This window comes from Rhipicephalus sanguineus, chromosome 2, assembly GCF_013339695.2.
Source record: "Rhipicephalus sanguineus isolate Rsan-2018 chromosome 2, BIME_Rsan_1.4, whole genome shotgun sequence".
In the NCBI taxonomy this organism is placed as follows: domain Eukaryota; kingdom Metazoa; phylum Arthropoda; class Arachnida; order Ixodida; family Ixodidae; genus Rhipicephalus; species Rhipicephalus sanguineus.
The window spans coordinates 3,487,870-3,559,958 of NC_051177.1; the positions used below are offsets into that span (position 1 = coordinate 3,487,870).

General features: G+C 48.8%; 1 protein-coding gene and 1 long non-coding RNA gene across 2 annotated transcripts; both read left to right on the top strand.

Moving 5' to 3' along the window:
- Positions 1-23,388: 23,388 nt before the first annotated feature.
- On the top strand, positions 23,389-25,893 carry LOC125757085 (uncharacterized). Its single transcript, XR_007415033.1, has 3 exons — positions 23,389-23,461; positions 23,549-23,692; positions 25,807-25,893. It is a non-coding gene; the product is annotated as an uncharacterized LOC125757085 (long non-coding RNA).
- A 25,083-nt stretch (positions 25,894-50,976) lies between these two features.
- On the top strand, positions 50,977-53,493 carry LOC119382351 (zinc finger MYM-type protein 1). The gene has a single exon (XM_037650047.2). The coding sequence runs from the start codon at positions 50,977-50,979 to the stop codon at positions 52,942-52,944; it is 1,968 nt and encodes a 655-aa protein (XP_037505975.2). The 3' UTR covers positions 52,945-53,493.
- Positions 53,494-72,089: the final 18,596 nt, after the last annotated feature.

Consider the following 72,089-nt stretch of genomic DNA (forward strand, 5'->3'; position numbering starts at 1 on the left):
ATATTGCACCTTCTTATGTTGGCTACCTTACTCTTGTTTACTGTTTATCGGGTTGGAGGCTTTCATGCTTCGGTGTTTCTTCAAGTGGTAGTAAACAACCTTGCGGTCCAAAATTTCTGATGGAGAGATAAATGCGCATTTGTACGATGTGAACATGTTGCTGCAAGAATTTGGCGAATAAGTGCTGTAATAAGGAAGGCTCTCTACGTGAAAGTGCCCGTTAAGCTTTGGACATTGCTATTGCAGATCGCATATATCGATGCAACGAAATCCCAATATCTTCCTTGTTGTACATCGCTAAAATATCTTTGAACATAGCCATTTCCATCTTGAAGTGGTACATCCTTTGGTCATCTTGCTGTGTTGCTTCTGAAATGCCAATAACAGTTACAATGTGGAAAGCTCGCTTTTGTTGTTTACTTGAAGACATCATTTAAAGTGCATATCCTGACTCACTTAAATTTGTATTGACCTAGCACATGTACTGAAACAAGTGCACAAGGTGCCCAAGAAGAAATAAGGGCCCACAAGATTAGCAACATTTCAGTCTGTAATCAGAACAAGCATTCCAAGACATTCCTTAGGGCTGTGGAATAAAACCATGTTTAGAATAACAGAGAGCTGAGCTAGCTGGTAAGTATTCATTCTAAAGGACAGGGCGTGCAAAGACAGGGCGGCCACTATCGCGGAATGTTTAAAGAAGTCCGTTATGCTAAGTCCGAGCATGGTTGCAGAAAGCAATGAGAAAAAAACATGTCGTAGGTATTCCTTACATTCATTGCATGTCTCACAGGCTAAAGAAAGTGGGAAGTAGATACAGTGTTAATGCTGTCTTTACGGCTGCCAATTATCTAGGTAAGATTTGTGCACTGTGCAGAGAAAGAATGAGCGAGCAATAGTAGACAAGATGCGGAATAACATTTGTTTCATAAAACATGCCAGCAAATTCACTGATTGCTGTACAGGTGTGGTTTATAAGATTCCCTTTAGCTACGGCTGCTTCTACATAGGACAGACGAGCCGCTGTGTTAACCAGAGATTATTGGAACATAAAATACTGTGAAGCGGAGGCTCACCTTCTAATCTATCTTTACATTGTCGAGAGTGTAAGTCCACGCCAAAATTCGATAAATACGCAGTTTTTTACAGGCATATGAATGAACAAACTCGTCTAATAATCGAGCCATGGCATATCGATAATAGTGCGCATGCATGCGCACTATTAGCTCATGCGCATGCGTGAGCTAACCGTCTATTAACTTGCATAAACAATAACTCAACTGCCTTAACAGTTATCTTTCACGTATACCCCCACGCGTGCTGGATTGATAAGTTTGTCTATTGCATCAGCATGCGCAGATAAGTTTTCATGTCTTCTTTTTTTCCCGCCATTGTGTGCCTTTGCAGTTGATAGTTGGCATTTGTGGTGTCTTGATTTCTTTCTTGTGTCCACCAAAAAAAAAAAAGCTACTGTAAGGTGCATGAATACTGCAAAGTTTCGATACTGATAAAAGTGACAACCAAGAAAATCTTAGTCGAAGATCTATAGCAGGGGCGTAGCCAAGGGGGGGGGGGGTTGGGGGGGTTCAAACCCCCCCCGAAAATTTTGAATTTTGCATGTGTATACATACACACACACATACAAACGCACGCACGAACATACCTAAAGTATGGTTGAACACCCCCCCCCCGAAAAAAATTTCTGGCTACGCCCCTGATCTATAGGATATAAAGCATGACCGCTCAAGATTGCCCTGTATACAAAGATTGTGATAACCGCCAGCCACATGTGCCCAAATGCACAGCCATCCAATAAAGTATTGCAACACTTATTTAAATATGTAGATGCCTCAGCTTAATGTGAAAATATAGCCATTTCCTGGTAAGGATACAGCTGTATATTTTATGCATGTTATAGTGCAGCCACACCATGCACATTTAGAATTCTGAAATGTAGAGTGTGTATACAACCATACAATGTATTGAATTGTACTGTATGCCCCCCTCACCCTATGCCTCTTACGGGGCCTGTGAGGTATTCTCAAATAAATAATCAGATGCCTTCTAAAGTTTAAAATCGCACATAGAAAAAGAAAGTAGTGGAAAGACAGATGTAGAATTTCAATAAATGTAATTTTTCACTGTTTTGTGTTTACTAATGTGGGCTGATTCTATGATTTTTTTTTAATGTTGCATGAAGCTTTAAAGGATACTCTGCTCATGAAAAAGTTGTTATAAGAGGTCATGAACGACCCGTCAGGCTTGGTGAAAAAATGTAGTCTTGGTGAGAAAACATAGTCAATGAGAGTTGGAAAGTTGGTAGATCATTAGAAACAACTGGTTTCAGTGTGAACTTGACACAAAAACAAAAGGCACGAACAAGCACCGCGTCTTCTTTTGTCCTTGTGTTGAGTTCGCGCTGCAAGCAGTTGTTTCTTTGCTCAGAAACCACATCCTGTGGAAAGCAGACACCACTATGAAAAGCTCAGCCAAGCCTTGCAGTCATGCGCAACAAGGAGAGATTAGAAGTGGAGCGTGAAGTTGCCATTTTCACAGGCACCCTCTTTTCATACAGGGGGCTGTGCTCATTCTCTTTGCAGCTGTCGGCACCTGCTGTTTGACATTGAACAACACATGGCAGGCCAATATCCCACATAAATAAAGAGCGGCATTTGGATAAGATGAGTTTCTTGCCGCCAAGGTGCTGCCACACGCTGGCCCTGTGCTCTATAGTAGCCACACTCATGCACAGGAATAATGAGAACAGAGAGCAATCGTGTTTCATCATGCATGCTCAAGCTCATGACGTGAATTCTTTCCTCTATGCCATCCCTCCGCGTACCTTCAAGCAAGCTGAGAGAAGAGGGGAAGCACTGAAAGCATGTGACAAATCCCTGTAACTCTATTCATTCTTGACGAATTCAAGAAATTTTTGCGGCAATCGATTCGTGAGGCCCAATACTGAGGTCATTCAATGATTACTTGGAAAAGTGGTTCAGGAGCCCCTCAAAGAATGAAGTAGTGGAACACTGCAAATTGTAATAGTAACTGCCCGCTTTCTTACAACTGTGCAAGCTGCTTTACATCAGAATGATATGTGCTTTGAGCAAGTTTCTAAAGGAAGTGATATCAACCGTTGCAGTCAGTGTTCTTTGAAATCTGTTGCGTCTAAAGGTAAACCATAGCGATTAAAGTGTGTATGTGTGCATGTTATTCACAGTTGTACGTGGGCTGTTTGAACCAGGTGGCGTCTTTGCTAGGACAAAATCAAGGGAAACTACAGCTGTAATAATAGTGCAGCTGGTCTACCAGAAATACAGCAACTGGGTGCTTGTGCCAGTCAAAATTTTGCAGGTAGTCAGATTCTAACGCAACAATATCTGGCAATGCAGAATTTACAGCACCACTCCACAGAGCTTGTAATGCAGAGAAGCGGCCATTTCCAGCTTAATTTTCAGCTTTGCCTTGGCTGATGCAGCAAATTATCTTAGCATTCTACGCAAACCAGACAAATGGGACATTTGTCAGCAGCGCCCAAGGTCACAGGGAATACCTAACCTTTGCACAAAGTTCCAATGTGCACTGTCCTATGTGTTGTCTTGCCTATACAAATTGATGGTAGGACTGCATTACACCAAACGTGCTGCAATTGTTGTGCCTGTGCCCCGTGCTGCGACAAAGCACAGGGCTGTGAAGAAGCACACTTGAAGCGAAGTGAGGTACGTAATAAAAATGGTACAATTAGCGCTAGACAGTTGCACTGAGAACCATGTAATGTATTGGACAGATGGTAGCGTCGACCATCTACACGTGAAGTGTATCATGACATATCAAATGGCAGAGAACGACACGGACATGTAGTACAAAACAGTAACTCTATTACATTGAAGCCTCCCTCCAGCAAAATAGCTGCACCGATCAGAAGTTGCAGTAACAGTAACATAATTGCACCAAATCAAGTTTCGGGACTGAGGCCGTAGCGTCACGTAAATAATGAATTGTTGAAGGCTGTTGCTAGGGTTACGTCCAGACGTAACTGTAGTCACCGCTATCGTTACGTCCAGACTAAAGTCCCTAGATTTTTCCCTGTTGAAGAGCAGGGAAAATCTAGGGACTCTAGTCATGTGGCTTTCCACAAACGTGAGTACATTATTTTCCTGTTGCTCAGTGAAGGCCCTCTGCGCCCTTCGGGCGCGGCAACCTAATCGTGGCTTCGCCCTCGCTTCGCGAGTGCGGCCATTTCGCTAACGCTCAATGGCCGGTTGGCAGGGTCACGGTCACGCGCTACTGGCCGCTGTCGCGGCCACGCGCTGTTTAGCCCGCGCAGCCTGCCCCTTCGGGGCAGGCGGAGGCGTACGTAACCCGAGAGCCGCGTCGCGCTTCTCTGGCAACAGACTTCAGCAACACCCGAGAAAAAAAAAAAAAAAGCACCAGCAGCGAGGTTCGAACCAACGTCCTCGCAGTTCCGAGCACGACACGCTAGCCGCTGCGCCACTGAGGCCAATCGGTTCGGTAGGTCTAACGGGCTGTATTTGTATTGCCACGCTGGACGTAACTTTTAGGACTCGTTATTCTTACGTCCAGACGTAACTGCAACGGCTCGTACCGTTACGTCTAGACGTAACGCTAGACACTCCCATTCTGTTGCTAGGGTTACGTCCAGACGTAACTGTAGTCACCGCTATCGTTACGTCCAGACTAAAGTCCCTAGATTTTTCCCTGTTGAAGAGCAGGGAAAATCTAGGGACTCTAGTCATGTTGCTTTCCACAAACGTGAGTACATTATTTTCCTGTTGCTCAGTGAAGGCCCTCTGCGCCCTTCGGGCGCGGCAACCTAATCGTGGCTTCGCCCTCGCTTCGCGAGTGCGGCCATTTCGCTAACGCTCAATGGCCGGTTGGCAGGGTCACGGTCACGCGCTGTTTAGCCCGCGCAGCCTGCCCCTTCGGGGCAGGCGGAGGCGTACGTAACCCAAGAGCCGCGTCGCGCTTCTCTGGCAACAGACTTCAGCAACACCTGAGGAAAAAAAAACACAGCAGCAGCGAGGTTCGAACCAACGTCCTCGCAGTTCCGAGCACGACACGCTAGCCGCTGCGCCACCGAGGCCAATCGGCTCGATAGGTCTAACGGGCTGTATTTGTATTGCCACGCTGGACGTAACTTCTAAGACTCGTTATTCTTACGTCCAGACGTAACTGCAACGGCTCCTACTGTTACGTCTAGACGTAACGCTAGACACTCCCTTGTTGAATGCACTTCCACCTCGACTACAACCGAGCTCGAGCTAAGCCAGGCCCGTAGCCAGGGGGAGGGCCTGGGGGGCCCGGGCCCCCCTCGAAATTTTTGTGATACATGGTGTTTTCCCTAAAATAAATAAGGAAAATAGGCTTTTTTCTCAAATAGTCAAGGCTTTCAGCAAGTGCCCCCCCCCCCCCCCCCCCCCCACAAAGGTAGAGTTCGAAGGCGAACGGCACACAAACACAGCACACCAGGCAGAAGGCCTGGCCCATTTAACTGATTTGCTCCGTCGCGCGGTAGAAAACACCACAGGACAGCGAATGCAAAAACTTACCTTGGCGTGGGTTGACACCGGCGTGAAGCGCACATGGCTTATGGCTGCCGATCAAGCTAGGGACAAGTGGAGCTAGGGGCGTTCTTTTCCTCAGTACCTAGGCCAGTGGCCATCTTCAGGGAGAAAAAGTGCCTAAAACGAGCGTTTCAGGCTCTACCGAACGGCGGCGCTGCGGTCGCTCCCTGTAGCGGCCACGAAAACAAATGTCGCTGTACGTTGCTGGTATTGCAACGAGCGCGTGGGGTCCGAAGCAGCGCCGGGCGCTGCTGCCCCAAGGGTAGGGGGGAAGGGTTCACTTCGCATGGTCCAGAAGAGCTCGGCCCAAGTTCGCATGCCACCTCTTTTACCGCTGTCGACGACCGACGCGCGTAAACAGATTGGCAAACCCCGGCAGCAGAGGTACGAGGTTTCGCACCACTGCATTTGTTATATTTTATTGGCCTGTCTTCAGAGTGGTAATGCTTACACTAAGGTAATTCCGCTCTGGGATTCGGCGCGACATAGTTTGAATGTTCGACTATCGCCGCCCCTTCCGCGTCTGTCCATTTCGTAGACAGCTCGTCATGGACGCCCATTTCGGTCGGTGTCGCGAATGGGCAGTGTGCGTCCGTGGGAGGATTATTCCGCTAGTGTCGAGGTCATACATCAACGCGCTAGTGAAGACCACGCTTACTATCCGGATGAACTGATCAGACGGAGAAACAATGACAAGAGACCGGCCGTACAGATGTTATGCACGTTAATTTGATTTACGGTGGCAAATAGGGACTCCACGATGAAGCTTTCGTTCGCTTCTTCAGGTTATGGATTTCGATATTCGGCTAGTGACTTCCTTGCAGGCAACTTCTCTTTCCTTGATTCTTCTCATTCTTGATTTCGCGTTTATGCAACCAGTGTTTAGATTCTGTTGAGCCCTCACCTTTTGCTTTTACGATGTGTTTGTTTGAATATGTCTCGCTGTTTTATTTTCTGTAGTTCTTTTGTGTATGGTTTTGTGCTCCGCGAGTGCTTTGATGTGTTCTCTGCCGCGTTGCGTCGTCGAGTGGAGTCTGCGTGGCCGGAGGCAGCGACGGCGGGGCGGTGGATCGAGCTGCGGTTGCGGCGCCTGTCGCGGTCAAGGCGTCGACGTGGCGGCCGGCGACCGACGCCTGTCGCGGTCCGTGTACGCGAAGACGGGCCTGGGTCGAGCGGCACCGTTCATCTAAGAGACTTTTCGCGATGGTTCTGACCTTTTGTGTCTTCTTTACTGTTTGTACTGTTCTTTATTATTGCCTCGGCGGATGTTTGTTCTTGTATTTCTTTGTTTCGGGAGCCGAGTTTTCTTTTATTCGTGGTTTCTGTGCACGTCAGATGTACGCGTTCATTGATGTTAACATTTTTATTGGGAGAGCTTTAGAGCTAATGTTTGTCTACTTCCTGAGTATTTTCGCCGCGTGTTAATTTAATTTAACGCCCAGGTGTCGTGCCGTTGCGACTTTGTTGCGTATGCATGCTTACTTGGCCGACACCGGAGCTCCGGTTAGTAGGGGGCATTTAAGGAGGGAGGGATGTGGGAATTCAGGCGTCTGCGCCAGTGGCTCGACGCCATCTTCCCTTGGAGAATTTTCGTGTCTCTCCCTCTCGACCGGACGGGTGGCAGCTGGCCATAAATCGCCGTCACTTTGCTGCCACCCCTCCCTCGAAAGTTAAACACGGTGTCCCATTGGCCCAGTTTTGGCGGGATTTGGACCTGGCTCGCGCTCGCCTAGAAGCGGCGGGCGCGCGACCGGGTTCGAGAGAGACCACTTGGGGACCTCGAAGGGTGCGTACGCGTTTTGGCCGCTCCGGCCGGCGGCGATCCTTTGTTCTTTGTTCTTCGCCGCCGGCCGGCGGTTACGTCGTTTTGTCGGGGCTCCGGCCTCAGCGGGCGCGCGCCACCCTCCGCGGTCTCGAAGTCCCGAGGCAGCGCCTCGCGATCGTGCACCGTATGTTCCTTTTAAGTGTTCCTTTGTCTGTTCTGTTTCCTTCTGCTCTGGGGTGCGAGATCGCGGGAGCGCTGGCCGAGGGGTAGGTCGGCTCTCCAAACCTGGTTCTTTCTTTCTTTGTTCGTTTTGTGGGTGTGCCATTCGCGGCCACATTTGGTAACAATTGTATTAGCTAATTGGTGTCCTGTGTAACTATCTTACGTGCGATTGGTTGTAATGAATTATTGTTCTCTTGTATTAAAATCCCCCGTAATAAATCACTGATTTGGAGAGTGTCGCCTAGGGTCTCCCTCGCTGCGCGCGACGGCTCGCCGTCCCTTCGCGGTGATGGGCCGAGTTCTCGCGCGCAGCAGTTCGAACGGTACACGGGCGCGGGACGAACGAGGACGCGGCGGCCTGCATGGAGCTCCCAGAGCTCGAACCCGCGGTGGTGCGGAGCGACGACACCACAACATAAAAACTTGCCTGCGCAGGCCCAGGCAAGAGGTGATACCTATCAATAACTGTTCAGGATTTTTATTTCTGCTTTATGCAAGTTAATGATGCATGCATCTATCTTGACATTGTCGAGAGTAAATGCACGACAAAATTCGATGAATGCGCAGTTTTCTACAGGCACAGGAATGAAGCAACACGTCTGATAGTTCAGGCATGGCGTGTAAATAATAATGGTAGTGCACGCGTGAGCCAGCCGTCAGTTAACGCGCATAAAGAAATTAAATGCCTGAACGGTTATCTCTCACGTGTACCACCACGTGTGCGGACTGATAGGTATCACATCTTGCCTGGGCATGCGCAGATAAGTTTCGTGTCTAGGTACTTTCTTTTCGGCCACTGTGTGCCTTTTCAGTTGTTAGGCGGTGATTGCAATGTCTACTCTCGTGTGTCTATGTTTGCACGTCACGTCTTTCAACTAGAGCACTACCTTGTGGTAGAGGTTCTAATCTGCACATCTTCAGTTCGATTCAAGCACTTCGTTATATCTGGATTAGTTCATTGCCAAAATACTGTTAAAGTCCTTTTTTCTCATGACATATGGAAGCATCTCTTATGAAACATTTGCAGAGAATTACAAGGAATGCACGACTTTCTACCTTTCTTGGGAGCCCTTACCATGTGAAATGTAAAGCATTATACTAAGCATATTTTAATAAAGGAACAAAGCTCTCATAAGCCTCATTTGTATTTGTACTGCTAGATTCACATACAGAATGAATTTACTCAAGGAATCTTGTAACTAAGTTGTCCCATGTCTCATTTTAGATTGGGCCACAGACACTACTTACTTTTCAGTGACTCCAAGGTCAGATAGTGTATTTTCAATTGCAGACCCATGCACTGTGTCCTTTCGTAAACCCTGTGCTCTAATTACAAAAGTATATCTCCTGTGGTTGCTAAATAGCTATGACATTTTCATGGGTGGGACCAGTCCATCTGGTAGTTAGTATCCTGGCTGTGAATAATGGTGGGTGTTGGGGAAGCAACATAAATGAGTCACAAAACAAATTAGAGTTTGAAGAAGTTTATTTGCTGGAAGCGCACGACAACTGCATTTATTCTAGTAGAGTGTGTGTGATCTCATCATTTATTGCAATAGTGGGAACAATGTCAGAAAATACTCGGGGGCCTTGGGGTCACATCACTGTATGTTCTGCAATATGGTGTTGAATGGAGTTTCCAGTGCAGTCTTCTGGCTCTCTGCTGAAAGTAAAAATAGGAGCAAGACAAAGGTAATTAAAAAAAACTGCGTACAGCAGACTGCAGGGTCGTTCTATGCTTTCCCAGTACCAAAAACTTTCTAAGGTCTTCCTCTTCAAACATTTTTACACAAAAGCAAAATTATTAGGTCGTGAGAGCAATTGTTGAGCACTGTAAATAGACGGGATCATGGTGGCCGGCAATGCTTATTCAACCTGTACACATCCCAGTGACGGCAAGAGTTCCACCATCGGTGACATGTGCGGCTTTAGTTATAGCAGACATGAGTACTTTTTTGAGTCGGCGACAGAGAGAGCACTCATTATGGACACCTGAGCTCCAGTATCGACTAATGCCGTGAAAGAAATACTGACAACATGCACTTCTATTAGGTTCTTGTTCGTAGGGAGTGTCAACAGAGGATTGGGATCAGTCGAAAATGATGCAGCACTACCTCTAGGAGCTGCATGATCTCGTTTTCCGTCCGAGATGATACTTAGTTGGTCAGCATGGAATAGCGGCGTGGTTGGGGTGACGGTGAACGAGCAGTAGGGTGGCTGTTAGCAAAGTACGTACGGCTGGGCGAACACCAACGAGGGTCTGCATATGTATTAAATTGAGTTAATGGTGATGAGCAAGTAAATTGCAGCAATAATGTTCATACCTACCCGTCATTTGTGCTACAACTTTGCCCATTGTGACGACCTTGAGCAGCAAAGACATGAACACAGTGCTTGCCGCCATCTCATGCAACCTGGAAGGTTGTATGAGAGTTTGTTGTACTGACCCAGACCGCAACACTGGGAAGGGGGAGGTGGAAGCTGAAGTTGCTATGTATCATGAGTAAGCAGTGTACAAATTTGGGCTAGTTGGTGAGCGTTCATCTTGGTTGAATTGACTGTTGGGGCAGGAGACTAAGAAGGAAGTGAGACAAACAAGCACAGACTTACAAGTTTTTGTGTGACTCCAGTCTTTTATGCGAGGACTGACTGTATTAACTACAGTAAGAAGTATGCACATGTGATTAAAACATGGTGTTCGAGTTTGGTAATTTTAGAAAAAATTTGATTTTGATTACTATTTCTTCTGACTTCTAACGGATTTATGCAGGTCACTGAAGTTTTAATATCATACAATGGACAGAATTTATAAACAATGTCAGCTCACTGCAGTGGGCGGCGGGATTTTGCTGGGATAGCACGGTGAAATACAATACAAATACTTTTCAGCAAAAGTGCAAGTTAAGAAAACCTGTTTAAATAAAATGCGAAACCTTTCATTCTAGCAAATTTCATGTTGCTCATTGTTTGAATTTACAATATACCAATTAGTTATTAACTGCAAAAGAACCAAAAGCCTAACGAGTCTGGCCATAAAGTGCGACAGCATGTACTTCTCCACTTAACTCGAATGCCTAGGCTGCATTGAAAGCACAGGCGTCATCACAAGGCTGGTTCTTTCTGATAGTAAACAGTATATGAGTGGAAAACTTATGCATCTTGAAGCATCAGGGAAAGCCTTACTGATTAGCAAATGAGATGTGTATCACAAGGAAATGTCGGGCAGCCTGATGTCATGGATATATAGAAATCTAGGGCTGTCAGCAGAAAGTCGAGATGCTGTGGGTTAATTTCACCTTTTGGGACATCATAGACAAGTATACATGCATGTGTGCATACATTTATTTTGTAAACATGGTAAACTACTCGTGTTTAGCGACAAAATGTGTGTTAGAAAATGCGTGACTGGCAACTGCTCGAAAGGCTGCTTTCCTGCTCGAAAGTGAGGTTTTAGTTGCTCCAGAAGCTGCGGAAAATTGGTTACAATTGATCACATCCCTAAGTACACATTAGACCACGCCATTTGAAAGGACCTCGTGCTGGGCATGTCCCTGTTGGTAATTTCATTTTTAATGACAAGCAATAAAAATAATTATATTATACTGCAGATCCTGCCTAATCTTTTTGAAATTTTAGTCCCTAGTCAACTGAAATCCAGAGTTATAATGGTTGACATAGATAGTAGGAATAGATCAACAGAACTAGGAGCAGATAAGAAACAGTGCTTTCCAACAGTACAGAAGTGGCAAACGTGGGCCTTTCATCCAATGAAGGTCAGCGAATATCGGCACAAAACATGTTCAATTCGCAGTAGTACCCGTATTTCAAAGGATCTGCCTGCCGAGGTATCTCAATGCCGAATTAGTTGGTTTTCCTTGAGTGCATTCGATTGTTCCCGTTAATAGTTTTCGCGGCCTTCCTTACACTTGTCATACACCTTTGATATGCGGTAATTCTTTTTTGTTTGTTTTAAGTAGCTGTGTTTTTTTACTCCTTACTTGTCATACGCGACGACATTAAGATGCTGTGTATGTGATTTTTTCAGATACAATCTCGTACTGCTTGCTGCGATTTCTCCTCTCATATTTCTTTTTCTTGTTTCTGATCAACTAGGTGTGTAATAGTATTCTTTGCTTGCTTTTGATAAACTAGCTATGCCATTTAACATTTACTTTGTCGTGTGCAGTGCCGAGTGCTGTCACATGCAGCAGTAAGGTTCCGTACACGACAATTTCTCTTATGTATTCTCATGTTGTTTCATTTATTCTTGCATCGTTTTATATTCACTCCTGCCCAAGACCAACGGTACGTACGAGATAACTAAAACAAACAAACAAACAAATCAATACATAAATCAGATTTTCAGGTTCAAATCTGTGCTTACCAAGCTGTATTGTATGCCTAGTGCTACCTCCAAGGCAAGACTGATGTTCAAAAACATTTTCTTGGGGGAGTTGATGCTTGCTGAACAACATGATACCACGCAGAAAATTACTAGAACGATTAAGACTAACTCTAAGCTGCAGACAGACCATAAAGAAAGCTACATCGGGTGGACCATGCATTTGCATCAACCGGACGAGGGAACACACTATTTAAGAAAAGGGTAAGAGCACATGTCTTTCTGTGAATGGTGTTCTGGTGCAATTTTATGGCATCTCTTCAAGGTATTAGAACACACAGTTTGTTCCAAAATTTAACACCGCTTCACGTATTGTGGTGTTCTAATCCTGCTTCAAGTAAAAGATCTTCAGCCTTGTCGTCTAACATAGTATTTTAAATAGGGTCCCGGAAGTGCCCTTTCAATGTGGTCATGACATTATGTCTTGGATAACATGCACTGTGAAGTACTCTTCTCTCACAGTCATTTCTTTCAAAACATGTCACAGTCTAGGAAAGCTTCCTGCAGTTAATGCTTGTTTGTGGGCTAGTTGGTTTTGAAGCACAGCGAAATGATAAACGGCGCGAAATGGCACAGACAGAAGGAGACAGACGTGTGCACTGACTCGCAAATTATTTCATTTTCAGAAGTGCATGAAATATAGAGCGTTTCTTTTTTTTTATGAGCGCACATGTCTGTCTCCTTTTGTCTTTTCATACTGTCATTTCACTATGCTTCCTCGCAGTTCTTTTTTTCATGCAAAACATATTTGCAGTTCATTTCTCATATCTGTATCAGCAGCACTCATGTGTAATATGTTCAGTGACAGTAATAAAAGGAATGTGTACAATATTTCTAATAACTGTGTCTGCAAATATCATGCGTGTCTGTACTGTCCAATTATGTTTTTGAATTCAATAACCAACTTTTGTTTCACAATAATACACTTTTTTTTCTCAATATTTTCATGTTGCACGGGCAACAGTGGACACTACTACTTGCACTGCATGTCTGATTCAACATGACAGAGATATGCATTGAAGCTGGCATGTACCGTTTACTGCTTCTTATTTCAATTTTTCAAAACAGCACAAAACTTTTTTGGACGTTAGTTTAACCATCAGTCTATGAGAAGGAGAACTGCGCTCCCTACTTTTAATGTGATAGAGTGATCAAAGGCTTTGAAATTTTACGGATTGGCGAAGAGATAATCGGACAGGCTAAGTTACTATTTTCGAAAGACGATTTATCTTCACCGTGTATTTTTTACTGCTAAATGTTGACAGCATCCCACTAGTCTGTGTTAAAAAAAAGGGAGGGGGGGGGGAGCACGCGCTATGCGCATTTCAGTGTCCTTCCTAAATGAGTATACTTGTATCTAGAGAACGCCAAGGCTCCAACCGCTGCTATGCGTTTCATAAGCAGTGGTACTATACAGCGCGAAAGCTGGAAGGCGGTGCATCGCGTCATAAGAAAAAGATGACAAAGGACTCTTGGGTGAACGTGCGGTATAGCAAGAAGCAGCACCCCGTCACAAATGACTGCAACTTTGAAACACATGTAGATTACGCGCGGAACAGAAGACCGCAGCGTAAATACCACAGGTAAGACAACTACTTACCTTAAGACAGCTAACATCCGAAGGCGTACAAGTGCCGCGTCTTCCACGCCCGCCGACAGCGGACATAAACGCCGCCGTCCCAAAAGCCCAAACATATCGGCGTCATCTCTACGGCCGGCGCGGCTTCGCTTATGGACGCCGCCATGTTGGCGTAAAACAAACAAAAACAAAAAAAATTCCGAAAGTGCGTGTAGGTCACGTGACCATCTCCGGCCAATAGCGGCGCAGCATGGGCCCCAGCCATCCTAGGGGATATGTTTCGGATACACGCAGCTGCGCGCGGCGTGAAGGGAGGGAGGGCGGAGGTGCGAGGAGGCGACGTCAGCGCCGGCCATGGCGCCGGCGGCATTTTTTTCTCTCTGGCGTCTCGGCGCAACCACGTGGTCTGGGGCGCCACTTCCGGTCGGCTCGCGCGGTCGTCGTCGAGCGGCGGAGACCATCGCACAGTGTATCGCGCGTGCTTGAAAACGGCGAGTCGGTTTGGTAATGTTGGGTGTGCACCTCGAACTGCCGTAGTGTTTTCATCGCTCTGCCAACCATGGATGCAAACTTGCGTGCGCGTTTGGAACGAGTGACAGCTGAGATTGGTTTCGACCCACACTCCGATACACCGCCTCGTCGCACTGCTCGCGCTTGAATCGTATTCAACACGGCAAAGCTGCGTGCACCCTTCTCCCAGTGGCGGTACTTCGATGCTGTTTGCTCTTCGAATGCGGGCGCACAGCGAGTGCGGGCTGACAACAAAGAACTAAAGACTAGAAGAAAGGATCGTGGGGCATCGGGCTGGCGCGGACCCATCCCCCGGCTGTCTGCAGCTACCGTGAAAATGCGAGTCTGCTTGGTTGCTGTGTCGCGGTTTCTCGGGAACCTGAGACTACGGGGAGGACACGCCGAGGTACGGCTCGATGACATACTGAACAGACAGCGAACGGCGGAGCCGATCGCACTGTGTATCGCGCGTGCTTGAAAACTGCGCGTCGGTTTGGTAATGTTGGGTGTGCACCTCAAACGCCGTAGTGTTTTCATCGCTTTGCCAACCATGGAAGCAAACCTGCGCGCTCAATTGGAACGAATGACAGCCGAGATCGGTTTCGGCCCATACTCCGATACACCGCCCCGTAAGACGGCACTGGCAGACGACCCCGAATGCTGCACGGCTGCCTCGGTCGGTCGTGAGAACGTGCCGACGATGCAGTTCCCAGCTGACGAGGCAACACTCGAACGGCTGCCACTCTCAACGGCAACCGGCGATGGTCAAAAGCACAGAAATATTCACGTTTTCGGCACTGGGCATGGCGAAGAAAACGGAACCACGCAACTACGAGCAGACGAGCTGTCGGTGCGACCGGAAGTGCTAATATTAATGTTTGTTCGGTGTTTTTAACGCGATAATAGAATATAAACATACATATTATCTACTTATTGAACTCAAAATTAACAACGAAAGTAATAATGAGGGTGTTATCGTGATTATAACATCAGCCAATGGTGGAACTGCCGACAATCACGTCATATTTTGCGGACTAATACATCATTTGTCGAGAGAAGAGGGAGCGATTTTCAGCTGACTTTGAGAATTTATTGTAAATTCCAGGCCGTGCGCATCGCTGTATATTTGGCTCGCGTGTTCTCGGGAGCCTCGACTACCGATCGGCAGCGCTTTTTGAGCATGCTCGAAAAGTGTTGCAGGGCCCCTTTAAAAGAGACCACAAAAAAATGGAGGGAGGAGGGGGTCGAGCATTTTATTCTTCTTTTAAGCTGATTCCCCTGCAGCGCATGTTCACGCCATTCATTCGTTTGAAGGACCTTTGTCGATCGGCACCACGCGTGCCGCTTTGCTGCACTTACGTATGCTTGTTTTTCTGAAGGATCGGCATTTTTGTCTGTCCGCAAACTGCAACTGTCTCAAAGACGGTCCGCCGCTGCATCTGGACGGGAGGGACGCACTACAGCCTCCGGCGGTCATGCACATCGGGCATGTAGCGTACGTGCAGAAAAATTGCTGGGGCAGCGTTTGACAACAAAAACAGCTGGACCCAACGAAACTAGGAGTGACCGCGTAGTCAAGTGCGCTAACAATAAAAGCAAAAAAAAAAGAAAAAAACAGGAGAGTGGTGACATCAAAACTATACTCGTGTACAGAAAAAGGAGATGTAGAGGGGAGACTGAAGTAGCTGTCATTAGGAAGCGGGAGACCCGTAGGGATTGGGCTCCTTTTGGGATGCTCCAGTGCCTGTTAGATCAACGTCGTCGTCGGCTGTTTATTGGTCGCGACCATTTCTGCATTGTTAATCATGGCAAGCATTTGCGCATACACAGGCAGGGGTTTGTGTAAATAAAATCAGATCAGACGTCTATCAGGTCAGGAGGAGGAGCAAATCTGCGGGTGTGCGACTGTTCTCCTGATCTGAAAGGCACGCAAATTATTGTTAAGGGAACCACGCAAATAATACGAACGTGAAGTGATTGAAGCGCAAATCTGGAAACATATGGTTTGAACAAATGCATTACTGTATCTGTCACTATGAAAGAAAAATATTGCTTATTTAAAAAAATGTGGTTACTGATGTCATTCTCTCTTATTGTGAATCACACGTGTTTTATGTACGACGCACGCGCTTGGCTAATTATCAGGGAGTTAAAGTTATGTGGTTTCATTAAACCTGTTGCTTAATTGTTCCAGCGAGTGTCTTCTCTTCTTGTGTAAGCGTCCGTAAGCTGGTTTTTTCGTTTCTTCAAGTATGTATACCAACAGGCCCAGCAACAGATTCTCCTATTACACAGACCAGCTCATATATATATGCGAATAAAAAAAAGAAAAAAAAAGTGAGGCGTTGTTGTGGGGCTCGAAAGGCGAGAGTGAAGTCGCTATGATCGTTGCAGTGGCGAAAGGGCATTGAAAATCGTATCGATCAGCACGACAAAAAAAAAAAAAAAAAACTTCAACCCCCCAACTACACGCCCTATCTGTTACTGCAGCGGCTACGTGGAGGAGCATTCATCTAGGCAATAGCCGCTTAAAACATCGCCCACCCTTCGTAAATCAGTCACAACGACAGTAATTTATTTCACAACTCGCAGAAAAGTTGCATCAAAAGAAGCTCCGTGTTTTGCGCACCGTAACTTTGACTTTTCTTGCGCGCAAAACAGCAACGCGCGCTAGTCGCGCCCAGCAATCCGCCGGAATGTTTCAGGATGGATGGATGGATGCTATGAGCGTCCCCTTTAAAACGGGGCGGTGACATGTCTGCCACCAGGCTCGAAGAAAAAAAAAAAAAAAGCTTCCTTGTTTCATGTTGGCCTAATACCTTATCTACATTGATTAAATCTATGTTATTATACCAAAACAATATAAATTCACGGTCCATCTCTCTGCCTCTTCAGGCAGAATGACCTTATTTTTTCCCCATTATTTATTTTTGTTCTTTATCTCTACTTTTCTGCCACCAATACTCTAACCGTCTCTTACTTATTTCTATCGTGGACGTGTGCAGCTTTCCATTGTTGTCCCTAAAACCCAAGGCTTCATGTAGACTCGTGCCCACACGTATACCTGGGTGAATATCGCCACATTCAATCAGTACATGTTCCATCGTTTCCTTAGTTCCCCCGCAGCATGTACATTGTTCTTCTTCGTTACTGAATCTCGCTTTATGACTACGCGTTCTAAGGCAGCCCGACCTTGCTTCAAACAGTAAAGCGCTTCCCCTTGAATTATCATAAAACCTTTCCCTCCTTATTTCGTTTTTTCCCTTTCGGTAGTTACTCAGACCCGGCTTCTTTTCCATCGCTGCCATAAAAAAAAGAAAAAAAAGTGAGGCGTTGTTGTGGGGCTCGAAAGGCGAGAGTGAAGTCGCTATGATCGTTGCAGTGGCGAAAGGGCATTGAAAATCGTATCGATCAGCACGACAAAAAAAAAAAAAAAAAAAAAAAAACTTCAACCCCTCAACTACACGCCCTATCTGTTACTGCAGCGGCTACGTGGAGGAGCATTCATAGGCAATAGCCGCTTAAACGTGAACCAGGTGACGCTGGGAGCCGCGCCGCCTGTCGGCGGCGACATGAGGTGCGTCACGCTCCGCCGCTCAAGTGAGCACACTACAAACTTCTAGAACACTAATTATAGGTACGGTGAACCAGAATACTGCGTATGGGAAACGTGCGGCACCTACAGGTGGCGCGACAATGCAGTGCGCCAGCGCGCCGTCAGCGCCGCGAGTGGCCATTCAGTTGTCAAGTGTCGTGCTACGAAATCTCGTCTCTCCTTCTGCTGCGCCCGCGTTTTGTGGACGTGCGTGCGCGCGACGGCGACTGGTGTTACAAAGCGCGCCGGCTTCAAGGGCGTAAATAGCGCAGGGTTTTTTAGAGCCTCCAACGAAGAGAAGGGACACAAATTATGCAGCAGCAGGCACGTTTTCGACGTGACGGAAGAGAGCACGGTCAGATAGAGTAATCTGGAAGGGAGATGCGTGCGACAGGCCAACGTGAACCAGGAAGCATACGCCGTCATCATCGAAGTTTGTGCGCACGCTTTTTCATCATTTTACCTGCTCATTACTGAGTAAACGATTACATTAACGTCAAACATGTGCTGTAGCAAGATGTTGTCTGAGGGTAACCGAGTGCGATCGGCGCAATTAGTACGCATGATCGCCTCCCGTGTTGCATTTAGTGATGCCGTAACAACTGTGCGAAGCTTTCTATGCTGCAGCTCCGTTTGTGGATGTTGCTCGGGCTGCATGAGTGCTTGGGTAAATCAGTTACCTGTCATCTTTGCAAGCGATATCTTAGCCGTCACGTAGCATAAAAACAGCGTGGCGCAGCACCTCTTGCATGCGCAGCGCTGTCAAGGGACAAATACAATACAGGTGTAATAAAGATTAAAATTCGCGCGGTCCCCGATGCATTGTGCCACGCATCAGGCTCTTGTTTCTCACTGTTCCCGTTTCCGAACTGCGCTATCTGCTTATACGTATAGGGCGTACGAGTAACATTTTTCCCTGCAAATCAGTATGACTGAATGATGCTCGCCTTTATGTACCTATCAGATTGTCTGAACTACAACGCACATATAGCTCGATGGCGTCAAGTATTTGACAATATGGTCATCGCCGTGAACTGCGAGATAACTGTTGGCTGATGTACGTAACTTTAAGTGCTCGCGCTCTGTAGTATGCATGTGTACTTTTCAGCATTAATTACTTTAGACTATTAACACCAAAAACGCGTCTTTTTCAATCGTACCGCCCGGAGGCCGGGTGTAACTTTTCAGCTTTATGCAACTAGGCTGATCACCAGAGCTCACTACAACTGTAGGGGAGGTGTGAAGACCACTGCAAGCATGCAGCAGCAGTTGTAACTTTTGTCAACAGTGAAGAGTCTGCTAAACTTCAGCTATCGCCGCAGTTTTGCGGTACGTCGGCGGAAAAACAGCAGGAGCGTACGAGGGAGAAGCTGTATCTGTCGATGACTTTCCGCACACAAAATGTACTCTGCAGACCCGAGACCACTTTGCCGGCTGCCGCTCGGTTCCGTTCGCACTGTAAAAATACCGGTTCACTTGCGTGAAGCGTGAATTCACAGCGAACTAGCTACAACATGTACTTCATAACCATGCGCAGGATCAATTACTTCACATGGCGTACGCTGCGAATCCACCGTTCCCGCTTGTCTAGGAGGCTTTCTCGCCCCGCAAAGCGAGAGAACTTTGTTCCAGGATGGCATTCCTTATATCTATTAGCGCAGTTGACGACCCAGCAACTCATGCGCGACATTGCAAAACTCCTCCAACGGCGTGACACGGCTCGGGCAGAGAACATCTGGCTCGGCTCGTGGAGCGGCTGCTGCAAGTAACACGCCAATTCGTTTCGTTCGCTCCCGCACAGCGGCGCCACCAGCTCAGTGCACGTTCCCTATAGTGGCAAAAAGCGAGGCGCTTCCTGTGAGGCTATAGAAGCTGCCACCGCGGGTGGCGCTGGCGTAGCTAGCCCGAGGTGCTGCGGCGGGGAAATAGGTATAGCTTGGTTATAGTGTACTAGAATATAGCTTGGTGCAGCTCAGGGGCGGATCCAGCCACTCATTTAGGGGGGAGGGGTCGCTTGAAAAAAAACTGAGGAGGGGGAGGGGCTCACTTTTGTTTTTAGTGTCACTATTATTAAAAGAACCCCCTCACAACATAAATACTGTTAATTTGCACTTAAAGTGGTTCCACTCATTTGTCCTAATCAGATCTTAATAAATTGGAAGAAATACTACAAATTACGGGCTACCACACTTCAGATATATGCCCATTTTGCTGCGCTAAGCCTTTGTTAGAAATCGGGTTGCGTGACTGGTGCGAACACGGGTTGGTGTCTTGCCGGCAGTGTTGTAGGCGTTACTGAAAAAAGTAACTAAATACGTTACTCGTTACACTATAAAAAAAGGAACGCATTACCGCCCTACGTTACCTACAAAAAAATGTAACGCGTTACCGTTACCGAAAAAAAGTAACGGACGTTACCTCTGCCGTTACTCCGCAATCATAAATATTAATCGATGTGTCTTTGCTGCAGGAACCCACAATAACCATAATTTACATCTGAAATTTATGTTTCACATAAAACTTCTAACCCAAACAACGAATATACCCAAAATGCTGATTTAACGAGTATTACTTGCACAAATGTACCGGACGTAAGCAATGGTATAGTGGCTTAAAGTTGCCTTTAGAGTTACGTGTGATGGCTTCTGACTCTGACACATGGTGAAGCAATTTTTCTCAATGTGACATTATACAGAATATGAGATTCAATCATCAACGCTATTCGCAAAGAAAGCATCAATGAAATCTCTTGAAATTTACAATAATTCTGATGGTGTGCTTCTGCTAGCAAAATAGATGCGCGAATTTTGTAGTAGTAAAGAAATGCTTAAGTGGGCTAGTCACGTGAAAAAATATCTGTGCATAAACATTTTTGTTCACTTTAACCTGTATAATTACCGCCAAAATTGCGAGCGTCTATGTGAGGGTGTTCAAGATCAGCAGACAGAAAAAGCAAAATTTATTTTTTAAACAAAGTTGATAAGCCTTATCAACTTTGTAGCTACCATAAAATGTCGCATATTTAGGCACTTTTCAAAAACAGTTTCCTTAGCTCTACAAGTTTCAAACAATGTTACTTTACTCTTTTTTACGCATACATTTCATACACAAAATATCTTCTTTGTAACGATAATATTTGTGTTTTACAACGTCGTGAACTTTCGAGAACGACAGGTAATGAAATTGGTCCCTCCGGATTGAATATGTTTGACATTTTTTCCCTCGTAAATTATGCAGTTAATAAGGAAATTAAGTTCCTTTTCGGGCTACTGGCATGAGACATGCATAAAATATAAAATACTTAATCAAATCTAAAATATCTATTTTTGGATCCGTGTCGATCTCTCGTGAGTCACCCGCTTACAATAACCACGATTAGTACACTAACTGCGGTAATGTCTGCCGTGTAGCTACCTGTAACCGTGGTTAGCCGTAACAATAGTTAGCTTAACCGCGGTTGTTCGTGTGACAGCGGTATTAAGGTATTGAGTAAAAAAAAAGATTTTTTTTTTTGCGTTGCAAGAAAAAATTCTACGTTTCGCGTCCCGCTCGCATTCTTTTTCAGGGTTTTCTTCCAGCCGGGGGTCACGCCTTTTCTCCACAATAAGGCAGACTCTCGATCGGCAGCGCACCTGTAGACCGGTTGACGTTACCGGCTGTCGCCTGGATGGGCCAGAATTCCACAGAAAGCCGCCTGTCTCGCCCCGGGGGACAGATGGTACGATTTTTCATGCGATTCGACGTCCGACACGGCGGAGGGGAAACCGGAATGGTGACCTTTCATAGCATCGTACAGCCACCATTCCCTCTCCCCCACCGCCGCGTCTGCCGTCGGATCGCATGGAAAATCGGACCGTCTGTCCCCCGGGGCGAGACAGACGGTACGATTTTTCATGCGATTCGACGTCCGACACGGCGGAGGGGAAACCGTAATGGTGTCCTTTCATAGCATCGTACAGCCACCATTCCCTCTCCCCCACCGCTGCGTCTGCCGTCGGATCGCATGGAAAATCGGACCGTCTGTCCCCCGGGGCGAGACAGACGGTACGATTTTTCATGCGATTCGACGTCCGACACGGCAGAGGGGAAACCGTAATGGTGTCCTTTCATAGCATCGTACAGCCACACTTCCCTCTCCCCCACCGCTGCGTCGGCCATCGGATCGCATGAAAAATCGTGCCGTCTGCGGTGGTCGTTTACCATGTTATGCTCAGCGAGTGTACTCCTTTGTCACCCGAACTTGCGGACATCGTTTTAGGGGCGTAGCTCCCTTAGTCTAACCTTGTCACGTCTCCGTTGTCCGGCGTAAGCGGCAGTATCTCTGTCCGGCGTAAACGGCAGATGGCGCTGTCTCATAGAAGTACATACAAACTGCAGTTCAGGGACGATATTCTAGATGGTGCTGTACACAATCTGTGTCGTCATCACCATTTCTCGTCTCATTTCCTAGATGGCGTTGGTCCAATAGAATTGTGTGCAATATGGCGCTTGTGTGAGTCGACACTAGATGGCGCTAGAAGTGCCGCTGCTCTCCGATTGGCTGCTGCGCGGGGATGCGCGGGGAAAGAGCGCCTTTCTAATTCTCCTGGATCGTCGCCGTACTTGTCGGATCGTTGGTGGAGCACGAACGATGCGCAGCGGTGGGCGCTCGATTGGCGGCAGCCAGGCGGATCCCGTGACGGTGCGCGCGAAGGACGCCGCTGCGAAACGGGCTCAACGAGAAGCCGATCCCGAGACCATGATTGCTTCAGGAGCTACGCCCAAGCTCTTCATCATTCACCCGTGGATATGCTGTAATTTTTTTTTCACAAAACGCCGACCTTCAAGGGATTAGAAATAATAAATGAATGTTTCAACGACACTAGATCGGCGCATCCACTGAAGTCTGGCATTGATTCCTCGCGTTAGCTCGCAGAAACGGATGCAACAAAAGAGAAAGAAAAATAACGGAATAAATTGGGCGTTTGCTGATGAAAACACCGCTGTCGTCTGCTCCTCAACGCTGCCAAAGGCGCGCGCTGCGTGTTCCCCCACCTCTAAGCGGCTCGCGGTTTTTTTTTCCCCGTCCCTTTTTGGTTTTCCTTTCCGGGTGGCCTCCGACATTGACTGGCGGTGCACGCGCCTGCCATTCTCGGAGGCCATGCTCCCTGCACCGTGGTTGCGGCTCTGCGCCGCAAGGCGCCGTGTCTGTCGGTACGGTATGAGTTGTGCACACTGTACCATCGGTGCATTTTATTTGTGTTATTTTTGTGATGTTATCTGGCCTTCCACGGACGCCCGTTCTAACGGGAGAGTGATATTTGTTGATCCCGGCCGACATCTTGAAGCCCACATTTTAAGTCTCAAAGGCTATGCTTACTTCCGTTTGCAACGCAAAATACGTCATGGCCGCCATGATTTGTACAAAAAATCATTACTTTTGTACAAACTTAGTACAGTTACATTTAAATTAAAATTAGTGGCAATATAAAGCATGAATTTGTACATAATCTTTCCCTAAGTTGTGACCATGGTTGTGACCGCCATCGCCATCACGTTTTCTTTCGCACATGTACGCATGTGTACGCACATGGCGCACATGTTTGGACCAGTTGTGGTTTGGTCTTGAGGTTTGGTCCTGCCGGGGCCAACGCGGCCAACAGCGACGTTTGTCCGCCGCTATTTATCTGACGTATGTGTACTTACGTTGACCGCTGTTGGGTGTTGTGTGGTGGATGTTCTCTGGCTGTGTCGCGTGCAACAAGAACGGTAGAAGAGTTTCTGAACTCCGGTCGCCTCGGCAGTGGGCCATTGGCCAGCAAAGGTACGTGCATACGTTCTCTTATGCTTTCCTTTAGTGAATAAGGCCGTTGTGTAATGCGTGAATGAAGGTTTTTGTTTCTTTTCGCAGTCGCGTTTTCCTAAACCCATAGTTCATACCGTGTCGTCTGGCGTGGACGTAGACCACTGTTGGGTGCTGTGTCGCGTACAACAAGAACCGTGGAAGAATTTCTGAACCCTGTCCGCCCCGGCAGTGGGCCATTGGCCAGCAAAGGTACGTTCTCTTATGGTTTCCTGGCGCAGTGATTTATCCACGTCAAGAATAATGGAAGTAGTCATGACGAAATTTCGTTGCCGCGTTAGCTCCCTCAACTTTTACTTACATAGAGCAGGTCTAGCGATTTCCCCACTGTGCCTCTTCTGCAATCAGGAGGAAACAATCGATCATTTCTTTTTATCCTGTCGACGGTTCGCGACATTGAGGAAAAAAATCATAGAACCACCTCTTCGAAAGTTGGGCCTGGAAGTATCGGAGTCGGTTATACTTTCTTTTGGGGCCACCACTCTGGGATACAGCCACAGGGATGTTTTCTTCGTCATTGAGGAATTCATTCGACAGTCTAAAAGAATATCTATCTAAATTCTGCCTGAGTAAATATTTCATTACCAATAATTGAAACATCAATTCAGTATATTGGTTAATAATAGCTTCTACGAACGACACCCTGAAGATAATTTTAGCAAAATTCACCCTCTACTCGGCCAATCCCCTGCATTGGGTATGAGCCATTTGCAGAGGACAACAACAACAACAAGGCCGTTGTGTAATGCGTGAATAAAAGTTTTTGTTTATTTTCGCAGTCGCGTTTTCCTAAACGCACAGTTCTGTATCGCCGTGCATGCCTCGGTGATATCGACATCATTACTTCTGCTTCGTTTCCTTGATGTAATGGTTTGTAGCTGCCAGAGTAGCCATGATAAGCTTAGTTTAGCGTGCCCTTTTGTAGTACTGTGCATTTGTTAGCGTTGTTTTTCGTGGTATGTCGCAGCTGTCGTTGTGTTTTTATTTGATTAGCTGTGTGCGCTTGCTTGTTGTCTCTTTCCCTAGCATGCCAAAGCTTAGTTGGAATAAGCGCCATGCTCAAATCAGCCAATGGCGGAACTGTGCACAAACACGCTATGATTTGTGGACTAAAACATCATTTGTCGAGAGAAGAGGGAGCAATGTTTAGGTGACTTTGAGAATTTATTGTACAATCCAGGGCTCGTGCTGCGCTATAATATTTGGCTTGTGTTTTCTCGGGAGCCTCGACTACCTATTGGCAGCGCTTTCTGACCATGCTCAAAAAGTGTTGCGGGGCCCCTGTAAGGTAGTGATACCGGTTAGGTGAACTGATTAGCTCCTACATTGAGAATTAGAAAAGGGGAAAAGTACAGTTTGCCTTCATGGAATGGGGAAATTCTCTTGCAGTTCATTGCAGTCAGTGATCCAGTTCCTTAATTCGCTCCTGAATACTGCTTGATCGCATGCTTATTCAAAGGCTGTTACCTAAACAATCTAAACGGACCTCATCGAGGTTGTGTGCAAGCTAGTATTTGGAAATCTGGATATATATATATATATATATATATATATATATATATATATATATATATATATATATATATATATATTGTCTCGCAGAGAAAACGAGCCCTAAAAGTAATCGTCTGTCCTATATATATATAATACAGCGTTTGTAGCCGTATTTAGTGCATAACACACCTTTCCTTTCATGTTAGCAGTTTTAATAAAAGCAGCGCTTCATTGTTTGCACCTGACTAGGAACTAATGCATCACACACAAGGCTTAGTCGTGTCCAGTATGAATGTTCTCAAGCTTGCAAGAAATGTTCTCCGTCACCATTTAATGATGATGACACCATACTTGACACCCTTGATGGAAGGCTGTTTGTAGCAGGTTTCAGCTTTGTACTTGACTCTTCACTGCAGTTAATGCCCTGACTCATTTTATCCTGGAGAAAAGACATATTACATTGGATAATAATTAACTTTCACCTCCTCCAGTTAAAACTTAGCTGTCATGTTTTTTTTAATAATTTAATCTACTTTTCTTGAAGCAGTGCGCCTTCATGTCACATTTTTTGGGGGAAAGACCGACAGTCTCTGCGTATCTTAATACTTCTTTAATTTACGATAGTTTTGGGTGCCCTCTCAAACTCATAGAATTGGGGCTCCATTGATGTGTTTTGCAAGAGAGCCACTTTAAGGCATAAAATAGAAAGAGCAATGCGACAAGTTTCTCTGGTTCAAGCAGTTTCATGAACTCTCGAGTCCTTTACTGTACCGGCTTTATTTTTTTTAACCTTCCTTTCTACTTGAATCCAGGCACACAGCGATCGGACTGAGCATATCAAGTAGCCCCTCCTGTGACCCACAAGACCACACTAATTCGGCCGAGGAGCCTGTCTGGACTTATGTTGGGACTGCTGGCAGACAGCTTGTTTTTTCTGGACTTATGTTGGGACTGCTGGTGGACAGTTTTTGTTTTTTATTGACTTATGCTGGGACTGCTGGCAGACAGTTTCGGTTTTAGTCTTCAGCTGGTTCACAGTTCACGTTTATCATACCGCCTCATTTCTTTTGAGTGTATCTGCGTTCTCTAGACATTTAGCCTGTGTTCTTACACGTTGAGAGTACTCTTATGGTTTACAGCATTGCTTTGCTCATAAAAACTTTTGTGATACTGCCTTGTTGCTTTCGACTCACTTCATTCTCTTGTCATTTCGCCAGTACTGAAACACTCTTATGATTGTATGTGCAGTAATCTTTCGGGGCAATGCATTGTACTCATTGTGTGTAACAAAACATTGCAATAGCCTGAGAAGAGTATTGCACATTTGATGTGTTATCAGATGTGTTATGCGCTATATACCTAAAAGGAACAATGGGAGGTATGCAGCGTGCTCTCCATAGAAGGCAGTACAATACAACTGCTCTTTTATGCCGAGACACCTACACCTACTTCCAAAATCATAAATACTAAATTTACAAAATAGTGATTCGCAACAGTTACTTTCAGGTTACAACAGTACATATAGCGAGCACTCAAGCGAGCGAAAAGTATTGTGGCCTACAGTCTGTCGAGCGTTCGTTTTTGAGAGTCATAATTAGTGCACCTCACAAGCCGCTAGCCGTCATGTGGATGCGAGTTTAAGGAATGAACATCTTTTAATATGTACTGATGGGCTAGTTGGTGAGCCATTATTTTCGAATAGGCAGCGCACAAAAGGGCAACAAATACGCACACATAAGACTCAAACACAAGCGCTGTCAGCGCTTGTGTTTGCGTCTTTTATGTGTGCGTATTTGTTGCCCTTTTGTGTGCTGCCTATTCGAAAAACATCTTTTAAATGTACAGAACATCCAGCCTTAATATCCGTACAACGTACTGAGAGCGTGATCCGGGTGCATTTTAGATGATCTATAGTACATCCGTGAAATGTCATATGGAGAAATGTAGATATCCAGAAGATGTACTGAATATCCTGAGACTAGCATTCTATGGATATCTAATGGACATTCATGGTTTACTGGGAGATGCTGAATGTATGACCGTGCGACATATCGCTTGTACTCAGTCAGTGTGGCATTGCTTCAGTACCTTTGAAACTTCCGAGCACAAAATGGTGGGCAGCGTTTATTTCATGCAAAAGAAAACAATTCACGTTCATATTCTTTCACATGTCTTGGAAAACATACCTTGAACTTTTTAACACGAAAGTGTTTTATGCCGGGGTCCACCAAGTACATCCGTCACGGATATGACGTTGATAAAATGGACGCTAACGGGTGAGAAAGAAAAAAGCCAAGAAAAAGATACACCCGCTGGGAACCGAACCCACGACGTTGCAGCTACGACGGCAAGCGCCTGACGCGCTACCGACTAAGCTAACTCGAGAGATGGTAGACACGGCGCGAACGCGCCTTATATCTTTCACACATTCTCTTTCGCGGCGGGCGGAGCGGGACGGTGCCGCCGTCTGTGAGATGTGAAAAGAAGTAATGCTTCACGATCGACACTTACTAGCGCTTACTCCGAGATTGCATGCGATATCGGAGGTCATGGTAAAAGCGTCTCGATACCAGAGAGCTAGACTGGCCGCGCTGGCGTCGCCGAGGCACCCTTGACGCAGTTACGTTCTTTGCCTTTGGCTTCGTGTTAGCGTGCGTCGGCTCATCGGAGTAGTGCAGCTTTCACGTGCACCATCGGGATTTCTCCGCCGCCGACTGCTTCAATTGCGAGAGCACCGACTAACAAAACTGCTACAATATGCGTCGCAGAAAGGATGCGATTTCGACGGGCGAATGTCGTGCCTTGGTGGAGTGAGAGCAGCGCCTGCGAGACAGAGGCCAGCGGGACGCACGCGTTTGCGGCTCAGGCTACGAACCTCTACCTCCCTTGTTGCTGAAGCGCAGTGTGTGTTATGTATGCATGAGCACAGGCGTACGCTACCCATTACTAGAAAGCGCACGCCATGCCGTTTCTCTCCTTAATTGACGACGCTTTGAAGAAGTGCATACCGGGTACCAGTGTTGATTATGAGCTTGTTGATATCATCCTTACGCGGGGTTCACGATTCGCTGTGTCCAAATATATGTTCACACCGTCAGCTACCACAACGGTTTAATCACGATCATGGGCGTTAGTCGTCGCGATAGAGACATGCTGTCAACATGGGTGCATCCACATCAAACGGTGCTATAGCTGTCAAACACGAATAGACATTGTACAAGCTCTCATATATCACTACACAATAAGCACTACTTCTGTGAAGACACGTTTCACTTTCGTGTTATACCGATTCCTATGTCGGAGGGATCAGCCATGTTTTTTTAACATGTCGAAAAAACATACCGAAGGAAAAAAAAGCCGGCAGATCCCACGCGTTCTGGGAATCGATGTAATGCGAAGCAGCCAGCAAAGAGCTGCATATATCGTCTTGTATGTCATGGTTTTCATGTTAACTCCTATTATTTATGTCCGTCACACAGTAACGTCGCGCAATACCAACTTCGGGGTCGATCAAGCCAGAGAAACGGCCGCCAGCACCCCATGATCGTGGCACGTAAGTCATGCTGTACATGACATGCATGTCATTATTTTCATGTTAACTAGTGTTATTATGTTCGTCACATAGTCACGTCGCGCAATACCAATTTCGGGGTAGATCAAGCTAGCGAAACGGCCGCCAGCGCCCCATGAGCGTGGCACGTAAGTCATGCTGTACATGAGATGCGTGTCATGATTTTCATGTTAACTCGTGTTATTTATGTTCGTTACACAGTCACGTCACAAGATACCAATTTTGGTGTATATAAATCTAGCGAAACCGCCGCCAGCGCCCCATGAGCGTGGCACGTAAGTCATGCTGTACATGACATGCGTGTAATGATTTTCATGTTAACTCGTGTTATTTCTGTTCGTTACACAGTCACGTCGCGCAATACCAATTTCGGGGTAGATCAAGCTAGCGAAACCGCCGCCAGCGCCCCATGAGCGTGGCACGTAAGTCATGCTGTACATGACATGCGTGTCATGATTCTCATGTTAACTCGTGTTTTTATGTTCGTCACACAGTCACGTCACAAGATACCAATTTTGATGTATATAAATCTAGCGAAACCGCCGCCAGCGACCCATGAGCGTGGCACGTAAGTCATGCTGTACATGACATGCGTTTCATGATTTTCATGTTAACTCGTGTTATTTCTGTTCGTTACACAGTCACGTCGCGCAATACCAATTTCGGGGTAGATCAAGCTAGCGAAACCGCCGCCAGCGCCCCATGAGCGTGGTACGTAAGTCATGCTGTACATGACATGCGTGTCATGATTTTCATGTTAATTCGTGTTATTTATGTTCGTTACACAAGCGAGTTTTAGTATAGCGGAAAACAGCAAACGCAAGGATTTAGCGTTAGCGTTAGCGTTGCGTGCTCCTAACTGCGCATGAGCAGAACGTAAACGTAGCCCGAGCTCTTACGTACGAACGCTATTTCTGGAATATAGCGTTCAACGGTAACGCACGCAAGAGATCCCGTACGTAGGGAAGATGGCGGTGCCTGTTGAAGCGAGAGCCGTCCACTTCGAATCTTTGTAGCCGTCGTCCTGCATTATTAAACTTATTCATTCCTTAATGATGTCCGTGTTTGATTTAGATTTGAGTAATGAGGCTTCGCCAACCGTGTACCGCCGATAAAATAGCTCCGTTTTTGAGATACAAAGTGGATTTGCGCTGCAGAAGGCTTAGCAAGATTTGTTTTCAAGGTTCGCTCATGTTTTCTGTAGCAGCGCAGAGATGGCGACGCTGTCTTTAGTCGCCTCTTTCCAAGATACGGCCACAAGTCAAGCAGATACATGTTAGGCGTCGTCTCCCTTCGTGCCTTTCGCGGCAGTGTATGAATGTGACGCGTGATGCGTCCCAGCTTAAAAAGGCCAAGTAATAGGGGTCTTGAAGAATTCTCGAACGCGGCATGTCGACAGAAACCAGTGTGTCAGAACTCAACACTTCTGCAAACGCGGCATGGAGACGCAACAGTAGTGACTTTGGATCAGCTCGACTTGGTGGCGCTTTTGTGGATTTTACAGTGCATTTAGTGTTTTTATGTCTAGATGGCGCCGTATGTGCTTGCGTTAGCGTTAGCGGGAATGCCTTCCGCTGTACTAAAAGACCACCAGTTGGCACGCAGCGCGTTCTGTTTTAGCGTTAGCGTTGAGACGCACGCTAACGCTAACGTAAGCGTTTCCCGCTATACTAAAACTCGCTACAGTCACGTCACAAGATACCAATTTTGGTGTATATAAATCTAGCGAAACCGCCGCCAGCGCCCCATGAGCGTGACACGTAAGTCATGCTGTACATGACATGCGTGTCATAATTGTCATGTTAACTCGTGTTTTTATGTTCGTCACACAGTCACGTCACAAGATACCAATTTTGATGTATATAAATCTAGCGAAACCGCCGCCAGCGCCCCATGAGCGTGGCACGTAAGTCATGCTGTACATGACATGCGTGTCATGATTTTCATGTTAACTCGTCTTTTTATGTTCGTCACACAGTCACGTCGCGCAATACCGATTTCGGGGTAGATCAAGCTAGCGAAACGGCCGCCTGCGTGCCATAATCGTGGCACGTAAGTCATGCTGTACATGACATGCATGTCATTATTTTCATGTTAACTAGTGTTATTATGTTCGTCACATAGTCACGTCGCGCAATACCAATTTCGGGGTAGATCAAGCTAGGGAAACGGCCGCCAGCGCCCCACGAGCGTGGCACGTAAGTCATGCTGTACGTGACATTCGTGTCATGATTTTCATGTTAACTCGTGTTTTTATGTTCGCCACACAGTCACGTCGCGCAACACCAATTTCGGGGTAGATCAAGCTAGCGAAATGGCCTCCAGCGCTCCATGAGCGTGGCACGTAAGTCATGCTGTACATGACATACGTGTCATGATTGTCATGTTAACTCGCGTTTTTATGTTCGTCACACAGTCACGTCACAAGATACCAATTTTGATGTATATAAATCTAGCGAAACCGCCGCCAGCGCCCCATGAGCGTGGCACGTAAGTCATGCTGTACATGACATGCGTGTCATGATTTTCATGTTAACTCGTCTTTTTATGTTCGTCACACAGTCACGTCGCGCAATACCGATTTCGGGGTAGATCAAGCTAGCGAAACTGCCGCCAGCGCTCCATGAGCGTGGCACGTAAGTCATGCTGTACATGACATGCGTGTCATGATTTTCATGTTAACTCGTGTTATTTATGTTCGTTACACAGTCACGTCGCAAGATACCAATTTTGGTGTATGTAAAGCTAGCGAAACGGCCGCCAGCGTACCATGAGCGTGGCACGTAAGTCATGCTGTATATGACATGCGTGTCATGATTTTCATGTTAACTCGTGTTATTTATGTTCGTCACACAGTCATGTCGCAAGGTACCAATTTTGGTGTATATCAAACTAGCGAAACGGCCACCAGCGCAGCATGAGCGTAGCATGTAAATCATGCTGTACATGACATGCGTGTCATGATTTTCATGTTATGACTTGTCATTTATGTTCGTCATACAGTCATGTTACGCCATACCAGTTTTGGTGCACATTCGATGAACCAAGCGACCAGGAGAGCACAAAGTCGTAGGCGGCTAGATAGATAGATAGATAGATAGATAGATAGATACGCTCAAAGTCGCAGAAGTTCGCTAAGAAATGCTTCGCATTTAAAAGTGCTTAATTCAATCACAGTGTTATAGCGGATTCTGTAGGATATTGGTACATTCCTCGTAACTGCATTAGAAGGGCTGCAGAAAGATACACTATAGTCAGTTTACGGATTTCATGGCTGCTCTGAACAGGTTAATAACGACAAATTGCAGGATATACTTGGCTGAATACTGGCGTGACTGGCATCTCCAATACTGCAGCTAGCAATGATAGGCACATTTCAAGTCTTCTTGAACTCAGAAACAAAAGAATCAAGGGGTGACGATATCAAACCGAAAGTTCTAAACGCAAGCTATATATTTCTGCGTGACCTACACTTACCTTGTGTCACCGGGACGGGTCAAATGGTAACTTCAGTAACAGTATGCAGATTCATACGACTCGCGTAGCAACGCGCGCGTCTAGACACTCGCAGGACGGTGGGACAGTCGCCAGCCGCCTGTGCCTTGTCAATGCGCACCGCTGTTTCCCGCCAAATTTGAGAGTGGAAATCCTTGGCGTAAACAAAGGCGATGCAGCCACTTTCCTTTCACTCCTACGCTGTAAGAAGCGCAGTACTACGTCAAACCTACAGCATTAGGACTGCAATCCGAAAAACCTGCAGCTGCCGCGGAAGCTCTCCCATGCTTTTCGCCGAAAGAATAAAGAGAGAAAGGAGTGAAAGGTGAGACCACGCGGGAGACTAACCCTATACTTTCACGTACCGTGGCGCCGCCGAGCGGTGGCCACCGGAAGCTCTGTTGAGATTATTGAAATGTTGGACCCGCTAGAGTCAGCGAATGTTGCCACTTGTTTTGTCTCGTTTGGGGTCGTTTTGCGACGGTTTGCGCGGTCTCGATATTAGCTTGACACTTTCGGTTCCTCAATGTGAACGAAAAATAAAAAGAAAAAGGCAACTGATTTTACCGCGGGCCTCATGCTCACAGCACACAGCGGGAGACAAAGCAAAAGCCTCCCCTTCAGATTAGCGCCTCGAAAAGCCGTGAGTTGTTAAGCGGGTTAAGCTTCGCAAGCAACTAACTAAGGCCCATGAATGCATGCAGAATCCCATTTTGCGTACGAATACATACCTGCTACCTCATATCACCTTTCTCGCTCTTCGTTCCTCCGCTCGACACAGTCGCTGTGCAGGCAGCACCAGAACTGATTAGGAATGCGTTCCGCCTCAAGAATATAATGAAAAGTCCGGTTTCAAAGCGTCCATCGCACCATTCCACGTCTGAAGTGGCTGTGAAGTGCGTCCGTGACCTTCACATCTCCAGCACTTTTTGTTCGGTATTACTTGCTGATGGCGCTGTTTTTTCGTCCCTGTCGCGTACGATGTTACTTATTGCACTTCTCAAACTCCGAAAGCGTAGGATGATAACAGGAACGTGACATCTTAAACGTGAAAATTGCGTCTTGCCGTTGGTTTCATTCGCTGCTTGTCGACCTATTTTGGCATTATTCCGCTGTTTCTTTTCTCTTTTTACCAAGAAAGCACAATAAAATGGCATTTCCGATAATCGCACATGCCTCAAGCGGTTTTTGTGCTTTGGTCTCGAAGGGCAACACTTTTTTTACAGCGAAAGCTGTTATGAGATCATTTCACCGGCCGTTTTTGGCGCCATAGTTGTCCGCCGCCGCCGCCGCCGGTGTCCGTAACCAGTATCGCTCGAAATAAGAAAAAGAAAACGAAATAAGAAATAAATTCCAGGATGGAGCGAGGTTCGAACCTGGGCCCTCTGCGTGGGAGCCCAGTATTCAACCTCTGAGCCATGCCGGTGCTTGAAAGTGCTTGGCAGAAAGGTCCTATACAGGCTTCATGTCAGGAAGGAACCACATTAGCGTATGCAATATAGCGTGGTAGAAGAGTAAAATAAGCACCAAGCGTCGCACAACGCGAATTCTGTAACCAGGCGTCACACAATGCGAATTGTGCAACGAGTAGGTTGTTGAATGCTTCCAACCCATTACAACGGACTCTGCCATAATTCTTCATCGTCATCAGGCACAGCATCAAAAAAGTGCGCATAATGCCTTACATGCGTATAGCAGGTATACCAACGCTCTCCGTAGAATGACGAAAAATGGCACAGTGCCTGCTGCCCTACTTCTCAAAAATTACAATGAATTATAACGTAGTGGGTTCCTCGCAAGTGCAATTGTATTGGTTGCCAAGGAAGCCCATACGCGCATAATTCACTTCCTCGGGGTCTCAGTAAAATTACACTGATTTATAGCGTAGTGGGTTCCTCGCAAGTGCACTTGTATTGGTTGCCAAGGAAGCCCATAAGCGCATGATCCATTTCCTCGGGGTCTCAGTAAAGTTCTTCGCCCCCCCCCCCCCGTCTCTCTCCCACGTCAACGTATGTTATATAGCATGACGGGAGAGGGAAATAGCGACCGGGCGTCACCCAATGCAAATTACATAACTGGTGGGCCGTTTAAAGATTCCGACCCATTACAAAGGGCTGAGCCATAATTCTTCATCGTCATCAGTCGTCGCGTCAACAAAGTGCACATAATGCCTTACAGACGTGTAGCTAGCTGGTGCCTCGCTTCTCCGCAGAATGAGGAATAATGGCTTAGCAGGTGCTTCCCAACTTCACAAAAATTGTGATTTATGGCGTAGTGGATACCTTCTAGTGTACTTGTATTGTCTAGAAACGCCGCTCTTCCAGCTTTCGCTGTGACTGTGCTGCGGTTTCAGCGCAGGCCTGGCGTTTTTTCGTTTACTTACATTACTTCGTGATTTGAAGTGAGCTGAGCAAGCTACGCGACAGAATGCAATGCACGCAAAAATGAGATAAAGCACGTCTCCGAGAATGTATCTGATATTACTGAAAGATATTGTAGCGATGCTGAAGCACAGAGACTAGTCAAACAAACGTATTTATTAAGGGCGAACCTGTGCCCACAACTCTAAGTGGCTGCGGTCGTAAAAACTGCGACTCAGTCGAACACCATAGAGAACATCCAACTGTCTTCCTCTTTCTCTTCATCCGAAGTCCCGAGCGCGTGGCGCATGCGAGCCGGGTCCGACCAGGTGCGCGTGCCACGATGGTCTTTGCGCGGCAACGACAATACGGCGCGCATGCGTGTCCTGTATGCGCATGGATGGGCGCGTTATTTGAATGCGGCTAAGATGACGCGGCATTATCCCCCTCCTTATACGCATCGTCCCGATGCGTCAGACAATAAAAGGATTCCTGGTGTGCCTCAATCGTTTTCCGGTGATCTTTCATAGCTTCATGCGGACTACCTGTACCACCTCCGTGGGATTGCGTCGTCTTGGGCTGCCGTGTCCAGCGGACTTGACTTCGTAAGTGACGTCGCTTACACGATGGAGTACTTCGTAAGGGCCGAAGTATCGGCTGAGAAGCTTTTCAGAAAGTCCACGGCGGCGCACTGGGGCCCATATTCACACTTTGTCACCGGGCTCATAAAGCGCCTCAGTACGTCGCTGGTTGTACCGACTGGAATCGACGCGCTGTTGGCGGCGTATTCTGTATCTTGCCATCTGTCGTGCTTCCTCGGCTCTTTGCAAGAAATCGTCTAGGTCAGGTGGATAGCTGCTTTCGTCATGTAGTGGCAACATGGCATCCAATGGAGTAGTTACTCTTCGGCCGAATACAAGTTCGAATGGCGCAACTCGAGTTGTTTCTTGATGATTTCTCTTTCCTTTTGTGATACTCTATATGGGTGCTGGCATATCGGTCTCGTAGCGTCTTCTGTTATAATTCTGTGCGTCGCACCTTCGAGGAAGTGGAGAAACAGTCAGAGAATTCCTTTATAAGGGCGTATATCCGTGTCTTTTGAGTTTCTGGGAGGTTATGGTTGACGGTAACTGATGTGTCGACGTTGCAGGTCCCTGGTAGAGCGGTTGGCATTGTTGCTAAGCTGCATAGTTCAGTCGCCATGCATAACTCGTCGAAATAGGCGATAGCCGTACCCAGGGTTGCCAATGGTGGCTACTTTTCGCCAAATTGGCGAATTTGAGAGGCCCGTGGCGACCTAAAATTAAGAATGGCGACATGGCGAATTTTTGGCGATTTTCGGCTTAGGTCTCCACCGAGTTTTGAATCCTAAGCTCAGTGTCTTCCCAACGAATGAGCGGCAACATTTTCAGTATTTTTCTTGGTTTTAGACCCACGAGTAGAATGTGCACATTACGCGTCATTCGGTATGTCTGTCCTGTAACTCGTGTGTACCTCCTCAATTCATCTAGAGAGATAACAAAACGTTTATTTGATGTTCTGTGAAAATAAGATGAGTGAGTGGGATCCTTAGTTCGGGATGCCATCTGATGCAGGAGGTACTGGAACGTCCCCCAGCGACATTCTAGCAAAATGTAAGTCAGCCGACTGCCTTGCAAACCGCGAGGGGGCAGTGATTGGCTATAGGTTTTAAAGCCCCTATACTTCGTAAAAGTACCGCCATCTGCTCTCCCCACCGCCGCCTCCTCTCCTGCGCGCCTTTCGCGTGCGACGGTGGCGCCCCCTCGAACGCGCCACGCGGACGCGTGAAGCTTTGAGGCCGGTTGCGCGCTGGCGCTGCCACTTCAGCCACAGCCTTTCTAGTCCTGTCGTGGCCGCGTGCCATGTCTCGCATACGATCTACTGCGCGTCAAACAGGCATCTGCTGCAACTACCGCAGCGTTTTGAAACTTATGCGCTAAATGTGCGACGCGATAATTCGTGATGACACGCCGGCCGATGAGCCGCGATCCGCTGAACTAAATCCCCGCTCATGTTCCGAATTTGCAGAAAGTTCTGTCACCCAGAAGTGGTTCGCCAAATTAGGCAATATGATGGAAGAGCTGCACGCAAATGCACGGCTTTCGATAAATCCTGCGCGCTAGGTTCTTTTTTTTTTTTTTTTTTTGCTATCGCACTTTCATTCCGACGCTCGCTCCGTCTTCACCCTTCTATCCGCACATCACAGTGAAAGGTTAGTAGAATGTGTGGAACACAACCTAGTGTTGCAGTGCACGACACTTGTTCTTTCAGAGTTAATAATATGTGGGGTTTTACGTGCCAAAACCGGGATATGATTACGAGGCACGCCGTAGTAGAGGGCTCCGGAAATTTCGACCACCTGGGGTTCAAGACTGTCACTTGCTCGAGCAAGTGACTGCCTTGGTGCATGACAAATAACACAAAATTTCGCGTGACATTGAGTAAGTAATACACCAGATATGTCACACGGCAAAGCAAGACGCCTGTCAAGAGTAAAAGCGCACGAGCACTTACCTCACAAAGCCGCGCCGATCTCGGCTCGAAGTCTGCTCGACCGATTCTGTGAAGCCAGACTTTGCGACGACTTGCATTCTCTTTTCCGCACAGAATGGCAAAAAACTTCTTCCCTTGGGTGTCACGATTATGGCAGCCAAACGCACAGCAACCCGGCATCGCGACAAAACGAGCGAGACGCACACGTGCACTTCACACTTCGTGCATTTCACATGGGGCGAACATACAGCACATGGCACGTTGGAGCGTTCGACATGGCGCCGAGAGGCGAAGGAAACAAAATACCGAGAAAACGAGAGCGCGCTACCACGTGACCGCAGCCGCCCTATCAGCGGCGTGGAGAGGAGGAAGCGGCTTAGATCAAGAGAAAGCTGTACCTTTCCGTAGGTATAGGGGCCTTAATAGGTTTATGGCTTTAGGTGCTTTAAGCTAATCTGAAGTTTCGCATCTGAAGGGGCAAGACGACGGGTTGGCCGCGTGTTCCAACCATTTGTTCCGCCAAAGCGCCAACTGCTCTGAATAGCTTGGCGACTTATTCACTGTGGCAGTACCCCCAGTTCAGCTCGCAAAGACTGTTTTGGAATAGCGAAGAGAGGCGGATACGCGGCTATTTCTGCAATAAAAATTATTTATTGAGGCATTTTTCACTGTTCTCGGTGAGCGTGTGCAATAAAAAACAATTGCTATATAACATTTTACATTGTTATACAGCAATAACGCATCGGATTGACGCGTGTAGATATAAGTAACTATAAGAAAGGGTCGGTGATGTCCGGTATCATATTAGTTCACACTAAAAGGTGTAAGACTCACTAATGATCGGTTCCTGTAAGAATTCTGTCGTGTTACCTTCAATAAACCTTTTAATCCTTTTAATTCATATAAGGGTACGTAAAGCTGTCTACAAATAATGCTTTCACGGTTTTCGCCCAAGGTTTATACCACACTTTTAGCTTTGAAACGAGAGGACAGGGATGGAAGGATATCATGAGCGTTTCGTTCATTCACCCTAGCGCCACCACGCACATCCTGCGGCTAGTCGGAGAAGCAGCACCATGCACTCCCTTGGTGAAGCGGGCGATACGACTGGCATCGAGAAACGTCAATATAATTTAAGGGTCTTGGATGGTACTGTATTCTACGGGGCTATATGTGAGTGGAAATTTTTGTTACTGGGTATGCCGCACATATCTAGAATGGCTACTTTTTTGGCGAAATTTGTAAAAAAAATGGCGACTTTTGGCGACTTTTTGCTCGTCGTTTGGCGACATTTACTTGAAAGTCAGTGGCAACCCTGGCCGTACCTCGTGCGATGTGCTGACATTCGTTCCCGAAATTAGTAAGTAGGACATCTGCGCGGCCATTGGTTAAGTGTACAAGACCCCGCGCCACACAAATTCCTTTGTTCAGAAACAGCCCTACGTTTCCGTCCGCTATTCCTTCGCGGTCGTGAAATGCCTCATTCGCCACAAGCACCATTACACTGCAACGTGGCGGCACAGTGACATCATCATCAACAACGCGCAGAGCAGTAAGGCGTCGCTCCACCGATTCCTCCGCAGACATAGCTTGTTCGGTCGAAAATGACACACTGGACCTACGCAGGTTAATTATGGCGCCGTTAGCTTGTAGAAAATCCATTCCTAATATGAGCTCCCTTGAACATTCCGGCAGTACAATGAAGTCGGCAACGTAAGTAAAGACTCTTATTTCGAGCCTTGCGGTGCATCTGCCAAGGGGCGTAATAACGTGACCACCTGCTGTCCGTATCTGCGATACACTCCATTTCGTCACAACTTTTTTTAGTTTCTTTGCCATTTTGTGACTTATTACCGAATAATCATCGCCGGTGTCAACTAAGGCGTTCAGCTCGTATCCGTCTATTTTCAACCGCAAATCTGAAGTAATCTTTGCACTGCTACTCTCATCTGCTGGAGACATAGCCTCGTCACCCTGGAACCATGATGGAGGATCTTTGTAACTGTGGTTATCAGCGGCCTCACCTCCACAGGTCGCTTGCTTCAGTTTTCCGGGTGTGGGCTTGGAGAACGACGCCCAGGCAGTCTGGGAGATGTACGTGGGCTCGGTGAACGGTAGCGCATGGGCGACGGTGATCTTGGCTGATGTTGGCGTGGAGCAAGTGGACTCTGGCGCGTGGACAGGTACTCTTCTATCTCTGCTGGTCGTTCACCGTTTCGAGGGCATGGTGGATACAAGGGAAAGCCCCTTAATCCAGCCTGTCGGTAAGAACAGAACCTATACAGGTGACCCGCTTCTCCGCAATGGAAGCACAAAGGCCTACGCTCGTGGTCACGCCAGACGTCACTTTTCCAGGGCCTTTGCTCCCCATAGCGAGCAGACGGCACTTGTCGTGCTGGAGGCATGTAGGTAGGCGCTGGTTCAGGCGGACGAGGTGCGTTGCGTGCTGCGGGTGGGTATGGAGTTGCCATCGCAACTTCTGCATTGCTGTACACCACGGGTTGCCTGAGTACCTCGGAGTACGTTGGGGTGCGTCGAATTGGTTGCGGCGGACGCTCCGGCTCCCGTATGACCTGCCTCAGTTCGTCCCGCACAACGTCGACGACTGATAGCGCAGCTGTAGTCTGAGGTGTTTGCAACTTACTCAGCTCTTCCCTGATCACTGATCTGATGAGCTCTCGCACGGCTTCGATGTCGTTCCGCAGGCTTCCGGAGAAGACATGTGCTGGTGCACAGTTTATGTCCCGGTTGTACTGCCGAGCCCGCTGCTCCAGCGTTCTTTCGATGGCTGTCGCCTCCGAATGGAACTCAGCAACTGTGTGAGGTGGGTTGCGGACGAGAACAGCGAATAGCTCTTGCTTCACTCCCCGCATAAGATGGCGTAGCTTCTTGTCTTCGCTCATGTTCGTATCCGCACGCTTGAATAGGCGGGTCATGTCCTCGATGTACATTGCCACACTCTCGTTTGTGAGCTGGTTCCTCGTTTGAAGAGCAGCCTCCGCCTTTTCCTTGCGGTCTGTGCTGACGTAAGTAGACAGCACTTGCCGTCGAAATTCCTCCCACGTAGAAAAAGAGGACTCATGGTTCTCAAACCATGTCTTTGCAAAGTCTTCCAAAGCAAAGTATACACGACGAAGCTTCTCCCTCTCGTCCCATCCATTCAAGTTCGCCACTCTCTCGAAGAGGTCCAACCAGTCCTCCACGTCTTCGAACGAGTCGCCATGGAATACTGGCGGCTTGTGAGGTTGATTGACGACCACTTGTGACGGTGTTGCCTGACTAGTCATAGCGGTGGCGTCCGTCGTCTGAGTTCCCCTTGGCGTGAAGTGTAGAGGACTGAACTCAGGCGAGTCACCTCGAAGACGACGGCTGGCCCTCTGGTGCACAGGTGTCAGCTCCACGCGATCGACTCGTTGTTGGTCGGGGCTAAGCTCTCTTGCGTTCGTGGGGCTTCGATTCATACCCAGCACCTCCACCAGAAATGTAGCGATGCTGAAGCACAGAGACTAGTCAAACAAACGTATTTATTAAGGGCGAACCTGTGCCCACAACTCTAAGTGGCTGCGGTCGTAAAAACTGCGACTCAGTCGAACACCATAGAGAACATCCAACTGTCTTCCTCTTTTCTTCATCCGAAGTCCCGAGCGCGTGGCGCATGCGAGCCGGGTCCGACCAGGTGCGCGTGCCACGATGGTCTTTGCGCGGCAACGACAATACGGCGCGCATGCGTGTCCTGTATGCGCATGGATGGGCGCGTTATTTGAATGCGGCTAAGATGACGCGGCAATATTTACTGAGACTCCTACTACCATATTGCGCTAACAACACAACGGGGGTTGCAACGTGCTATTAATCGCCGTAAGCAACGCTACGAGTGTGTTTGCTTTATTTACAATTGTGTGCATATTTATCTTCCTAATGAGGTTCTAATCTCGTACCCGACGTTCCTTTACTCTTTACAATATGTCACCGTAACCCTGCTCTCACAAAAACATAAATCGGAGTGCAACCGCAGCGCAAAGAACTGAACTCTTCGCCAAACGTGTACATTCTTAAACCGTCTGCAGCGGGCCGATAATCTCAACGACCGCCATGTTGGATGTACAGTCGCGCCACCTATAGGCCGTGAAAGTTGCGAAAACGTTCTCGTAACTTCGGCAGCCTAATACCTGCAGGTGCATCGTTTCAAGAACCTCTTACCTTTGAGTTCTTAGAGGGACAACTTCGTGCCAAGTGACAAGCTGCACTGGGAATGCCGGAAAAACGATGACGTGAAGAACACTGTTTCATCCCGTCGACAGCAGCAATCCAAATGTTCGTACAGGCTTTGTTTCGTTGTTATAACCTTCTCTGGTTCAGATATGTCAGCGATGTGTGCCATCCAGCATCTTGCCTTACTCCGCGAAGAGACTTTGTTAGAGCAGTACTGACACAAAATTTTGAAGGCCAGATCTTGTGGGATAGATTTGTGTGGACACACACGCATCACCTACGAAATATCGATAGATAATATCGCCTAGAACATATTTAAAATCAATTTTAAAGTGTGTGTAGTGCCACTGCACGCGAAGCTCGCCTTTGGTTTTCGTGTAACCAACCAACCACCACCTGCGGCACCCTACCTGCGCCACGAGTGTGTGCTGGCTGTCATGATTCTTGCGAGAGAAAGAGATTCTTTATTTGGGAAAATTAGGTGAATAGTGGGGTAAGTGACGCAGTAACTGTCTCTCAGGCGAGGACACCACAACCGCGACACCTGGGGGGAAAGGGGAGAAAAGTATAGGAGAAGTTAGAGTTAGAGTGGAGGAGGAGGCCTGGGGGAGTTAAATACATCACTGGGGGAGAGGGGGAAAAATAAGAAAAAAAAGGGAACACGCGATAAACACATGACTGAAAAAAAAAAAACACGGAAGTTCCGTTTGTTGGGGGCTTGGTCGGCGTGGTTCAGAGAAGACGGTCGGCCAGTTGCGCGGCTTCGATGTAGTTGAGGACCGCGCGCAGGGCAGGGCGCACGCGATGGGCTGATCCTACCGGGTGCAGAATGTCATCTGCCGTGGCAGACGGAAGTCCCAGCTGCTTGAAGGCACGAGCGAGCGCTTCGCGGTGGGTGGAGAGGGCGGAGCAGGAAAGGAAGAATACACTTCCGTGAATGCTTTAGAAGCATTCACGGCACACCTCAACAATCAATCTACCGCCATTCAGTTCACCGTGGAAATGGAAGCTAACCAGAGGCTACCCTTTTTGGACGTTCTTGTTAAAAGGACCAATGGAGCGCTATCTTTCTCTGTCTACCGAAAAGGCACGCACACTGGCAGGTACCTGAACTTCAAGTCTGTTCACCCTGACATTCATAAGAGGTCAGTGGTTGCCTCCTTGTTAGGCCGTGCAAATCGCCTTTGCACGAATCCCGAAGACCTGAACGCCGATGTAAAGATGGTTCGGGAGGACCTTTCGACGTGCGGTTACCCGCCAGCGTTTGTTAATGCGGTGGAATATCGCATGTCTGCTCCCTCACAGCCTGCCAGTGTCCGACAGAAAAAACGCGCAGCTGTTCCTTATGTGCCCGGAATAAGTGAGACCTTGTCACGCGTTCTGCGTAGCTACGACGTCGAAGTAGCCCACGTGCCTGTACGCAAGTTACGGCACACACTTGTTGGTGGGAAGGACAAACTTCCGAAGGAAGCCTTTCCTGGTGTTGTGTATAAAATCCCTTGTGCGGACTGCGATAGTGTTTATATCGGGGAGACCGGCAATTTCAGACAGCGCCTGCGCCAGCATCAGAACGATATGAAAAACAAGAAAGTGGCATCTAATGCACTGGCGGAGCATGCGGACACGACTAATCACACTATAGACTGGTTGAATGCGAGCATTATCGGGAAAGAAAGAAACTGGACGTCACGCCTGCATCTTGAGTCCCTCGAGATACAATCTACTGAACAGACGCTGAATCGTAATGTTGGAAACCTTCCCTCGTGCTATGCGCGGTGCTTACGTCACTTACTGAAACCTGTATAGTTAGATGCTTTTGGTGTTCATGGCTTCATTGTGAACAAGGCTTCCGTATGGAAGCCGAAACGTCGTTTCTTTCTTTTTAAAACATTTATTTGGTCGGTGGTTGCCTTTCATTCTTCATGTTTCGTCCAGTGGCTCCGGAAGCGGGGGGGGGCAGGGTGGGCTAGCCCCCCCTGTCAGCAGAAGCAAGGGGCTCAGCCCCCCCGGTGAAACCCTGTCTCGTTTTTTTTTTTGTTATTCTTGCGCGGCATATTTTTTTCGCGGCATTTTGGAATGTTCTTAGCGGCTGAGAACATTCCGGAATGGATGGGGATACTTTAGCGCTCCGCGCACCTGCGGCGTCTCCTCTCCGACACCATGCAAGTCTCCTCAGCAGTCCGGCCTTATTCCGCCCAGTGGAGTCAACGAGCCGTCAATTTCCCAAAAAGGGTCATCCGAAGTGTCCGTCTTCAGCCTCTACGTCGTCAAGCGGACGTTGACTTTTGAAGTGCGGGTATAGTGTACTAGAATATTCTAGTACACTATGCTCTTCATTATGCACCTGCCAGTGCTACAGAGTTAGTGGAATGGAAGTGCGTTACGAGTGAAGACGACGAAAACTACGAAATGCTTCACGGCGGCATGAACACATCGTTTTTGCCACTTTTTCAACTGACGCGGCGGCTGTTCTCCTTGTTTTATATAGTTGATTTATATATCATTGAAAAACTTGATCTTTGCGCATTTGAAATATATCTATTAAAAACAAGTCAACCGTCAGTATTTGGGAATGGATAGCCAAGAATAAGCGCTAGTTACACGGTTAGGCCTGATCGTGGCTCAGAAGTCACCATTTTTTGAAAAATATGCTACAGTTACAGCACTATTTCTTGCACAGCACTTTCAATACTATTTATCTATTTCCTCAACGTAACAAATCAATGTCGGACTTCTACTTTATTGCTGCTTAGCTTTTGAAAACAGCCAAATTTAGTAACTTTCGCTACAGACTGTCCGGTAACTATTCGCCAGAGAAAATTCATTTTCGGGTCGTATATAGAGGACAAGATTTTCCGTCTGAATGCTCAATTTCATTAATGTACGATCCTCTCCCTTTTTAATTATGTTGGCCAATTTTTGGCCAATTTTTGTGGAAAGCTACCGAAGTTATGTGGCTGAATTTGCACGTAGAGTAACTACAGCCTCCTATTTCTTTCCTCAGTGTAGCATTTTTCAATAGAGCAAGCAGAAATGCCCAACGATCAAGCTCGTAAATTGTATGAATTTATCGTGCCGCAAACGTCAACAAAACCTCTGTAATCTTCAAATAGCGCTGAAATCTGAGCATGCATAGCCTGAAATATAGCTGTTACGGTCTCCTGATATAATTACTGGTACGAATCACACACAAATACTGTCGGAATACTGAGCAATCTACATTATTCCTATCACTACAACGAAAATCTTTCTGTAGCGCCACCTAGACGGAAAAAACCAAGGCGCTGAATTTGAAAGCTTCCCGTCTCTCCGACTGTAGCATGCGAAAACATTTTACTACAGAGGAGAATGACTTTTCTAACTTCAAACCATGCGCCACCATCTGTAGGTCTTTTCTTTTTTTTTTTTTTTTTTGCCTCCCCTCAGCGTGTTTCGTCAGCGCGGGACAGCGTGAAAGCAGGTGTATGATGGCATAGCAGGTGTCCAATCCTCCGAGAGTGTGCGGTGAATCGGGTGAATGAAAAGGTAAAAAAAAGGCCGAATTCTCGTAACGTCCCTCTTGGGGTTTGCGCATATTTGTCTCCGCGCACGGGCTACCAGGAAAGAAAGCGAGGGGTGTGCAATGACAGACAAAAGAAAGCGGACAAACGGACGAGGGAACTGGGCAGACGTGCGTGGGTGAGGTTCTTTTTCTTCTTTTTTACAATAAAGTAGAGTTTTTCAGAAGTGCTGCGCCTGTTGGTACCGCAATCGCAAAGAAAGTAGTGGACGAAAATATATACTTGTCGCTGGCAGTTAGGAATGACACGAAAACTGTTTTGTACCTGCTGCGTGTTTATATCTGTCATTGCTAACAAACTGAACACTACAATGCCTGCCTCTCTTTTCTCCTTTGTGTATCTGCGTATGCAAATCAAATAATAATACACTTCATTTCTGCGTCTTCAGCATTTACCCCGGGCAAAACCACAGTGCGGCAGGAGTGCGTGTCGCGAAGGTAACCCATCACTTTCAACCGCGCTTGCTGTGCTCTAAACTTGTGCTAGATTAGGCTACAAGTAGAAATCCGGCAGGATACGCTCGCTTCGAGCCAATGCGTCCGACTGCTTAGCTTGAGGACGCGGGTTCGATTTCCGCCTACGACAAGCGCGCATTTCCATTGCACCGAAATGCGGGAACGCCCGTGTATACATTTCCATGCACCCCAAGTGTTCTGTAATACCCCATGACGGCGTTCCTCATAATTACATCAAGCTCTCTCTAAGGGGACGCGGACGTTTGCGAATTCTTCACTCAGAGTCGGCTGTGAATATCCGTCATTGGTTTCAATAAACCACAAAGCCGAACAATATTTGTTTCGTTGCTGTCTGCATAAACACAGGGTTTTTGCACATTTCAGCCAGTAACAACGAAGCGAATTGGCATGAAATTTTGCTGATTGCAGAGCATGGCGTAAGAAAAATACTTCGCTGCAGGGATAGCAGTGCGGCGCCAGGTCTCTTTTTTTCTGTTTTTTTTTTTTACTGGGGAGTACCCGCGACAAGTGAGTTCTTTCAGGGGGGCAGCAAAGCGGAGAAACTATGCGTTGTGCTTTGACTATGGTCTCTTGAGCAAGGGAGGTGGGGGGTGGGAAGGGGGCAAAATGGAGCAGGCGAACATTTTTGGGGGAAGGAAGCCCCCCGCCCTGAAGGATAGATGTAATGGTAGACAAGAACCGTGCCGGAAACGCCAAGTCGAAGCAACTATCAGTCGTGAAGCCCATCCATATTTCCTGTGCACTGAAGGCCCCGCCGCGGTCGTCTAGTGGTTATGGCGCTCGACTGCTGACCCGAAAGTCGCGGGATCGAATCCCGGCCGCGGCGGCTGCATTTTCGATGGAGGCGAAAATGTTTGAGGCCCGTGTACTTAGATTTGGGTGCACATTAAAGAACCCCAGGTAGTCGAAATTTCCGGAGTCCTCCACTACGGCATCTCTCATAATCATATCCATATGGTGGTTTTGGGACGTTAAACCCCAGATATTATTATTATTTTATTATGTTCACTGAATGAAGGTTTACTCCACTCAATCTGAGTATCGCTGCGTCAGGTTCGCACACCTGCGGACTATCAGAGCGGTGTCATCAACAAGGTCTAACCGTCTGGTTGAACACTGCTATAACAGGGCACAGCTGCGACCTGAACAATGCGACGACGCTGGCTCGTGAACGAAGGAGAGAAAATACTCCTTGTAGGGCCGCATATGGTGGTGCGCCCTAAGGACGCCGACGTGTTTACGTTTTCAGGGGAGAATGCCCTGTCTCTTTCGCTCGCCGACGGCGGCCGCTCAGCTTTTCTTTTTGTGTTGAGTGCTGGGGGCGAGAGCGGCTTCGCACCAAGGAGCGAACCGCGAGGTCGCAGGATGCCGAGAGGGGTCGGATTTCGGAGCGGACACCTCCCGCTGTGCTTGGAGTGCACTGCGGGCAGTTGTGTCGGCTGTGATGGCGCCACGCGGGCAGTTGCGCGCCGCCTCCCCTCTGGTCTGAGATCTGGACCACGGCCGCCGCGGTCTTGTTTTTGAACTCCGGGAAGGCACCGCTTCCGGCTAGTAGACAGACCCCACTGCGGGGGTCTGAAGCGCAGGCGGCGCTGTTTGATGACACCGGCCAGCGACGGGAACACGCTGCAGAGGCGAAACCCCAGTAGCCTGGTTTGCGCCAAGTTGAAGGCGACGGCACTTTTGCTGACCGACGATGCCGCTGCAGCGCGGAATGTGTGAGCAATAAATTCCGCACATGGCGTCGGCTCCTGACATTGTGCGTGGCCACGTGTTGACGAGAAAGAAGGAAAGCCGTTGTTTTTCGCAATATCTTGGTTTTCCGTTTAGGCCCTGCCCGGTGGGCTGTGGCCTACGAGTACTTACACTCTGGTTGGCCGCCGTGGTCAAGGGAGGGATAAAGGGATGCCACCGCCCTTTTTCGTCTAAGCCCTTTCCTTAATAATTGTTGAGTGAAGTCGGAGTAAATCTTTTACAACTAGTTCCATAGAAGTTTTAAAAAATCGATTCGATAGTTCACGGTATTTCTGGCTCTTAACCGTTTCGCGCTCTGCTGCTTTCTAGCCGCCTGTCAAACGTGATTAGCTCGGAGCCTCAGACGAAAGAGCCTGCAAACGCGGCGTCTTGATGCTCCACCAGTATACCAGCTCAAGTGACGAAAAAGAGGCTGACTTGTCTCCTACTGCCCTCGCACGCGACAACGCGGCGTCTCGCCAAACATCTCCCGCCCCATGTGCCGTCGTGCCTAGTGTCCCCGGGCAGTGGACAGGAGAGGCCTGTTGCTTGTGGGGTTACTTCGCCGTGTTTGAATTCTGTCGAGCCAAGTGACCGCTGGTTCTTGCGCCTTTGGTCCTGGCGCCCTGTCCCTGGCTTTCCCTGGCTTCGCACGTTTCGTCGGTGCTCTGCGTAATCCGAGCGTCGGTGAGTGGTTTCTTCTTATTCCTCTTTTCTGTCTAAGTGACTGTCAAATCGTTTTCGTGTGTACAGTATATCCAGGCTTATGCGTAAACACATATTATTTACAACTGTACTGTACTAGCAACATCGCCGTCAACACCTGTGAAGGTGGCTGAGCAGCGAAGCTGTGTTGGGCACCCATGCCGACCGAGAGCGCTCTGTTGGTTGCGATTCCGAGCAGAAAACCAGCGATTTTCCACGCAGGAAATTTTCAGCCGTCGTTTTGGAAGACAGGAAAAATAGGAATCTATGGGATATTTCAGAGAATTTTAAGAATGGTGAAATTTGTCTATGATGACCAAAACACAGCGGTCGCTGTGCGCTTTTGAGTTGTGCGAACGGTTCTCGCGCATGCAGCACGCAAACCCTTAAGATTGGTTTCTGATAATTATATGGAGTGATTTCTATTTCTTTCCCAGTGTTAGACTCGAAACCCACGTATGAACATTACACTTAGAGCACACGAGTTAAGAAGGCCATTCTTTTTAGCGCAGGCGGTACTCATGATTTTAATAGTCGTAAACATGCAGGGAAACATGCCGGGTTGTGCAGGGAAATGTGCTGTGACAGTTTGAAGCACGCAGGGGAAAATGCCCGAAATGATGAATTTTCATGTCCCAGATTGGGAATTCTTGGGCGTATAGTACGGAACATCACTGCAGAAAACACTATCACGCGGAGCAGAGCAGATGACGTGGAATCTAATCGCCGTTTTCACTCGATCAACGCAAACACACACACACACACACACACACACACACACACACACACACACACACACACACACACACACACACACACACACACACACACACACACACACACACACACACACACACACACACACACACACACACACACACACACACACACACACACACACACACACACACACACACACAACACGCGCTAAAGATTGTTTTAAAAAAATCTTTTATCCTCCGTTGGACGAATTTTAGTTGCCGATTCACAGATTGCGCGCACAACTCTTAATGCAGAGGCTCGTTGGTAGAGGCACTCTTTTTGCCTTCACCCTCCACCGCTCGAGCCGGCGCCTTTGTTTACAAATATGCCATTTGACTTTTTTTGTCATTGATTTACAGCTCCTGCTGTTAAGATCTGCACATCTTAGTATTTGATACTCTCTCAGTTTGTGGCTCTTAACGTAGGCGGCTTCGCACGTTCGTTGTGTTTGTATTCCGGCTGTTGGTTAGTCGCTGCATGAAATCTTTTGTTTTGTTCCATTCGAGAGTGTGTATTCTCGCACTGCTACCGGTGACTTTCTCGGATATTAAATTGCGAACCTGTCACTGCCGACCGTCGACCGGAGTTTGGCTGAGAGATACATCACTGCGTGGCACCGCGGCCTGTGACAATATTAGTGCCAAAGGTTAAACTAAAAAATAGACCAGTTATTCAAGAAAGGTTGAAAGCTCATTTGGGTTTTCGACTACTATATCTTTTGCAAAGAAAATATTATCAGCAAAATTGCGAGATCTTTTGATGATTTGCACGATTGAATTCATGTACAGACAACTTGTCACTCATATTGCACAGTCGTGTAGAGAATGTTCTGTACAGTTTTCAAGTGACGTCCCAGACAGGTTCTCTGCGACGTGTACTCCAACATAGCAGCCACCGTGACTTTTCATCTCATTAGAGAGTGTCAGTACAGAGAAGGACAGAGAGTCTTTCGGTTGCGCGTTCTATTGTGCTCTCCCCGCTTTCTTCTGTTCGCCAGCCGCGCCACGGGGGCACCAGCGCTAATCTGATGTCACGGTTTCTTGCTCAGCGAGCATCTCAACCAGCCTGTACTTTAAGATGGCAACCACGGTGACGTCAGTTGAGATAAAGAAGTAGAGTTGGGCTTAATTGGCGTGCGATGCGTAGCTTAGACAACAGGTGGAAAAGGCGAGTAACTGAATCGATACCGAGAGACGGAGTTTGGAGGCAAAAAAATTAGGTGGCAAGGTGTCCTGCAGCAGGCATCCACAAACTGATGATGATGAAGATGAAAGGATAAGAACAGCAGATGCGATAACTTTTATGCTGATCTTGCCCAACGACAGTTTTAAGAGTTCCTTATTTTATGATTCAATATCGAGGTCACGCTGATTTGGTTATACCAGTTACGCCATGCAGAGCTGGTGTTTGGCCAGTAACAGATTGAAATACCCAATCGCAGTAATATGGGACATTCTTTGTATTCTGGAAGCAAACTTTAGTTACTATGTTATTCCAGCATGGGGCTGTGCTTAATTTTTTTTTTTTGCAGAGCTGTTGAATTGTATAATACAACTACGCGTTGTGAAGTTAGGCAGAAAACGTTAACATAAGATGGTTTTCAATGGAAGAGACGGGGATGTAGTGTCATTTTCTCCTTTTCACACGATATTGAATATGAAGACGCTCGTTTTTAGTTATGTGTTTATGATTGCCTTGTTTTGCAGTTCTGAAGCAGCCCTAAACGCAATGGAAAGATACTTGATTAAGAAAAGGAAGGCTCCTGATATTGAACATGAATCTTCGCCCTGTCCATCCCCAATTACAGCACTTGATGGCGCGGGGTCAAGGAAGCGGACTTACGGTAAGAATGCATATACCTTTATTTTGAGAAAAAAAAAGCGGCAATATTGTTTTCAGTTCTAAAATATCAGTGAAAATGGCAAGCAAATAGACCAGCAAAAAAAAAAAAGTTTAGAAAATAACAAACTTCAGTGTTTTTAGGCCTCTTTATGGGTGGCGATATTTTAGAAATTCATTTTCTTAGTTCTCGATTTGTATTCGACAAATTACTATCAAAATTACCATATTTGGAAAATGTATTACTGCCTGCTATATGGTGCGGGCCGAGGTTTTATTCTTTTTTCATACCTCACGATAAAGAATGCTGCTAGGTCGCCTTGGATTGTGGTAGCTAATGAACCGTTTGTGGATGTTGAAACCCAAGTGCCCTAGAATCCTGTAAAAGTTGCAACGCGCAGCGTCGCCACTTCGTCTTTTGAGGAGTTTGTTCTTACTTCTAAATGCAGAAAGTACTTGTGGACCTTCTCCGAACCCGGCCACCGTTGATGCTGCGGATGACCCTGTACATGCGGCGGCTCCTTCTAGGTCATGTTCACCGGATGCTTACTGCCCTCGTGGAGAAGACGCACCGCCACCTACCAAGTTTGTACCAGCCAAGAGCTACGTCTTTCCAAGGGGCAAATGTAACAGGTCCTGCCAGCACGCATGGTTCGAGAAGTTTCCATGGCTCCATTATGACGCCGAGCGCGACATGGTGCTTTGTCACGCGTGCCGCGTTGCATTCAAAGAAAGGAGAGCCATTGGGCCCGGGATGGAGCTTAGCTTCCTGCAGAATGGTTTTTCTAATTGGAAGAACGCCCTTGAGAAGTTTCGGTGCCACGAAAAAAGCACTTACCATGTCGATGCTGTACAGCACCAGCTGAGTAAAGCCAAAGGGGCACGTGTTGTTGAGCTCCTCACAAGCAATTGCGCTAAGCAGCAACGTGAGTCTAGGGAAGCTCTTCGCGTTATCGTGAGTTCCATTCGCTACCTCTGCCGCACCGGTCAGGCCCTTCTAGGACACACTCAGCAGTTCGGCAACCTGGTGGACTTATTACAGGAGCGCTGTGAAGACGTACCTGCTCTTAAGACATGGCTAAGCCGAAGGGACAAGTGGCTGAGCAGTGACATTCAGAATGAAATCATCAAGATCATGGCTCACGCACTACAGCGCGAAATCTTGGAAGACATTAAAGTGACTCCATTTTTTGGAATAATCGCTGATGGGACCACGGACGTGGCGGGGGACGAACAGTTTACACTTTGCTTGCGTTGGGTGGAAGATGCCTCACTGGAAGTTCATGAAGAGTTTATCGGAGTTTACAGCCCCCCAGACTCTAAGGCCAACACGCTGTTCTTAGCTGTAAAGGACATGCTTGTGCGTCTAGGGCTCGATTTTAGTCGTTTGCGTGGTCACTGCTTCGACGGTGCAGCCAACATGTCTGGGCGCTTCTCTGGAGTTCAAAAGAGGATCGTCGACGTTCAGCCGAAATCAATTTACGTGCACTGCGCCAGTCATTCGTTAGATTTGGCTCTCCAGGAAGTCGGCCGTAGCAGCGTAATAGTTGCAGATGCGCTATGCGCCGTGAAAGACGTTTCCAACGCAATCCTTACTTCTGCGAAACGGAAGGCCACGTACAGCGGCATCGTTCTTCCTCCATGCGTCGATGATGCACGCGCAATACCTGCAAAGGCAAGCAGTCTTCTACCACTGTGTCCAACGAGGTGGGCAGTGAGAGTGAATTCAGTTAAACGATTCACCGAGAACTATGAAAGGGTTCAGGCTACGATGCAGGAGCTGTTACAAACTCCAGGATCACTTAGAGATGATCGGAGAGGGATTATGAGAGGGTACGAAAAGCAGCTGCAGAAGTTTCATACTCTATTCGGATTAAACATGTCCAAAGAACTGTTTGGCCCATGCGAGCAACTTGCCAGGGCTCTTCAGAGTCCCAAATACAGTGCGACCGGAACCAAACAGGCAGCTAAAGCACTGTGTCAGACCATGGCGAACCTGAGAACAGAGGACGGCTTTGATCGAGTTTTTGAAGAAACACAAAATGCCGCCATGAGGTTGGGCCTTGATCAGAGTGAAACCGCGGTCGCCAGACGCGTAAAACCGCCCACGCGATTTGAGCATTCAATTAAGCCTGCTCCTCCAGTGGTATTGGATGCAAAGACAAAGCTCCGAAAAGAGTTCTTTGCGGCAGTTGACTGCGTGACATCCGAAATAAAAAATCGGTTTGACCAACCAGGCATGGACTATCTAGCAAAGCTTGAATGCGCGATCGTCAACAGTACACGTGGACAGCGATTAACCGAGGAGGCACTGAAAGAAGCTCTCGGAGTCCACAGCACAGATTTTGATCTAGACAGGCTTGCGGCACAGCTTCTACTCCTTCCAACAGTTATTTCTGGGGCAGGTGTGAACACTGTTGAAGATGTGGCTGAACAACTGAGGTCCGAGTCTCAAACAGTTCGGAATCTTTTGGACCAGGTTGTGAAACTTCTGCAGCTTTTGTTGACTGTACCCGCATCAGCGGCATCAGGAGAGCGCTCTTTTAGTGCGCTCCGGCGAGTGAAGACATATCTTCGCAGTCGCATGACGCAGGCCCGTCTCACTCATCTTCTCCTCCTGCACACCCACCGGGAAAGAACAGGAAAGTTATCTCTGGATAAAGTCATGAACGAATTTATAACGAAAACGGCCGAACGCTCAGCAACGTTTGGTTCATGCTAGCTGTGTTTTTTTTTTTCGCAACCCAGTTATATGGTCGAGTACTGAGTGTCCTGTGTTTGTAATCGACGCACCGGCGCATTTGATTATCAGTCCAATATAGACGTATTTTTGTTTCCTTCCTTATTCCGCATATTTCTAGCTGTTGCCATTTCCGTAATGCACTATGTCATCGTACAGAATAATGTGTAACACCTATTTGTGAGTCCATGATACATTACCTTTTGTTCGAACTTATACCATTTGTGCTTATCTGCATCATTAAATCTGCATTCGTCTACATTGTATAACTTCAGTTGACATACTATCGGCAATTAATTTTTTCTTGCGTGCGGAAGTGCTGAGCTAAATGCATGAAGGGGGACGCTTGCCTTATGGAAATTTTTTAATGAAGTGCATCTTTCCGTTGTTCATATAATGTGTGTCACATGATTAAACAGATCATGTTTGTTATTGTGACGGCTCACTTTAGTAAATAAACATTGTTAGTGTAAATCGTTCTAATTTATGTGTGACTGTTTTTGTTTGAAGACGGGAAATGACGTCTTTATTGATGTGACGCTAGAAATACACTAAAAAAACAAGCCTCTAGCTCATTTAAGGTAATATTTAAAAAATCAGTCATAAGCAACGGTAGAGTAAACAGCCATTTCAAAGCAGCTAAGTAGCAAGTATGCATATATTTTATTGTGCAGCCTTAGTGAAATTATAGAGACAACCTTTGACATCGTGACCTAAACCGTATACACAACCAACAGGATTGTTTGGAGTTACGTTATTGCTATGGATATGCATAAACTATAGCGAAAGATGTCTTACTTATTCAGAAAATGCAAATTACTACGAGAAATTTGCTCCCAATTTAGAAAAAGTTAGCAGAGTAAGGATACTAATGGTAATGGTTGAGATGCCCATCCTAAAGCTGACAAATCTCTGTAAAGTCACACGTACGCTAAACAAACCAGAAACGTGCGTGCACGCGTGTATTTTTCGCGCGTGCGCACTTGTTTGTGTGCGTGCACATTAGAATATGGCTGTTATCCTGTGACCAGCCGGAAATCGTGGCTTAGCGGTTATCTCGAGCCCCCCCTGCCGCGAAAGACTTCCGGAGCCTCTGGTTTCGTCCCGACCAGACGGGCTTCCGTCGAACTCTCGATTTCAGGAAAGGAAGAGATGCGCCACGGTTTCCCTCTCTCCGCAGTCACTGCAGAGGGGCGAGGGCGCACCGCGGAGGCGGTGCCGGCGCTCAGCAGGCCAGACGGAACCTGTCCGCAGTGCGAGGAGGAGGGACCGCTCTTTCCTGGTCAGCACGTTTTCCGATAGAATGCGTGGCAGCGTTGCCAGATGGTGAAATTCGGCACCAGATTGGGAAAATCTGGTGAAAATTGGGGGCTGCTGGTGTTGAGGTGCCAGAACGGCTACACCAGACAAAATCTGGTGAAAAGTGGTGAAAAATGTTGGGGAATGGCTTGTCACTGCTATTATTCTTATTTACACCGCGTTGTTGCCGACAACTTATTGCTTCATCCACATCCCACGAGTAGCGCCAGTTTCTTGCTGCACTCAAATCTACAAACCTTCAAACCAAAACCGACCGAGCAGGCCGATTGTGTGGCGAAGGTCGCGGGACAGTTCGCGGACCTGCTGGACGCCACTCCGCTCGTTCGTCTCGTCTTCAATAAAGTTTATTTTCTCCTTCTCCTTGTTTATGCATATCCACCTTTATGGCTCTAGAAGGCGACGGGCTCTACCTGAAAAACATAGCCTTCTCGTCTGATGTCCGATTAGAAAATGCCCTTGTTCTGGTGACGTAAATGCTAGGTTAGTCACTGGTCGGTTACGAGGAAAGTAATATATCCGAATGAGTATGTAAAGCTCGCCGAGGCTTTGATAAGGAAGCACACAGAGGCACGTTGGGAAGTATGTGTTCGGAACAATTAGCCATCGAAGGTCCGTGTTCAAAACAAACCTCGTTTTTCCTTCTTGTTTTCTTTATAGTTTTCGAGCCCTTAACACGCGCTAAGTGGATAAAAACAGTAAACAGGGCTAAATAACTGAAGTCGGTTTGTGGACACTGGCTTCATCATACGAAGAGAAAACAAGATGTAAGGGCATGGTGTAGATATATGTAGATCGAGTACATACCTTACACCGTATATAAGGGTAAGCTAATTGGTTATAAACTAAGAGCACATGTGACAGCTGACTTGCTACTTTTTTTTAGCTGACGTCTTATCGTTCGGCTTTTCCACTCCAGCATCTTTTCAACATCCTTGAGTGGGCCACCCAGAAACCTCCTTGCCTGTTTCTAGGAGTGTGTGAATATATATTCGAAAATTTCAAATAATTAATCGAATAGTGTTCTATTCGATTTGGCATTCGAATCCAATAGTGTATATTCGAAATACCAAATATTTTTTCCAATATACACTCTTCAGCATGGACGGAAAACCCCGAAGTAACGATATGCTGGAGCATTGAGGGGTCATTTTTGTGCAAGCTTACATGCATGACTAACAACAGTTAAGGGTTGCACGGCGGGCTCGCTTTCAATTTATAGCTTCCAAAGGTATAGCACATCGAAGACGGGACGGCGATTGACAAGTAGACAGGCATAGACATCAGGCGGTAGCCAGGGGGAGGGGGGGGGAATTCAACACCCTGAAAATTTTCAATTTTGCTTGCGTATATATACGCACACATACAAACGCACGAACGAACATACATATAGTATGGTTTAACCCCCCCCCCCCCTACGCAAAAAAATTTCTGTATGTGTGTTTATATGCGTCATTCGCCTTGTCGCGCCTCTTGGATGCGCTACCTTTGGACGCAAATGTTATCGCGTGATGTAAATTTCTTGCAGATGCGGTTTTCAAGAATGATATTTATCTGTCTGTGGCGCTAAAGCCCATTAAGTGATAACTGGTTGGTTTATCTGTTTCAATAAATGTTTAGCTCGATGTGCGGTGTTCGGTTAAAGAGAGCTTAATTCTTATGCAAAGAGCCACCTTGAATACCCTTGTCACTGTTGTATTTCAAAGTATAGTTAGAAAATAACCCGAATGCTCCAGTCACTGATGCGTACGCCGTATACCTCAGTCTAGATAATTGCATGTATAGTAGTTTTTGTCGATTAAAAGTAATCGTAATGTTCCTTTAATGTTAAAATCTGTGAATATTTGTTGCAAAGAAAGTGTTGTGGGATCCTGGAGCTGTTTCGAAAATGGTTGCCTGACTATTCGTGCGTCACTTCGCAACGGTGGATGCATCTGTTGAGCGCCACTGTCACGTGCAGACGCGTCTTCGTTTGCGCGCACCCGCCGCGCCGAGGAATTGTGTGCGGCCCCCTCGCTCTTTCCCCATCCCCCCACACAACTGTACAAGTGTAGTACAAGAGATAGCTACACTCCCTCCCCTCCCCCCGCTGTTCTTCCCATCCGTACGTAGCCCATTTCATCAGTCTTCGGCATTTGTTTCTTTGAATGGGACTCGGAAAAGGCGCCTGCGGACTATGCAGCTCCGATGGTGCACCATCCACCCTCTTCCTGTGCTTTTTTTTTTTTTTCTTCGAGAAGATATCCCTGCTCCCTCCGCCGCCCCCCATTCGCACCCCCGTCCCGTTTCTTCTATTTTTATATATATTTTCTTTCTTCCGTTCTCGTATTTCACTCCGTGGTGCCTTGTTCGTTGGTTCCAGCTATTTTCGCTGCCCAGAAGTTTGCCTGCCGATACACGGTCACCGGATGTTGTGGGAAGCATACGCCTGCCTTCTTCAATGGCAGCGGCGGGGCCTTTCGCGAAATAAGCATAATAAAATACATAGCGAAGTGGCAGTTTCGGAACTGACAAGGGTACTTGAAACGAATACATGGCTGAAGCTAATTGCTGCTGCAGGACACACGAAGGATCCAGTGAAGAATGCACCGAACGTTGCCGAGTCGGCTGGTCTTTTCCGGCACAGCACCCACTCTAAGGCGACGCTCCAAAATTTTTTTTTATTATTGTACGAATGCGCACAATGTGTATATGGTAGGTAGTGACAGCGACAAGTAAAAAGTGCAGAAATAATCAAATCACTCTCCTTTGTAATAATATCGTTATAAACAACAGAAATATTTTCTATGGGGCAGGGCTTTTGCAAAGTAAAACGCTAAAAAGAAAAAAATGACGTCATAGTCGCCATTTTGTAGTGTTGGTGAAATCTGGTGAAATTTTGTTCTGGGGTTGGTGTCCAAGCCTCTTTCCAATCTGGCAACGCTGATGCGTGGTGGAGAGCCGGCGGCCGTGCGCTCGTCGGGGTGGTTTCGCACGAGCTCTCGCCAAAGGTTTCGGCGCGCTGAGTCCACGGAGTCCGCGCACGTTGTCAGTGGAACAGCTGGGTCGTGTGCTGTCTTTGCCAGGTCATCGGCAGCCTCGTTCCCTGCGATGCCAACGTGCGACGGTATCCACTGGAGAGCCACGTCGCATCCGTGTTCGCGCAGACTGTGGAGTGACCACGCCACACGTTCTGCGAGTGGGTGGGCGCGTTCCTCTTTGGCGAGCTGGCGGAGGGCAGACCTCGAGGCGGTGTAGATTGTCGCGCGTGTGACTTGCGGCGTTTCACGGATGAGGTCGGCAGCAAGGTGTATTCCTACCAGCTCAGCCGTGGTGGAGGAGACGCGGTAGGCGAGCCGGCATTGGCGCTTCAATGCCAGCTGTGGTGCCGCGCAGGCAGCGGCCGCAGAGTGGTCCCGAAGCACGGAGGCATCAGTGAAAAACTGTGTCCTTCCATCAAGGTCCTGGTCCATTCTGGCTGCGGCTTCCTGCGCGATGGGGGGCGCTGCGAGCGCGCAACCGTTTCGGACATGCAGCGTTTCGGCTCCATCGTTTTTCGATCGGAACCCCTGATCACCTCTTCGGACCCTCACGAAAATCTCACCACCGTCACCGGAATGTGATCCGGTTCATCTGGACACCCCATTTCGGCAAGTGGACCCATTTCACAACTTGTACGGGCGATTTACATCTGGACGCCGGAGGCGGCCACGCCCATGGCACCTCCTGGCAGAATGGGCGATCCGTCCCGCACCACGACCGTCACCGTGGCGGACACCTACACCGGATACGACCCCCACAGCATGATGTGGACTACCATCCCAGCCTCGGACAGCAGGCCGGAGCTGCCCCAAACCTTTAAAAGCACCGCGCTTGTTGCCGCGGTGGCAAGACGCGAGCGAGCGAGCGACGCGGCAGTGGCGGCATCCGCCAACGCGGCCTCCCCGGCTGCAGCCCCGGCTGCAGCTGTCGACACGGCAGACCGCTCCTCCTCCAAAATTCCACCGCCTGCGCCGCGCTCCGCGGGCCCGCAACAGGGGAAGAAGCGGCCCTCGTGGCAACCTCAACCTCTGCCGAAGCCGAAGGCAACCGATTTTGTTGTCGTTATTAAACCAAGGACTCAACTGTCCCTCACCGCCGTTTTCCCCGAGAACGGAGCCGGCAGCGCGCTCATCGCCCACCTCGGAGCGAACGCGAACCGGATGGTCACAGTCGTGATGGTGCGGGAACAAAACCTCATCCTGGCATACACCCCACATCCGCTTATTGCGGACAAACTGATCGGTGAACTGACAGTTCCCTCGTCCGTCGGACCGGTGCCCCTGTTCGGGTATCTGCGCGCGGACACCGAAGACTCCTGCTACGGAGTGGTGACAGTGCGCAGCTCCGACTCGGAAGCCGAACTTCGCCAACGATTCTATTGGCCGGAAGGCGAAATCCTCCACATCCGGCGTTTGGGCACCTCCAACAAGGTGCGGCTCACTTTTGCCGGCAAGGTGAAGCCCAGGTACGTCACCTATGACGCCCTGCTGATCCCGGTGCAGCCATATAGAAAAACTGTACCAGCCTGCAACCAGTGTGGCTCAGTTGGGCATCGACCCGACGCCTGCCCTGGCCCTAAACCGGACCTCTGTGGTACCTGTGGCAACACGGTGCCACTCATGGATGGTGCTCGCGCGCCTCACGAGTACACGCCGAAGTGTGCTCTATGCGCCGGACCCCACGTCACCGGGGACCGGTGCTGTAGGGAACGTTACAGGGCACCACCACCAAAACCATCCACTCTTCCACCGGAGAACCAAACCGGCTCCAAGAAACGCAAAAAACGCTGGAGAACACGGAAGCCGAGGAAGCCGACCACCGGGACTTCACCGCAGGGGGCCCAGGCCCCTGCCACCAAACCTACTCCACCCCCGCAACCTGGCGCGGGTGCTCCCGGGCCCTCCAAGCGAGGCCCCACCCCGGCCGGACCTCCCGCCGCGAGGTCCACCTCGAGCCAGGGCACACCTGCCTCCCCTACACCGCACCCGCCGCCACCCCTGCCTGCTGCCCAAGGGGATGCCACATGGGCCGCTCACGTCCGACAAGGACCCCAGGTGAGCGGCTCGGGCGGGGCAGCCTCCCAAACCGTACCCCCCCAGAACCCACCCAAACCTCCAACTTCTTCCGCCCCCACACGGGAACAATTCGAAATTAAACAGCTCCGGGCCCAAGTGGCCTCGTTGACACGTGCAATGGAGGCGCTCGCAAACCGCCCGCCCCCACCTAATCCGACACCTTCTGGGCAGGCGCCGGAAGCGATGGATAGTGCCTCCTCGGAACAAAGGGACACCACGGCAATCCTCGCTCCGATTGAGGCGCGGCTAAATAGCCTGGAGGGCCAGGTGGCCTCCATAGTAACTACTATCGAGGATCGCTTGGCTGCCGCCCTCCAAACCGTATTCGCCAGCATCCCGGGCATGATAGTGGCCCAGCTGCCCCAACTCGCTTCCAGCACCCGTCGTCCCACCCCCAAACTGAAGCGGGTTAATAAACCTCAGACGCCCCGGCCACTTCCCCAAATCATCATCATCATCATCATCAGCCTGTCTACGCCCACTGCAGGGCAAAGGCCTCTCCCATGTTCCGCCAATCAACCCGGTCCTGTGCTTTCTGTTGCCACGTTATACCTACAAACTTCTTAATCTCATCTACCCACCTAATTTTCTGTCTTCCCCTCACGCGTTTGCCCTCTCTTGGAATCCAGTCAGTTACCCTTAATGACCACCGGTTATCCTGCCGACGTGCTACGTGGCCGGCCCACATCCATTTCTTCTTCTTAATTTCAACTATGATATCCTTAACCCCCGTTTGTTCCCTGACCCACTCTGCTCTCTTCCTGTCTCTTAAGGTTACACCTATCATTTTCCTTTCCATCGCTCGCTGCGTCGTCCTCAATTTAAGTTGAACCCTCTTTGTAAGTCTCCAGGTTTCTGCTCCGTAGGTAAGTACCGGTAAGATGCAGCTGTTATATACCTTCCTCTTGAGAGATAGTGGTAGACTACCATTCATGATTTGATAATGCTTGCCGAATGAGCCCCATTCCATCCTTATTCTTCTAGTTATTTCACTCTCATGGTTCGGCTCCGCGGTTACTACCTGTCCTAAGTAGACGTACTCCTTTACAACTTCCAGCGTCTCGCCACCTATCGCGAAGCGCTGTTCTCTGCCAAGATTGTTCCACATTACTTTAGTTTTATGCATATTAATTTTCAGACCTACTCTTCTACTTTCCGTATCCAGTTCAGTAATCATGAGCTGTAATTCGTCTCCCGCGTTACTCGTCAATGCAATGTCATCAGCGAATCGCAGGTTACTGAGATACTCTCCATTAACTCTTATCCCTAATTCTTCCCAATCTAGGGCCCTGAAAACCTCCTGTAAACACGCGGTGAATAGCATTGGAGAGATCGTGTCTCCCTGTCGTACGCCCTTCTTTATTGGGATTCTGTCGCTTTCTTTATGAAGGACTATAGTGGCTGTGGATGCGCTGTAGATTTCTTCCATTATGTTTATATAGGCTTCGTCGATGCCCTGATTCCGCAGTGCTTGCATGACTGCTGATGTCTCCGCCGAATCAAATGCCTTTTCGTAATCTATGAAGGCTATGTATAGGGGTTGGTTTTATTCCGCGCATTTCTCTATCACCCGATTGATAGTATGAATATGGTCTATTGTTGAGAAGCCTGTACGAAATCCTGCCTGGTCTCTTGGTTGATTAAACTCTAATGTCGTATTAATTCTGTTAGCAATTACTTTTGTGAATAGCTTGTAGACAACGGGCAGTAAGCTGATGGGCCTGTAATTTTTCAGGTCCTTGACGTCCCCTTTCTTATGGATCAAGATGATGTTGGCATTCTTCCAAGATTCTGGTGTCCTCCCTGTCGAGAGACACTTCGTATACAGGGTGGCCAGTTTCTGTAACATAATCTCTCCACCGTCTTTCAACAGGTCTGATGTTACCTGATCCTCACCAGCGGCTTTGCCTCTTTGCATTCCCTTTAGGGCTTTCTTTACTTCTCCTGTTAATACTGGTGGGATGTCAGATTCCTCTGGGATATTACTGCTTCTTACGTTATCATCCTGACTGTCTCGGCTGCTGTACAGATCTCTGTAGAACTCTTCCGCTACCTCAACTATTCTATCCATATTGGTTGTGACCTTGCCATCCTTGTCCCTTAATGCATACATCTGATTTTTGCCTATGCACAGTTTTGTCTTCGTAGCTTTGAGGCTTCTTCCGTTCTTTAGAGCATGCTCAATTCGCTCCATATTATACTTTCTTATGTCGGCTACTTTACGCCTATTGATCAACTTCGAAAGCTCCGCCAGCTCTATTTTGTCTGTTGCATTTGAGGCTTTCATGTCTTGACGTTTCTTAATGAGGTTTTTCGTCTCTTGGGATAGCTTACCAGTGTCCTGTCTAACGACAGTACCCCCGACTTCCACTGCACACTCCTTAATGATACTAGTCAGATTATCATTCATTGCGTCAACGCTAAGGTCGGTTTCCTCGGTTAAAGCCGCGTACCTATTCTGAAGTGAAACTCTGAATTCGTGTACTTTCCCTCGCAGAGCTAGTTCATTAATCGGCCTCTTGCGTATCAGTTTCTGCCGTTCCTTCCTTACGTCTAGTTGAATTCTAGATCTTACCATTCTATGGTCACTGCATCGGATCTTGTTAACTACTTCCACATCCTGTATAATGCCCGGGTGGTCGGACATTATGAAGTCTATTTCATTTTTAGTTTCGCCATTAGGACTCCACCACGTCCACTTACGAGTAGTCCGTTTTCTGTAGAAGGTATTCAAGATCCGTAAATTATTGCGTTCTGCGAACTCTACTAGTAACTCCCCTCTGGCATTTCTGGAGCCGATGCCATATGCCCCAACTGCATGATCTCCAGCCTGCTTCTTGCCTACTTTTGCATTAAAGTCGCCCATCAGTACAGTATACTGTGTCTTTACCTTACTCATTGTTGATTCTACGTCTTCGTAGAAGCGTTCAACCAGTTGATCATCGTGGCTGGATGTTGGCGCGTAGGCCTGTATCACCTTCATCCTGTACCTCTTATTAAACTTAATCACGATACATAACACCCTCTCATTAATGCTATAGTATTCCTCTATATTGCCAGCTATATTTTATGAATAAGGAACCCCACTCCTAGTTCTCTTCTGTCAGCTAAGCCACGATAGCATAGGACGTGTCCGTTCTTCAGCACTGTATAAGCCTCCTGTGGCCTCCTAACCTCACTGAGCCCTATTACATCCCATTTAACACCCTCTAATTCCTCGAATAGTACAGCTAGACTCGCCTCACTAGATAAAGTTCTAGCGTTATATGTAGCCAAGTTCAGATTCCAATGGCGGCCTGTCCGGACCCAGAGATTCTTAGCACCCTCTGCTGCGTCGCAGGTCTGACCGCCGCCTTGGTCAGTTGCTTCGCAGCCGCTGGGGACTGAGGGCCGAGGGTTAATTGGTGTATTCATGTGGGAGGTAGTGGCCAAGTACTACACCAGGGTGGCCAATCCTGCTCTGGTGAGGGAGTGCATTGCTGGCTGTGGTCGCCAGTGAGGCTGCACCCCAGGCCTTTTACACAATTCCATCATCACGCGGATTTTTTTTTTCTTTTTTTTTTAATCCGGTTGGGAATTGTCCGGCACCGGGATTCGAACCACGGACCTCTTGCATGCGAAGCTGATGTTCTACCCACTACGCCATCGCTGCACCCTTCCCCAAATGGCTGAGGCTAATAGGCAGCCTACCATTTTGACTGCAACACCAGCGGCAAGCCCCGGATCGAGCGGTGGAGCACCTCTGGATCTCTCTGCTCTCCTGGAGGCTACCCAAAATTCTAATACCCATGATGGCGGGCAACGCCTGTAGATCGCGCCGCGCCCGCGCTAATTCGGACCCTTTCACAATCCTCCAATGGAACTGCCGGGGATTTCGGGCTCGCACTAAGCGGGCTGCTCTCCGGCTCCACTTAGAAACCTATCCCCATTTACCCGCGGTAGTGGCTCTACAGGAGCCGGGCGAGCACGCCGCCCTTACAAACTATACCGTGTATCAAAGGGACGCGCAAACGGCACTTTGCGTGCATCGAAATTACACCGCCAATTTGGTGGATCTCGAATGCAACCCGGCTTAAGCCTGTTTCACATGCGAGCGACCGAGCGGCGGGGCCCGCAGCGATCGAGCGGCAGCAGGACGCTCGGACGCGGCTTCGTTTCACATGCACCGCTTTTGCGCGGCGCGCGCCTCTGCGATGCGCAGTGATGGTTGTGGGAAGCGCCCGTTATCCGCGGGTTTCCTTTCTCCGGGCTCGCTTGTTTTGGTGCGCTTAGGTTGCAAGTTTCACGAGCCTTCTACTTCGGTGATCGATTTTCACGCGCCTAAACCTTGAATGATGAAAATGTGCAGTGTATCAGAGTGCAATTAAACAACTTCAGTAGTCACGTTTATTTCTGTTCCAGCTTTCTTTTTTTACCACGCAAGTCATGTTGCACGCCCATACACTTGGCCATGGAAAAGCAAAAGAAAGAATTTGTTTTTGGGGTTTTAAGCTTTCACAGGGCTTTCGGTGGCTTTTGCTCTCGAATGCCGCAAGGCGTTGGTGCGCCGTATGGGCTGGCAACCGGATGCAAGCGGCCCAGTCAACGACATTGTGGGTTTGTGAAGGAGCTCGTCTCATTTTCTTTTTTTTTTGCCTATTGACATTCTGCAGTAAAGAGGCGGCGGCATTTGTCGTCTTCGGGGTACGTGACCACTAAAAAAAAGAAAAAGAAAGCAGTAAACTATTCGAACGTGCTGCACCAGAGTAGTAAAAAAAAAAAGAAAAAACTGAAACATCTGCTGCGAACAAGTGCGGAGTGTCGTAGGTTCCCCCTGTCCGGACCTATGTTGGTGTCACGATTAGATAAAAATACAAAAGAACAAAATGGCACGTGCAAACGATTTGTCTGCTTTGATGGAAGCGCAGTAAAGAACAACAAAAGGAAAAGAACAGCGTTTTCTACACTGCCAGCTCGTTACAGCAAATGTCGTCTGCTAGGAAACCGAGTCGGAGCGAGTTCCTCCCGGCGCGCGCGGCTGCTCTCGTCTCCATCCCTACAGTCACGTGCCCCCCACGTCACTGCTACCCCATTGGTTGACCTTGGGCAGACGCTCTAGACGCGCTGCCGCGAGCGAATTTTTCCAAATGGAGCGAACAAGATCGCAGCGTCCTTTGGTCGCCCTTAAAACCTGTTTTTGGGCTTCCGCGACGGCAGCCGCTCCGCTCTTGGAGCAAAATCGCTGCATGTGAAACAGGCTTTACTCGTATGCTATGGTGACTCTCCTCCCACTTAGGAAGCAGGACCCATCCATACACATTCTTAACATCTACAGTTCACCCAAACTGCCGAACATAACATACGCCGACATTTTTAGCAAAGCACACGCGGTGGCAGGCAAAGAACCACTAGTCATAGTAGGTGATTTTAATGCCCCTAGCCCTCACTGGGGTTATCGTCGGGAGGAACGACGTGGTCGGAAATTGGCGGAACTCATTTCCACCATGGGCCTAACCATCCTGACGGACCCCACACACCCAACCCGCATTGGAAACTCTGTTACCCGAGACACATGTCCCGATCTCACACTCACCAAAAACATCAGACACGCAGATTGGCTCAACACCGAGGAAACCCTCGGCAGTGACCATTGCATTGTCATTACCACAATCCGGACACACCCCCTTACTCGTCCCCACCACCAAGCGAAACTTCCGGATTGGACCAAATTTCGCTCGGCATACTCCAATTCGACCCCCATAGCTTACCAAGGCTACAACACTTGGTCCCAACATCTCGTACACTCACTTCGCCAAACCGAGCAGACGGTTCAACTCTCAGGCCACGCCGGCGGTGGACAACAACCTCCTGCATCTCTGGGAGGCTCGGCACAGCCTAGTCCGCCGATGGCGCCGACAGAAACACAACCGACAGCTCAAAATCCGCATAGCGGCTCTCACCCTAGAGGCCGACGAGTACGCGGTCCAGCTCGCCGACTCAAACTGGGTAGAGCGCTGCAACACTGCCGCCACACAGATGTCAAGCCGCAACACCTGGCGTCTCTTTAGGGCTCTCATCGACCCTAGCCAAACACGCACAGAAACACAGAAACACCTTCAGCGCGCGCTTCACGCCTATGCGGGCGACGCGGAAAAACTGGCACAGGCTCTCAGAGATAAATATCTCTGTAGCCAACAGGACCCCATCGGACCGGCGTATTCATATGCAGGCACGGAAAACGCCGAGTTGGATCGTTGCTTTCAGCTCCACCATCTGAAGGCGGCCCTGTCTAAAATGAAACGAGGCACAGCGCCAGGTCGGGATCGAGTGACGGTTCGGCTCCTAGCCAACCTCCCTGACTCGGCGTACACTCACCTCCTCGACTACATCAATCAGATCTGGGAGGGGCGCGAACCCCTACCGCTCCATTGGAAAACGGCCTTAGTAACTTTCATCCCTAAATCGGGCAAATCTGTAAACATCGACAATCTCAGACCAATTTCCCTAACCTCATGCGTAGGGAAACTTATGGAAGCCATGGTCCGGGACAGGCTCTCTGAATACCTAGAGGCCCGACACACTTTTGCAGACACTATGTACGGCTTCCGCCCACATCGCTCTGCTCAGGACATCCTCCTGCAACTCCATCGTGACGTTGTCGAACCGGTCGAACATCCCAGTGACGACAAGGTAGTCCTCGCCTTAGATCTCAAGGGAGCTTTCGATAACGTTACCCATGACATCATCCTTACCAACCTATCACAAACAAACTGTGGGCATAACGCTTTTAGGTACGTACGCCAATTCCTCATGGAACGGCGGACATACCTGCGTATTCAAGACAAGGAGCATGGACCGTACCTCCTCGGTACACGCGGAACACCACAAGGAGCAGTCCTCTCCCCTCTTCTGTTCAATCTTGCCATGGCTCACCTTCCCTCATTGCTAAACGATGTCCCAGGCGTGCAGCACGCTCTGTACGCCGACGACATCACGCTATGGGCAACCCAGGGTTCCCTTGGTAGCATCGAGACGTGCCTGCAACGTGCCGCGTCGATTGTTGCCAACTACGCCCGCAGCTGCGGTCTCGAATGCTCACCCACCAAATCGGAATACGTGCATCTTCGCCCCAAACCGAACGCTACGACACAAATCGAACTCACCTTGCGTAACAGGGCCATTCCGGAACGCGACGAAATCAGAGTCCTAGGACTCTTCATACACAAACACCGGAAAATTGACACCACTCTGCGCAAACTACGCACTGTAGGGGATCAGGTGGGCCGCATGATCCGCCGAGTTTCGAACAGACGAGGAGGTCTCTGGAGCCGGGCTGCTCTGCGCCTCGCCAACGCTTTTGTGACCAGCCGGATCCTTTATTCGACACCCTACCTGCGTCTGCGTAAATGCGACGAGAATACACTAGACTGTATGCTCCGCAAAATTTACAAACGTGCCCTAGACCTCCCCATCTCGACGTCTAACCAACGTCTCGCAGACCTGGGCATGACAAACACGTACGGGGAACTTAAAGAGGCTCATCTCAAAAACCAGTACCTGCGTCTTAGTAAGTCTCAGGACGGGAACAACCTCCTACACCGCCTCCACATTTCCTACACCCAGAAGGTGGAAGAGCGTACCGAGATCCCTGAGGATTGGCGTGGTGCTCTGATAATTCCGCCTCTGCCCCAAAACATGACAAAGGAGACTCACGATGGGCGGCGTACAGCGCGGGCTAAAGCCCTACAGCAACGGTATGGCTCACGCCCGGGAGTCTTCTACACGGACGCATCCGGCCCCCACCACGGCGGGTGGTACACGGCCGCTGTGGTACACCAAACCGTACCTATTCAAGGGCTCACCTTTCGAGCACCGGACATCACACACGCGGAAGAGGTCGCCATAGCCCTCGCCGCAGCGGACCCCGCATCTCGGATAATTATTACCGATTCGCGGAGGGCGTGCCAAAATCTCACCCGGGGTTGCATCAATGATCGCGCCGCCGAAATTCTTAAGCGATGCTATTATCTAGATCGCCCAAATCCACGCACCGTCATCTGGACTCCGGCTCATACGGGGCTAGCTGGAAACGAGGCTGCAGATGCCTCGGCCCGCGCGCTTAATTACCGGGACCCGCCCGGCCCCCCATCGCCTGATGTTCCAGAACCCAATCCGGCTACCTCTTTCAGAGAAATCACCACTATGTACAAATCGAACAGGCTCCGCTTCCCACCCCCGGCATTGGGCCTGCCCAAGAAGGACGAGCGCTGGCTCCTCCGTCTCTACACCAATACAGTATTGTGCCCGGCGATACTCAAACACTTCAATCCGGCATTCTCTGGGGAATGCCCGCACTGTGACCATCCGTTCGCGGATACTTTCCACATGGTGTGGGCATGCCCCTCAAACCCGGCGGTCCCGCCACTTCCCTCCCCTTCCCCCCCCTACCCGAGAGAGCTGGGAGGCTGCCCTGCTCGGTTGCTCGACCCTAGAGGACCAGCGTGCCCTAGTGGCCCGAGCGCGTGCTGCAGCAGAAGCCACAGGGGTCCCGGACTAGGGACTTCTCCTAGATTTTGTAAGGGGCCGGCCCTTAAAGCGGTCCCCAACTCTCTCCTGTCAACTGAGTGAATAAAGTTTACCTACTACTACTACTACTTCCTGCGCGATAGCACAGGCCGGTGTGTTGCGCTTCGAGCGCACGCCTGGGAGCTCGAAGCCGATGGGGAGCGGCACTCTTTGGTGAGGGGGGGGGGGGGGCACGGGGGAATCTCGGGTGCGGAGTCCACGACGATAGAGTCAAACGTGTCGAATAGTGTTCCGACACGCGAGTTGGGCAGTACCCGCAACTGGGACAGGATGGCGGCCCCATCCGGTGCACGTTGGAGGCGCTCGAGGTGGTAGAGCGCGCGCAGTTCGCCTGTGAGTGACGCCGGCCAGGCGCCTGTCTCCGCGAGCGTGGCAGCCACTCTCGAACCGTGCGGGAGTCCGTGACACGTGCGGAGAACTCGGCGATGGTCAGCGTCGATGGCACTCCGCTGTATGGGGCGAAGGCTGCACAGAGGAAGCGCGTAATGCACTTTGGACATTGCCATGGCCTCGTAGATGTTCATCGCGAAGGAGGCCGGGCATCCGGCTCCTCGCGCGAGAATCCGCCGGACCGCACCCTCGACACGGCGTGCTTCACGTCTCACACGGCTCACCTCCAAGTTCCACTTTAGTCTATGGTCTATGGTGATACCAAGATAGCGGACGTGCGTTTTCCAGGGCAGCGGAACACCGTGGAGTGTGATGGGGCGGGTTGTACGCCGTTCACTGGCACGCGGGTGGACGAGGAGTGCCTCTGTTTTGGCGGCCGAGATGCGCAGTCCTATGCTGTCCAGGAACCCGGCGACGGCCTCTAGGGCGTTCTGGAGGCACTTACGCACCCTGGCGAGGCATCGGGTGGGGCCGCGCACATACAGGGCGATGTCGTCCGCGTAGGTGACCGCGTGCACAGTGAAAGCGTCTTGTTTGGGAAGGCACTCGGTGAGCGGTGCTAGAGCCAAGTTAAAAAGAAACGGGCTTAGCACGCTTCCTTGTGGCACTCCGGTGGTGACAGGGCGGCGCGTACTGTTCGCCTTCCCCACACGGACAGTCAGTGAGCGGTCTGCGAGGAAGGCTTCAATGTAGCGCAGGAGTTTGCCCTGCACACCAAGCGCACAGACCGCCTGGATGATCGTCGTGTGGGGGAGACAGTCAAAAGCTGACTGCACGTCGAGCAGAAGTAGCAGGGCTGTCTCCCGGTCGTGTAGCGCTTGTTCCAGGGTGCCAACAACCGCGGCAATCACGTCAGCCGTGGCGCGAAGGGCGCGAAAGCCGCACTGTTGTGGAGGGAAGGTGCCGCTCGCAGTGGCTATCCATTGGAGGCGATGAAGCGCCATTGCCTCCATGGTTTTCCCCGGCACCGATGTCAGGGATATCGGCCGGTATGAGGCGAGGCGCTCTCTCCTAGCAGACTTTTTGAACGGGAAGAGGGGGCACACTTGCACGGGACTGCAAATGCTCATGTCCTTTCCTCGGCGGTGCATTTTTGGGGGGTCACGCATACTTACAACGCCTCGGAGGGGATTATAGCAGCGCCCAGAAAGGCTTCGTTGAAAAGAGCTGACGACACGGTGCGCATGTGCGCGCGGTTATGTATGTTCACGTAGTCAACTATGTTTTAGGAAGTTGAAATGGCTCCAGGCACAGTTTGAAGAGAGCCCAACGTTTCGGGATCGATTCGGTCCCTTCCTCAGGAGGTGGTGGTGGTAGTGGTTCGAAAGGAGAAGGAAAACGGCACCTAATTTCTGCAGCCCATTAGGGAGCACGGCGCAGTGCCTTAGGGGGTAGGGGGAAGTGGGAGAAAAAGAAGAGAAGAAAGAGAAAAAGAGGAAAGGGGTCAAAGCGGCAGCAGGCGCGGACGCGGCAAGGTTGGCGCTACCGCACACCCGCTCCGCACGTGGCGGGTCACCTGCCGCCCGCAAACGGAGGAGGAAAAACCGGTACCCCGTGTGCGACGATTGGCGTCTTTCCGGTTTTTCCTCCTCCCTTTGCGGGCTGCAGGTGTCCCGCCACGTGCGGAGCGGGTTTGCGGATAGCGCGTGTATACACCTTTTCAAATTCTCACGCCAGGGAGGCGCCATATTGAAATGCGCGCCGTCTAACGTGCAAGATTGGCGAAATCGCCATCTTGGGCTGCGCGTACTCGAACCGGCGCGCTATCTGTTGGTGTGAGGTCCCTGCTAAAGCCTGTGTTTGCGGATTTTTCGTTTCTTTAAGCTGTTTTGTTTGGTATCGTCGCTGCCATTGACTTATTTGTCGCTGTCTGAACCGTTCAGCGGCGCGCATTCGCCCGTGCGGCGCAAGAATTAGCTCCGCGTCTGCGAACGGCAGTGCTTCGTCGTCGGTACCAGTAGCAGCCAGCGTAGTACCAGGTCGATCACGGCGTGAAGTGTTAATAATCGGTAACTAGAGCGTTCTTGCAGCTGTCTACCGCTTTCCTTTATTGGCGTACTAAATGTCTACGGATTATCCATCAGTTTCAAACCTCCGCGCATAGTCGTTCGCGGCGCGTAAGTTTGTCAGCTGTAAACTGTAAACACCGCACAATCCTTCTTCACAGATACAGTTCACCTACATTCACCCCGACGACGTCGAAGACTAGGTTGAGGAGACCTGTGAGTGGCCAGAAATACCGCGAGCGAACATTGTTTATATCTCGTTGAGGCGAATGCGTGGGGTCTTCGCCAGGTGTGCAACTACGAGGCACTGGAGTCGCGCAGCTACGTGCAGTATGACTGTGTGGGTCAGTCGCTGGCGCACAATGTGCAGGAAAAAGTCGTGCTGGTGAAGGGAAATGTGACACCGTCGCAAGCCGTGAACAGCAGGCCCCATCGCGCGTGGGTTTCCGCGAGGCCGTCCGCTGAAGTACGGCGCGCGCAGGCTGCACATGCGTAACCGGGCAAGGCGGAGTTTGCAGCCGTGTCGGCCGCTGTGTTATGGACGATATGAAGTGTGAATCCGCAACATTCTCACGAGTTAGTAGGTGAGTCATCAGTGGCTTGCGTACCTTTCTTTCCTATCTAGGATGCTGCTTGGGAACGTTGTTCTCGTCGTTTTTCTTGCCGCCAACGAAATACCGGGAACAGAGGCGTGACCAGGGCGACACGCGCAAGTTCTTACTATTTAGTGAAGCCACCCACTGCTGCCGCAATTCAGGCGACGAAGGAAAACGATGCAGCGCGAACATGCTACGCTTGCACTCATCGCGTGGCGTACATGCGCTGCGGACACACGATTGCACCTTAAATATTTCTCTTCCGCTGCTTGTTCGTTCACCCGTACACGACACAGTGATGACCAGATGACTTTGCTATGCGAATGCAGTAAATTTTCTGCCATGGTAGTCACTTCGTATCGGACACAGGCGCATAACACAGTCACACAAACGCATACCGAAGCAACACACACACAGCACTGGCGCAGCCCAAAGCACGGAAGTTTTTCCGATTTACCGACGCCACCCATTTCTTCTGCAATTCCGGCGACGACGGAAAGTGATACAGCGAGAACATGTCACACTTGCAATCCTCGCGCGGCGTGCTGTGCTGTGGGCACACAATCACGCCTAAAATGTTCCTTTTCCGCTGATTGTTCGTGCACCCGTGCACGACACAGTGATGGCCAGACGATCGGTTCTTTGAATACGCAACATTTCCGACCATGACAATCGCTTTTTATCGCAAAGAAGGGCCTAATTAACACACAACATCCAAGCGTACCAAGGGTACAGATACAACATGCGCAGCCCAAAGCGCGATGGCAACACTGAAAACATACCCTCGACCCCTGCAGCGCACTGGTGCGAGCATGGGTACGAGGGTGCTCCTGTGAAAAGGTGTATAGTCCCGTAGCGGTTGAATGCCGTAGCCGAGGTTGTAGTCCACCGCAGAAGACTGTGCCGGGCTTCCTCAGGAGGATGTCCCGACGTGTAGGGGCGAGTCTACTCGCTCCCGGGGGCACCGGACCGTGTGCCGATCGCCTGGAGGCAGGTGGCTTGCAGCGGGTGCTCCTCATGAAGGAATTGCATCATAGCCTGCAGGGTAGCCAGCAGGTTTGTGATGAGGGTGTCCCGCGGGTCCTCTGCAGGCGCAGCGGGTGGGACAGCAGGCAGGCTCGACCTGGGGGAGCTCGCCGTTGGCAGGAGGGATCGGC

Bases quoted from the DNA above. Each gene is read 5' to 3' on its own strand.
- LOC119382351 (XM_037650047.2), top strand. From the start codon at position 50,977: ATGGAGCTTAGCTTCCTGCAGAATGGTTTTTCTAATTGGAAGAACGCC.